This window comes from Malania oleifera, chromosome 2 (assembly GCF_029873635.1).
Source record: "Malania oleifera isolate guangnan ecotype guangnan chromosome 2, ASM2987363v1, whole genome shotgun sequence".
Classification (NCBI taxonomy): Eukaryota; Viridiplantae; Streptophyta; class Magnoliopsida; order Santalales; family Ximeniaceae; genus Malania; species Malania oleifera.
In genome coordinates this window covers 7,510,338-7,582,426 of record NC_080418.1, presented here as the reverse complement: position 1 = coordinate 7,582,426, position 72,089 = coordinate 7,510,338, and the positions used below count along the sequence as shown (strand labels likewise).

General features: G+C 35.7%; 2 protein-coding genes and 1 long non-coding RNA gene across 3 annotated transcripts; 2 read left to right on the top strand and 1 right to left on the bottom strand.

Moving 5' to 3' along the window:
• The first annotated feature begins 31,859 nt into the window (after positions 1–31,859).
• On the top strand, positions 31,860–33,843 carry LOC131147674 (cytochrome P450 86A1). Its single transcript, XM_058097189.1, has one exon. It carries the CDS (start codon positions 31,860–31,862, stop codon positions 33,426–33,428), a length of 1,569 nt encoding a protein of 522 aa, XP_057953172.1. The 3' UTR covers positions 33,429–33,843.
• An 8,432-nt stretch (positions 33,844–42,275) lies between these two features.
• Positions 42,276–44,175, top strand: LOC131147706 (uncharacterized). The gene is made up of 2 exons (XR_009134897.1): positions 42,276–43,252; positions 43,558–44,175. It is a non-coding gene; the product is annotated as an uncharacterized LOC131147706 (long non-coding RNA).
• LOC131147705 (sodium-dependent phosphate transport protein 1, chloroplastic-like) lies at positions 43,577–53,444 on the bottom strand. The gene is made up of 10 exons (XM_058097234.1): positions 52,835–53,444; positions 52,522–52,629; positions 51,167–51,322; positions 50,743–50,958; positions 50,317–50,526; positions 45,589–45,726; positions 45,244–45,345; positions 44,834–44,899; positions 44,284–44,368; positions 43,577–44,083 (listed from the first exon to the last, which is right to left on the bottom strand). The coding sequence occupies exons 1-10, from the start codon at positions 53,438–53,440 to the stop codon at positions 43,986–43,988; spliced, it is 1,785 nt and encodes a 594-aa protein (XP_057953217.1). The 5' UTR covers positions 53,441–53,444; the 3' UTR covers positions 43,577–43,985.
• Positions 53,445–72,089: the final 18,645 nt, after the last annotated feature.

Genomic DNA, 72,089 nt, shown 5'->3' with positions numbered 1-72,089 from the left:
CACAGACTTTCATCCTTTGATGAAACCCTAACAACGCACTTGTCACCTCTTCCAAGTTTAGGGTCTCTTTCCCCCATGTAAGAGTGGTAACCAGGTTCTTATAGGTGTGAGTTGCAGGCAAGGAATTCAGTAGCATCAACACCTTATCATCCTCTTCAAATTTCACCCACAATAAATCACTTATGATTTGATTAAATGCGTTGATGTGTTGATTCAAGTTCGGACCATCAACCATCTTAAGCCGAAAAAGATACTACTTAAGAAAGAGTCTGTTAGTAAGGGATTTGGATATGTACCGGCTTTCAAGCTTTTTTCAAAAAGTCGTAGGAGAATCCTTTCTTCATGACATGATAAAGCACTTCGTCAGTCAAATACAATTGTATTGTAGCAATAGTCTTTGCCTCTAATTTTTTCCAATTAGCCTCATCCATACCTTCTAGTTGAACACTATACAAGACCTTCACCATCCCTTGCTGCACAAGCAAATCTTTCACTCTCCTCTGCCACAAACCAAAGTTTCTGATTCCATCAAATTTCGTAGATGAAGTGTCCGATGCCAAAATAACAATGCTCTAATACCAATTGTTGTGAATGAACTCGGATTTGCACAATAGAAATTAAATGCAGCAATTAATGAAGAACAAATATGGAACACACACACACAATATATCTGAAAGCAAGAACAACAATGCAAAGATTTGCGTGGTTCGGCAATGCCTACATCCACGGGAGCAATCGATAAAGTTTAACTATGTAAGTGTCAAAGAACATACAATACAATCACTCTTACAGTGATCTTACATTCTCTGAATATACCTAGAATGGTATATTTATAAACACTTCAGAGGATTCCCTCCAAACACCCAACCAACTTAACGTTCACATTCAAATTTTAAAAATCTGCATTGGGTTCCCGAGCCAAATTGTCGATTGATTGGGCCAAATGGTCGACTGTTTTAGACAGAATGTAAATTTTCTAAATTCTGGAGCCAAATCATCAACTATTTCAGCCAAATAGTCGACGGTTTCCCTAATGCTCTTCAGCACATGTGATTTTTCACTATGTCTTCTTCCTTGTTCATGCAATCCATCAAGTATATGAGCCAAAACACAACATATGATATTATCTAACATCCCCCTCAAACTCATGATGGCACACCAAGAAACATCGAGAGTTTACCGAGTAGAAACTAGATGTCGTTGGTGGTTGTGGCGCTGGCAGTCGTCCATGTGCGATTGGAGGGTCAGTGAGAAGACCAAAACATTCGCAATTTGCTACCAGGTGTGATTCCAGCGATGGTGCTGTAGAGAGTGCGGCGGAGTTGCAAGAAGAGTGCGGCAGCGGATGTGCCAGAGTTACAGAGAGTGCCAAAGTTGCAGAAAGTTATAAAGGGTGCCGAAGTTGTAGAGAGTACCGAAGTTACAGAGAGTGCAATGATGAGTAGGGAGACAGTGCAACGATGCCATTAAAAAATTTATTTGGGTGCGAATTTAAAAAAAATAAAATAATAATATATCACCTAGAATTGCTTGAACCCGCGTTAAATCCCTAACAACATAGTAATCAAAAGAATAATTTTTTTAAAGAAAAAAGAAAAACTAAAATTAAAGTACCAAGACAAGCCCATTCTAAGACCTAGGAATTCAATTCAATTAAAAAAATAATCAATTCAGAAGAAAAGAAAAGAAGTGGTTGAGCTCGCTGGCATGCAGATTGTCCTTCAACTTGTGAAATATGTTTTTGCTTCTTCTTCTTCTTCTTCTTTAGATCTGGAAGGAAAGCAAACAAAGGAGATCGAAAAATTGCAGAGAGTGCAACAATGTCGACATTGCAGATAATGCGTCGGCGAGTGGGGAGACAATGCGACTCTGAGAACGGTGAACTAGGGTTCCAAGAACCGATTTTAGAGGCGACCATCTACGATAGAGCCGTGGTGACCACCCAACACGAGAATGGCGAATTGGGTTATGAGAACCCAGTTTCAAAGGTAATGCCAATGAAAAGGACGAGGAATTCGAGTCGGGAGCCGCATATTAGATGCACTTAAGTGATTTGAATAATGATATCCTTCACCATTATCAATGCGATGGTGTGAGCGATGGTCCAAGGACCAAAAAGAGATGATAGGGATTGCAAAACTTAGGTCATGTAGGTGACGACACTGGTCATGTAGACGACGATGTAGCGATAGAGGTTGATTGCAAAACTTAGGGTTTAGAAAGCTCTAATACCATATTAGAATTCAAGATCCAATATAGAGAGACACAAGAGGTGTAACGCCCTAAACCCGAGAGTGGGGCTCGGGGTGTTATATGTTCCATTCACAGATCTCTGATACCATAAATATCATCCAAGTAGCGGAAAATAATTAAACATCCTCAAAAAAATACCAGAGTACTATACTATGCATCCAAAAAGGTGTATCCATTCAACCATATTATATAACCAGGAATTTAAAACATAAACTTAAATACTTCAAGTTCTTACAACCACTCACACTATTCTAAACTATCCAACCCTGCCCTGGAGCTGGCTAAGCTTGATCACTAGAAGGTCCTAAAAAATGAGTTGTATAATGGGGTGAGACACTTCTTAGTAAGACAGAATAAATTGTTACCAGAATGTGGCTAACATGAGTTTTAGTGTATATAAAATATAACCATTACTTTAACTCGAAGAAACTACATTTATAAGGTGTAACTCACACCTATAGCATCAACCATACCACAGAAAACTGCATACACGTATTGTACATAATACAACATCACATCCACAATCACAACACATTTAAGTCACATACAAGTACTCATATCCACAAAAGATAATGCACAAATACTTCACTTCCCGTGGTTCTCAGGGCATCCCTCCCCATCGTTCCCTCTACGTACTGAGCATCCCTCCCCATTGTTCTCAACACGTACTTCACAACAAACAGCTGTTACACTTTTACAATGACCTATTCATGGTAAATCAGTCAAACGACCTCCTCATTCACTGTCAACGTTTTACCCCCTTTATATAAATGACAATATAACGAACTCCTCATATATCCTGCCAATGTTATATCGTGATTTATATTAAGGACAATATAACGAACTCCTCAGGCATGCCAACGTTATATTGTGAAATACACGAATAACCACACAAAACAAATCACCCAAACAAACAAGTTTATTTACCACAATAATCACAATCGGTTCATTATGAAGAATTAATCTCATGCTACATGATTTGAATGTTATATCATACCCTAATTGTCACGCCCCGAACCCGCAAATGGGCCTAAGTGTGATTTTAGTAACCTAACCTGTCTCTATATCATTTAAAACATACACGATACAATACTGAATGAGGGTCCAACCCCGTTGGGCACACGTACACCCTATACACATTCACATACATATCCATACACATCAAATACACAATGAAAATATTCTTTCTAATTCATAAATCATACCATACCAGAGTCTATACATGACTAGAGTCTAAAATCCAAAATACCATTCATATCCCGGGTGTCTACAAAACCCAATAATGACAACCCGGTTACAAAATTCGCACTTACATAAGTACTCTACGTAGCTAACTACACCCACGCTCCCAAACGCTAGAATGCTAGTTTCGGCTACCCGAAGGACCTGAAAAAGATTTTTATATTTGGGGTGAAACACCTTTCACTAAGGAAGAAAGCTGGTTATATCAGTGTGTGCTATACAAGTGTTATTTCGACAAAAACATAACACAATACAGTTCCAGTATTTTCACAATCCAGTTCCAGTACATATGATACCAAACATACGATCAGTGTGATGTGTCATCACACTCAAGCACCTAATATCCTACAATAACAGAAGCCTCACAGCAATATCATGCTAATACGGTGTCCACTCACACCCATCGGTGACCAACCAAAACAAACAGGTGATATTTCACACCCTCGGATATAAATCCGGACACTCTCGCCCACGATATTTAGCAGAGACATGGCGTTTGCCCATGGTAATTAGCCGAGACGTGACAAAATTTCACAAAACCTGGAACAATTTTGGAACTTATGTTCCTATACCCATCAGCATACGGTGATTAGTCACCCCTAGCTATTTTACAAAACCTAGAACATTTTACATACAACAGTTCATTCCACACTTATTTGAGTATACAACAATCATATTGTTTTCAATTCGAGAAATACAGTTTAATACAAGTACAAGTACGGTCATTTCATTACTACAGTTTTATATAACATATGATTTTCGAACTGAAATTGAGATGATACCCGAAACCTCCAATTTTTTCCTAAAACTGTAACCTAAAAATCCCACATTTTTACACGATAAATTTTCCCAAATAAGTAACCAAAACATACATATGATCGTAAACTACACGTTTACTAAATTTGATTTCAAAAATAACTGATATAAATAGAATCTCCTTACCTTTTCCCAAATACCAAAATACAAAATCTACGGCTCCAAAACTATGAACCGAGTTCCCAAAACCTAAACATCCAAGAACTATAGTTTACTATAATTCTTACTACTACATATATACCGAAAGGAAGCTGAAACCGGACCCTTACCTCGGTTTTGGGTTAAAACCCAAAAATCCTCGAAACGAATTTCTGATCTACTAAAAACGTAGAGATTCCTCCCTTGATCCACGCAGTAACTTCAGATCAATGAATCAAGCGACGAATAGTGAAGAATCAAAGAGAGAAGGAGAGATTCTGCTAGTTCTAGAGAGAGAGAGAGAGAGAGAGAGAGTTTTAGCTTTCTTAGCAATTAAGCAATGAAGGAGGATATTTATAGCCCCTTTCACCCAACCAACCTCATTGACGAAATGGCGCCTTTGTCGGCAAATTATCTACACATTTTGTCGACAAACCGGTTCTTTTGGCAACAAACCCTATTTTCTGATATTTTACAACTCGTTCGGTATATCTTTGTTCATGAGGCTCTAAATTTCGGTGATGAAGAGTATGAGGGCCTTCGTCGATGAGAACAATTGCTTTGTCGACAAAGCCTGCTTAATTTACCCCTTTTTACCCTTTCTCATTTATTCAATCTACATATCTCAGGTCAGGTTCTTACACTAATAATTTGACTGGAGAACATATCATATAATACTCAGTATACTTTAATGAAACCCAAGGTATGATCACCTGAACCATTTTAAGTTAACTCAAAATATATTGTTTACAGGAAAAAAGAGATGATCAACCCTACTCACTTTAGTTTTTCCAAAATACGCGTATAACCCCCAAAACCATCGATTTCATACATATATTACATTTATAAAATTCCATATTATGTTCCTATATCCACATACTCAATTTTAAACGGTTCCATTTCCAAATTAAGCTGATATAATATAATCCCCATACCCATATTCAACTTCAATCAGTTGGATTTTGAAATACAACTAGTATATTATTTCTAGTATTATAAACTCTAGTTTAATCGGTTCAAATTTAATAAAAAGCTGGCATAATTTATTCCCCTTATCTATTCCTGAAAATATGCCTAAAATGATTAAAAATAAGGAACCCTGGTTTCCTTAACTCGCCACGGGAAGTGATTCGATAAGCCAAGAATGGAGAGAGAGACAATCGGAGTGTGAGATCAGCTTCGGGTGAGCTTAGGGGAGAGAGAGAGTCACATAAGGGATGAGAGAGAAAGAGATAGCTGGAGCCCTAGCTTAGAGAGAGAGAGAGAGAGAGAGAGAGAGAGAGACAATATATTTTCCTAAAAAAAAATAAGCTCACTTCTATTTGTAATGAAGCTGGCCCGCGGGAAACCGTCAACGATTTTCCTGAGCTTGACGAAACCGTCAACGATTTGACACTTAAAATGCTCTCAGCTGTTGTAACCGTCGATGGTTTTCTGATTGGCCTCAAACCATCGACGGTTTGGTGCTGAACCAAACCATCTCCATTCTTTTTCTTGTTTCTTTCCTTTTTATTTATTTTCCTTTTCTTTTGTTTATTTTCCTTTATTTCCTGGGTTTGGGTCTCTACAAAAGGTACACACAATCCTTTGCCTTTATGTTATATATATATTGAATACAATTGAACTAATGAATAAATATAACCCTAATAATGATAGAAAGACTAAAGTACCCCTTAACTAAAATATTACAATATATATGATATTATCTAATACATACATTCTCCAAAATTCAATTGCCTGAATTGAATGATACACAATCTTAAGTAAAAGAGAAAAATAGTAGAGAAACGAATATAAAACAAAAGAAGTATTCACATCACAAGTGAATAGTAAGAGATACTTGTTAATTTATCTTGCATTGAAAATAGATGATTGTTTATTAAGAGGCTCGTAAGAGGTTCTAGGGTTAGCCAGTGTCGCAGAGGTGGAGGGTTGCACTAGGTTAGCCAACATCAACGACTTTGAAGCTGCGACGGTGACCAGCGGCGGCGACGTCGACGACGAAACTGCGACGGTGGCGGTGACGATGATGACGACGACTCTGACGATGACAGAGAAGATGACGTAGGACCGACGACTTCTCTATGAACCGTCAGGAAGCTCTCATGACGATGTTTATTCTGTGCTGTTGGGAAGCTCTCGCGAAGGAGGGTTACGAAGCGGCGATGACGAGAACTAGCAAACCTGTGACGGCGACAACGAATTTGTCCATGACATCTTTGTTCTGTGAACTTCCGAGAAGCTCTTGAGTTTCTTCTTCTCTCAAGTTTATTCGCAAAGGAGGGTTAGGGTACCAGTGTCATCGACGACGAAGACTATGACAACGAACCTACAATGGCGACGATAATTACGAAGCTGCGACGGCGAACCTGTGACTGCAACATGGCTTTATGGTGACGGCGACAACGTAGCCAATGACGTCTTCTTTACTATGAAATGTTGGGAAGCTTGGGGGGCACCGCACGCCAAGGAGTTTGCAATCGCCATCAAAACTCAAGTTCAATTTACTCTCTCCATAAAAATTTTGGTTTTAACAATATGGAAAATCGTTTGCAGAAGCATTGAAGATGCCAATTCAATCTTCTAAATTCAAAATCCCTTTGAGGAAGTTGGAATTGATTAATAGGGAATTAGGTTTTGTTTTCTCGGATGTAGAGATGGAAAAGGCCACTGAGGATCTAAAGTTTGCGTTAGTGCTTAAATTTCTTTCTATAAGGTCGTCTATCGATGTACTTCGGAGGCATATTATCAAATCTTGGGGTCTTTCTGAAGTTTCAATGATAAGTTTTATGGACAAGTATCATGTTTTGTTGCATTTGGTAAATGAAAAGGACTACATTCATGCATGGGCACAAGAAGGAAGATGGGTGGCAGGGTACCAATTTCGGCTATTTAACTGGTCCATGAATTTTGATGTCAACAAGGAGCCATAGATCGCACCACAGTGGATTTTCTCACCAGGTTCACCTTTACATTTATATAGACTAGATTGTTTACAGAGTTTTGCCACTAGATTTTGTAGATTTTTGGGTACGGATAATGCTACATTGTATAGAACACAAGCCACTAGTGCAAGATTGTGTGTTGAAGTGGATTTGTAAAAGGATCCTGTGGAGGGTTTTTCGTTGGTGGTAGGACAAAAGCAAAGTTGGCAAAGGGTAATATACGAGAAGAGGGATTCCTATTGTAATAAATGTTGTAGGCAAGGTCACACTGATGTGGTATGCCGGTTTGGAGTAAATCCTAAGGATCAAAGGAAGGTAGGTATGAGGAAGAAGGGAGATGGTATGGTTTGGAAAGAAGTGAGTAGAAAATAAAATGTGATAGTAGAAGAGGAAGGTCCTGTTTTGAGGATTCAAGATCAGAGGATGGATGAGAAAAAAATGAAGATGTAAGTGGTCCTTTGAATGTAAATGATAAAAATAAAGAAGTTGTGAATGAGGTTAGTAATGTGAGTACACATAAAGTAGATGAAGTGAACTTGGTAGAGAAGAATAGTGGAGAGAAAGTTGAATGTTTTCAAGATCATAAGGCAGTGGTGTTAGGGATGCAGGTAGAACTAGGTGGTTGTTCTAGGACTACCCAGGAAATTAGAGTTTTCAATAAAGGGGGGGGGGGAGGGGGGAGAAGTTTAAAATGATAAGGACGGGGAGGAGGTTCTGGTGGAGGAGGTGGATGAGAGATAGGGGAGGAGAGGAGGGTGTGGCGTGTAGGGATAATTATGATGTGTTATCTGAGGGAGATATGGAGGTTTGCATTGATGCTCAAAAAGAATATTGCTCTGATCCAGGTAATGTGTTAGTGGGTGTATCGGAAGGAAGAAATAAAGAAGATGGGCAAGTGAGAAATTTTAAGAGGGCTAAGGTAGTGCCCTAAAAATTGAACTTATAATTGACAAAGTTATGTTTTGGAATATAAGAGGGTTGGGCACGTCGAAGAGAAGATTGAAACAAATTGTGAAAGATTAGAAGGTTTCGATTTTGGTTGTTTCTGAACCTTTTCAAGATGTGGAGAAGTTACGAAGGTGGGCGGTGTATTTGCAATTTACTAGTTTTTATTCTAATGTAGAGGAAAGTGGGAAGATTTGGCTATTCTAGAAAGATGATGTTCAGGTTGATTAGGTGGGTGCGTCAAATCAATATTTGACAGTTTTATTAACAGATGATAGAGACTCTCTGCTTTTTACCTTTGTATATGCTAAATGTTATCATATTGAGGGAAGAAAATTATGGGAACAACTTCATGGGATGTCGAGTTTTGATGTGGCTTGGGTTGTTATAGGAGATTTTAATGTAATTTGGTCAGATGAGGAAAGGGTGGGAGGTCGACCTCGCTTGGGTTCGTCTATGTCTGAATTTAATGGTTGTAGTAATAGATGTGGATTATTGGATCTTAGATTAGAAGGAAGTCAATTTTCTGTAATAGCCATCAAGGATTGACGAGAAGTTAGGTGAAACTTGACAAGGTGCTGATTAATAATGTTTTTTCTGTAAAATACGGTGAAGCTAAGGCATCATTGCTGAATAGAAGTACTTCAAATCATTCTCCTATCATATTACAGCTGGGTGCGAGTATGGAGAAGTATGGGCCAACGCCTTTTAGATTTCTAAACATATGGACGTCGCATGGGGATTTTTTGAAAATGGTTGAATCATATATCTTGGAGAGAACATATAATGGTAGATTCAGGGTTTAGTAAATTGGAGGGTAAATTGAAAAGACTAAAATAAAGGCTTAGGGTGTGGAATAAGCAGACTTTTGGTTATGTTGGTGATATCATACAAGAGTTAGAGGAAAAGGTGGAAAAATATGAGAATGTACTACAGACAGAGTACTCAGAATCAGTTGAAGAAGAGTTCCTTGTTTATAAGGCTGAATTGGAAGTCTGGTATAGAAGGGAAGAGGCAAAGCTGGCGCAGCAAGCAAAGAAGAAATGACTAACTAATGGTGACCAAAATTCAAAGTTCTTCTATGCGGTGATTGCGCAAAGAAGGCATAACTCTTGTTTAAATTCAATGATGCTTCCTGATGCTTCGGTGCTGGGAAATATATAGATGGTTCATGATGAAACTGTGAATTATTTTGAGCAATTCTTGGGGCAGGCTAGTTCAGTTCAATGGCCAAATCTGGATAGTATTATCCAATTGGTGGTTTCTAAGGATTCTATAAGACCGTTGAAGGAAGAACCGATAGAGGAGGAGGTACATGCAACTATTTCTTCTATTTTTGTGGACAGTAGCCTAGGACCGGATGGTTTTTGGTCTTCTTTCTATCTTACCTACTAGAAGATTATTAAAAATGATGTGATGGAAGCGGTAAGGGCGTTCTTCAAAGGTGATATGTTGCCGCGATTTTTTTGTTCCTCTTATATTGTTCTTATTCCAAAAGTAAAGGATCCTCAATCTTTTGATAAATTTTGCCTGATATGTAATAACCCGGAAAAAAAATTAATAAATTAATTAATAAATTAAAATTATTAATCAATTAATTAGTTAAACATTATTAAATTAATGTATTAAATAAACAAGTAAAAAGAAATGGTATAAAAAAAGAGTTAAGAGTAATTAGTATTTAATTAATTAATTAAATATTATTAAATTGAATTAATTTAGTTAGGTAAAAGGGTGGTTATATATATTTATATATATGAATATATAAGGATAATATATATATATATATATATAATATTATATAATATAATATGATATGTTATAATATATATAAAGTAAGTAAAGGAAAAAAAAAGAAAAAAAAAGATAAGGAAGCTGAGTTTCCTTGTGAATTGCAGAGAAAGAAAGAGAGCTCTGCGCTCTCCGTCGCCTCTCCGTCTCCACCTCTCTCTTTTCCCTCATTTCTCAATGGATATTTGACTGATCGAGAAACGGAAGGTGTCATTGGATTCGTAACTCCGCCACCGACATTTCTACTAGAGTAGATTTATTGTGGGAGCGGCGTAGACACTATTCTTGGGGTAAGACAGTTTTTCCCTAATTTCTCAATTTCTTGTTAAATCTGTCATTAAATCGATGATTAGACACCACCATGGGGTCCTAATTGTGATCGTCGTCATTTTGACATGAATAAAGTTCTAATTGGGGTTTTCTAGGCCCCACTCCAAAATGAAAGTGGGATTTGAGAAATTTGGTAATTTTGCTATATTTAAGGGTATATTTATTTATTTAGAATTTATGGGCTTAGGAAATATTAAAATAATATTTTATTCAGGGTTAATTTAATGGAATAAGGATTTTTTATTCAAGACTCAAGTGAGCGTCGTAGGTATTTTTCAGGGTGCCTGTTGGCGTAGTTCAATAAATCAGGTAAAGAGAAAAATATATATTGAATCAGAATTTTTATGAATTTAATGGAAATTAAATTGTGTTATATATATGTGTATATATGTTTTAGTATAGGTTTAAAATGCCAACTGTTTAAATTATGTTTTTTCGAGTTTAGGGCTATTTATTAGGTACATATATGCGAAAATAAACTGATGAAAGTGGAAAATATTTTCAGGGTAATTATGTTAAAAATGAAAGGTATTTTTTGTATATAAACATTAAATATTAGTTCGCTTATTTTACAGGCAGTGTATGAATTTTATTACTAAATTGTGTGGCATGAGTAAATAGGAATGTTGTTTAGAAATATATGTTAAATATATGAGATGAAGGTTAAATAAGTAATACATTAAGAAAGAAATATAATATGAACTATGCTGCTTGTGTGTGTTAATGCAACCATGTACACAGCTGAAATATGTTGGGTAAAACAGTTGAAAGATGTTGGGTAAATGTATGACAACTGAAAAATGCTGGGTAAAACAGCTGAAAGATGTTGGGTAAAACAACTAAAAGATGTTGGGTAAATGTATGACAGTTGAAAGATGCTGGGTATGAAATGAAATGAAAGGAAAACGGAAATGAATGAAATAGAAATAAAATGTGAAATGTGAACAATGTAAAATGGGAAAGAGCCACGTAAAGTGAAATGAAATGAAAAGTAAAAGATGAAAACATGAACAGTTGAGAGATGCAGAATAATGGCAAACAAAATGATGTATTATGATATTAGAAGTACTCATGTACGTAGAATGTGCAACGATTTGGGTGGAGCGTACTCTTCGCCTGAGTGCTTGCTGAGAAAGGCGAGTGTACTAGTAGCTTTAGATGTAATAGTAGCTGCATAACGTATTAGGACAGAGAGAACCTACTTGTATGGGCGGGTAGATTTCCCTATCCTTAGGGCCTTTTCCGGTAAGCTATTGTTGAACGGTGTGAGTTCGAAATCAATCTAACACTTGAGACCTTAGGGTTACCTAAATATCAGAGCAGAGAAATGCTACTTGTATGGGTGGGTAATCACCCCTATCCTCGGGTAATCTCGTGGGTTAAATCTTTTGCATGTGTTTGGTTAGGATCAGAGAATAATTTTAGAAATTATGTTAACGATTTTCAAATGTTAAATATTATGTTGTTATATAAACTCATGTTAGCCACACACTATTTTAATATATTGTTTTTTCCCTCATTGAGATGTGTCTCACCTGAATATGAATTATTTCTTTTTTAGGACATCCTTGAGGTCGGGCTTAAAAAGCTCGAGGGTTTTTAGACTTTTTGAGAAGTATTAAAAGAAAGGGTATATACAAATAATACTTTGGGGAATGTAAATTTATATTTTATGTCTTTATGTTTTAAGGTTGTTAAGTAAGGAATGATTGTGAAAATACTCAAATGTTTTGAGAGTTATGTAGATTTATGGAAATGCAGGTGATGGATGATTACTATGGATTATAGATAGGAATTAGTAAACTCTGGTATTATTGATTATGGTTTTTAGATTATATGGAGATTATGTTTATGTTTTCCGCTGCATATATGTTGATTATGGATTATCAGGGATTTTATCAGGTATAACGCACCGGACCCGGGTTTAAGGGTTCGGGGCGTTACACGATAAGCCTTTATAACGTAATCTATAAAATCTTATCCAAAATCCTTGTTGGCAAGCTATCGTTAGTGATGGGTGATTTAATTTCTCTTGAGCAAGTTTCATTTGTGAAAGAGAAGAGTATTTTTGAAAATATAACGCTTACCCAAACCCGTGGGTAGCGGGGATACCTGTTGTAGACACCCCATTTTTACCCAGGCCCAATGTATGTATTATTATTATTATTATTATTATTATTATTATTATTATTATTATTTTCTTTATATTATTATTCTTATTATTATTCTTATTATTATTATTATTTTTCATTAGTATTATTATTATTACTTATTTTTACTTCTATTATTATTATTTATTATTTTCATTATTATTTTTATTATCATTATTATCAGTGTTTTTTATTACTATTATTAATATTATTTTATTTGTTATTATTAATATTATTTTTCGCTAATCTTATTATTATTATTATTATTGTTATTATTATTTTCTTTATATTATTCTTATTATTATTATTATTATTATTATTATTATTATTATTATTATTATTATTTTTCATTAGTATTATTATTATTACTTATTTTTACTTCTATTATTATTATTATTTATTATTATTATTTTTAATTTTTATTATCATTAAGGTTTTTTATTACTATTATTTTATTTATTATTATTATTATTTTTATTTATTATTATTATTACCTTATTATTATTATTATTATTATTTTTGTTTCCTTATAACCATAGTGGTAGTATATCTTATTTCCAAAAAAGAGAAAATACCAAAAGTTGAAAAAGGAAATATTGCTAGGGTTCTTTTTCAAAAAAATTTTATAAGAAGGGGGATCCGGCGCTGCACAGTGAGGAGGCGGCAGAAACACAAAAAAAAAAAAGGGGCCGGAGAGGCCAAAGGGCATAGCGCACAGCCAATAAAAAAAAATTCTGGATTGTTTCTTGTGGCTTCTTCTTTCCCGTGAACCCTAGCCGCCTCTCACCTCTCTTCCATCTATCATAGCACACACGACTCCCAGCCACCATAGCAGCTCTTCGCTGCTCCCAGCAAGATCCGGCAACACGACAACAGCCCTGCAACTCTCCCTGCAGCGAACTCCCCTACTCCTTCTCTGGCTCACGGTCCACCATCTCCTATCCATAAGCATCCCCTGCACCGCCGTCCACCATCGTCTCTCCCGGCTTCACCAGCCTGCTGGCTCTGGCCACAAGGCAGCAGCTGCAGCACACCAGGAAGGCTTCAACTCCAGCAGCCATCTCCGGTGGGCAGCAGCAGAGACCCGCACACAGCACACACACTGCACGCACACACTCTGCACACACACTGCACAGCACACACACACACAGCACACACACTGCACGCACACACTCTGCACACACACACACTGCACGCACACACTGCACACATACACACAGCACACACACTGCACGCACACACTCTGCACACACACTGCACAGCACACACACTGCACACACACACACAGCACACACACTGCACGCACACACTCTGCACACACACACTGCACGCACACACACTGCACACACACACAGCACACACACTGCACACACACACACAGAGCACACACACTGCACACAACACACAAACAGCACACACATCACACACACAACACACATAGCACACCCACTTGCTCTTTGCAATACATATATATACATATATATACATTTTTTTTGTTGTATTTATTATTATTACGTTTATATTATATATAGTATTATCATGTTTAGTTTATGTATTATGGTGGTTTAGTATCTTAGTTTTCATTATATATATATTATTGTTGTCATCTTGATTATTATTGTGGTTATCCTTTTTTGTTCTTTTTATTATGTTTAGTTTATTGTGTGATGCTTATATTTGTTATTATGTGTTGGTATTATGTTTATATTTATCATTACGTTCATACTTACTATTGTGTTTTTCTTTATTATTATAGTATTAATTGTGTTTATATTTATTATTATGTTTACATTTACTATTATGTTTATGTTATTATTACGTTTACATCCATTATCATGTGTAGTTTATTGTTATGATTCTTTTTATTATTGTATATTATGGTAGTTTATTGTTATGATTCTTTTTATTATTATATATTATGGTAGTGTAGAGTTACGTATTGTGTTATTATGTTAGTTTAGCATTTTAGTTTATTATTGTATTATTATCTTTATTTTAGTGTATTATGTTTGTATTTACTATCATTTTTAGTTTATTATTAGGGTATCATTATTATGTAGGAAGGTAGTTTACTATTATGGTATTTTATTAATTACTATGGTAGATTGTTATTATGTAATTATTATTAGTGTTTATGGTAGTTTCTCATTATGGTAGTGTATATGTATATATATGATATTATGGTATTTCAGTATTATTATGTTTATACTCAGTACTATATATTATATTATTTTTAGTATTTTAGTACATTACGGTATTTTTATTATGGTATGTTTAGTATTATACATTATTATATTAGTTCATTCTTATAGTAGTTTATTATGTAGTTTATTGTTATGATATTTTATTATGTATTATCTATTATTATTATTATATTGTTATGAAGTTTTACGACATATATTAGTATGATGTTATTATGATATTATATAGTATTGCATTGTATTATTAATATAATATTATTAGTACAAGGTCGTATTTATATTGTTTTCAGTGTTGTTACTATTATTTCTGTTTTATTATTACTAATATTAAATATGTTTAGTATTTTTATTTCTTTGGTATATTTATATTTTGTGCTGCTTATTAGGGTATTTATTTTTATTATTATTATTTTTTTTTCATGTGTGTATATCCCTATGATTTTATTGCGGGGGTATGAGCCTTCGGGCTTCACGTACCTTAAGCTCTGAGGGAATATATATTTGTATATATTTATTTATTTATTCATTTTTCATGTGTGTTTATTAATTCATAAAAGGAGTAGTTTAAAGACTTATTAGATTAACTTAGGGATAATTTAAAATTAATTAGGTACCGTTCGTAAGAACGGGCGCGTAGGGGGTGCTCGTACCTTCCCCTCGCGTAACCGAACTCCCGACCCCAACTCTGGTAATGTAGACCGATTCTACCCCTAACGGGGTAGTAATCATGTGTTCTAACCGCACTAAAGGTTAGTGGCGACTCCGACATTCCATGTTTTCCCATGAAAATATTAAAATTGATTTTAATTCCTCCGCCCGGGGCACACGCGCGCCCGGGACGCCGCGACACCTGTCATACACAGCGGAATCTAGGCAGCAGTAAATGTAAATCACATTTATCAACCATAAATTACATAAGACCAGAGTCTACTATGTTCCCAAAGATACTGTATTTATATATACATTCTCCAAAATATCAAAATAAACCTAGGATCTTATAACAAAAATCTCCTGATCCTAGATCAGAACTTACCCTTCTAGTAAGGAAGTTCAACTCACTCAGCGGCAGCCCTGACCCGCAGGTCTTTCCGAATTTCCTAAAATAGTTTAAACTTAGGGTAGACACCTCTCAGTAAAGGTAGATAAATTAAAATCAGCTGTGTGGCAACATGAATATTTATGCTGTAATATATATGTCATACATTTCACATAGCATAAAGCATAAATCATAATATGGTTAGATAAACATATAATTTCATACTTCCAAGTAATCATACTAATCATGTATTATCTAATATAATCTATAATATTGAAAACTACTTAGGATGTATAGCTAGCTGATGTCATGTATTACCCCCCATGAAGGGTTGTGCAGCCCAAAGGCGGGACCTGATAATGGCTGGCCGACCACTATCGAGTCAAAAATATCTATAAGTACGATGGGCCCGCCACACCCTGGTCCGAACTGCCAGATGGACGTTTACACTCTACACTGAAAGCCACATGGACTATCCATCTCTCACCCCCTCGTGGGGTGGTTAGCACCAATCTGATCATAGATATATAATCTATAAGCTACAGTATCGTGCTCTTGAAATAGAACTAAACTAACACCCGGGTTCTGATAAAATATAGTACATAAGCATTTACTATTTATCGTAAATCAAATAATAACATGTTCTAAATCTCATATTAACATAATAATTACGGCCTCGCGCCGAAAAACATGAATAAATGCGGCCTTGCTCCAAATAACATGAATAATTACGGCCTTGCGTCGATCATCAATTACGGTCTTGCCAAACATATCATATATTTTGAAATCATAATTTACTGCATTTATCATGTTATTCCTGAAAAGATTTGTAAACATGCTTTATTTTGCAAATCTAACTTAACATCGTATAATATACATATAAATAAAATAATATTCATGTTACACGAATTGAATGAAACCATATATTCCGTTCTGAAAACACATTTCCTATACAATTGCAGTATTTTTCCAAACTTACATTTTCTTAATTATACTCATATCTAATCACATACTTTCTAAAAATTATTCTACTATTAAATAATAGTAATTTCAAGGAAAATAACAGTTTTGATTTATCCCCTTACCTGACAACTGAAAAGCCCTTCTATAATACTAATCTTACACCCGTAGGAAACCCTGAGTAGTACTCTGAAAATGATAATTCCCAGAACTAAAATTCAGTATTTATTCAAGTACATCATTTCCTTTAACTGTGGAAATACCAAATTTTGAATAAAAAGTCTTACCTCAACTCAAGGAAGAATTTCAACGGAGTTCCACCGACAATCCGCTCCAGTAGATATGCAAAGAACTTCTCCAGGAGCGTCGTGGTGGCTTCAGATCCTCGAATCGTTGGAAATTCGGCCCAAAATCGAAGAGAGAAGGGTGAAGAACCGAAGAGAGGAGAGAGAGAGGGTTCTGCACTAAAAATTATGCTTAAAAATGAAGTTCGGGCTATTTATACACTGGCCTTCGTCAACGAGCCACATCACCTCGTCGACGAGGTCAAAAAGGCTCCTCGTCAACGAACTCTCCCCTTCGTCGACGAAATTCAGAGTTGCCCAAAAACCCCTCTTGGAATCTTCTCGTCGATGAAGCTCACCCTCGTCGATGAGACCCTATGTTATCCTCGTCGACGAATCCTCTGTATTTTTCGATGAATCCTTGATCTAAATTCCTCGGTTATTACTCCCAAAGTGCAATGTCGTCAACGAAGTTTGCTGCCTCCTTCTGTTTCTGTTTCCATTTCCCTTCCTCTTTATTATTTAAATATCATTATTATTCGGGTCATTACATTCTTCCCTCCTTATAAAATTTTGTCCTCGAAATTTATTATTCATATAATTCATCATCCCTTATTAGGAAAAATGGTCTACTTATTTTATTACTTACCCTTACTTATGGCGGAGGAATACCGTGGTTACATTTCAAGTCCTGGGAGATTACAGATTTAGAATTATATTTCTACTTCATGGTTTTCTATTATGATTCATGGCACTTACAGGGGTTTCCTCAAGTCAAAAAAGGGTTTAAGGCAGGGGGATCCGTTGTGTAACGACCTGCTAAATTAACTAAGTTTTTTTTCCCTCTTTATAATTTTAATAATTATTGTGAAATTCCATTTCTTTGATACCTTACTATATAAAATTAGTCATCCACCTAAGCAACAAGAAGCTAAAGTCACACAACCACCACCTTATATAAATATGTATAATACTAGAGAGTTACAATGTTCCCAAACTATACATATATGATTGTTTCCCAAAATACCCTCAACTGGGTTAGGGCTATACAGAATTACTCCCAAATATACTCACTCTACTGACAAGGCGGTACTAAAGTCCCTCTACCTGCGAGCCTGATCTGCTTGCCTGACTAGATCACCTGAAAAATATTAATTTAATGAGATGAGATGATGCTCAGTAAGACGAAATATGTTATTGCTAGTGTGTAGCAAATAAGTTACAATACTATGAAAATATGTTTCTATACAATCATGTATAACTGAATTTGTAAATACAGTAAAAGTAATATAAACCACCACTTTTTCCATATTTCTTAACATATCTGTATTTTAGGTTTCTATACATAATACTTTTAATATATATACACGTATATTCCCTATTTTTGGGAAACTGTACATACATAATAATAACTGAAAACTTCCCTAAATAGATAAGTGTATGTTATGATTTAACCCCTCATGACAAGGTTGTGCGGCCCGTAAGCGGGATCTATCATTGGTTGGCCTACCAGGATAAACCACTATACTTCGTCAGTCTAGTCGGCCCTCCTCAACCCATATCTAATGGGGAGCATGTCCACACGTAGTCACGATCGACTTATCTATCACGTATTATCTAAATAGGTGGTTGCACTCTATTCTGTATATAGCAACGGTACCGTGCTCTGTAAACTATATCTGTAATGGTCCATCAGGATCTGATACTATATAATACCTCTCTATATACAACAATCTGTTTTACTATGATTCTGTAATAGTTGTATTAACCATGACGCTGTAGTAAATTGTATCTATATCAACTGTGTTTCTGAGATTAACTGTAAATGTCATGGTACTATAAAACTATATAATCATGGTATTATGAAAATGCTGTAAAACATATTCACTGTTTGTATATTCTATAAAACATAACTCTGAAAAATACTGTAAAACATGTTTCTGTACTATATCTATATTCTCAAGTCACACAGTAATTTTAAACATATTAAACATACTTGATAAACTGTATAAATTTTTGCTGTGAATAATAATCTAGTAATAACGTATAATTTATACTGAAAACATTCTAGAATTATCTAGCATAGCATATTTTCCTTACCTGATTCCTGCTAAAATCCCCTACTGTGACGGGTCTTACACCCATAGGGTTCTCCACTCAACACCCTAAAAACCATATATCCCAAAATAAAATATTACTATTTCTACGTCTACAGCATTTCCTACAACTGCTGGAAAGTCAAATTTCAACAAAAAGGTCTTACCCTGAATCTGGGATGAAATCCAACTTCGTCCCACCGACGATCCACTCTGGCAGACTAAGGGAAAGCTTTCCCAGGAGTGTCGTGGTGGCCTCAAATCGTCGATCTGGCGGTCGACGGGGCTAAAATCAAAGAAAGAAGGAGGAGGAATCGTAGGAGAGAAGAAAGAGAGAGTGTCGATGAATTTTCTGCGTAAAAACCTTCATTTAACACTATTTATACTGGGAGCTTTGTCGACAAGGCCAAGAAGAAGGTTCGTCGACGAACACCATCATCTCGCCGATAAAATTCAGAACTTGAACACAATCTCTCGTTGTGTTCGTCGACGAGGAACTTATAAATTTTATTGGGTCATTACATCCCAAAGTGCATTACACGTTGTCCCCATATATTTTCATCATCATGGAAGAAGTTCTTTCTAGATTAATTCAAAAGAAGATAACTGGGAAGCAGATTTTATCGTTTGCACATCCGACTGGTGCTCCTAGTATATCGCATTTAATGTATGCTGATGATGTTGTGATTTTTGCTAATGCTGGTAAAAAATCTATTAGTCAGTTAATGGAAGTGATCAAGGAGTATGAAAGGTGACTGGCCAAAGGGTAAATAAAGATAAATCAGCTATTTTTTTCTTAAAGAAGTCGGGTGCTCAGAGGAAGGGAGAAATTCTACAAGAGACTGATTTTATTGAAGGTAAATTTCCTTTTACATATCTGGGAGTGCCGATCATGGATGGTAAATTGAAGGGCTATCATTTTGACCCTTTAATTCAAAAAATCAGTAAGAAAATTGAGGGCTAAAAAAGTAGACTGTTGTCTCAAGGAGGTCGTCTAGTTTTGTTGAGACATGTGCTTTCAAGTATGTCATTGCATTTGCTAGCTGTTCTAAATGTCTTGAAACTGGTGATAAAAAAGATACAAGGTATGTTTGCCTCTTTTTTCTATGGATTTAAGGATGGGAAAGAAAAAATGAAATGAAGGGCTTGGAAGAAATTATGTGTTCCTGTGGAGGAGGGGAGCATAGGAGTAAGGGATATTTCGGAAGTGCAACGGTTATTATTTATGAAGTTTGGTTGGCAGTTATTAACACAAAATTCTTTATGGGCTAGATTTTTTAAAGCTAAATATGTTAAAGGAGGACATATTGCTCTTTGCAGGCTACATGGATCAGATTCTTCTTTTTGGAGAAAAATTATGCAGTGTGTGCCTGAGTTGTTAAGTAAATCTAAGTAGAAGGTTTGAGAAGGAGATGTAAAATTGTGGTATGATAATTTTTTGGATTCGGGACCTTTGTTTTCAGAATTTCCAAATGGTGCACATTCACATATCAGTTTAAAAGATTTGATTATTAATCATGTGTGGGTTGTGGAAAATTGCAAAGGATTATGGGTTTTAATAAAGCGGAAGAAGTGATGGAAAGAGTTGGGAAACTTAGAAACTCTTCAGACATCCTGCTATGACTCCCGGAAAAGAATGGTTGCTTTAATACAAAGTCGGCATGAGATGTTATCAGAGTTAGAGCTCCAAAGTTTGATTGGGTAAAGTGGATTTGGAACAAATGGTTATCGAAGAAAATTGTTATCTATATGTGGAAGGCTATTTTTGAGTGCTTAAGTGTTGATGAAAAGGTGAGAAGGGTGGGGGTATATCACTTGTTTCAGCATGTGATTGTTATGAGATGAGGCAATTAGAAGATGTGGAGCATGTTTTGAATAAGGGAGATCTTGCTACTAATGTATGGAGGAAGGTTTCGATGGAGGTAGGTATACCGTTCCTTAGGCACCAAAGCTGGAAAGAAAGAGTCCAAATGTGGTTTAATAGGGCTTCCAGATACTTTCAATTGGGAACATTGATTGGTTTGATTCCTTGTTTAGTAGTTTGGAGGTTGTGGAGAAGGACATGTGTGGCTAGAATGGAGGGGAAATTGGAGAGTAATATAGATGTGTGGCTGTCCATTAAGAATTGGGTGGGGGTTTTGAGTGAGAACATGATAGTTATGATTCATTTAAATGATGTTGATGTTCGGATTTTGCAAAATCTGGAGGTACAGATTGTGAATAAAAAGAATAAACCTATGCAAATTGTGAGATGGCTAAAACCGAGGCAATGGAGGTTGAAACTAAATTTGGATGGGAACAGCTTGGGGAACTCAGGGTCGGCAGGTGGTGGTGGCATCCTTAGAAACTGTACATGTTCTTTTATTTTTGATTTTTTAAAATATTTTGGTTCTTGTTCTAATAATGAAGCTGAATTGAAAGCAGTGATGAAAGGAATAAAACTTTGAAAACAATTGCACCATGTCAGTATTGACATTGAATGTGATTCGAATATTGTAGTAAATTGGATAAGATCCAGTAAATGCTCTGTATGGTATTTGTGAGATTTTTTAGAGCAATTTATTGGTGTATTAGAGGGAGTAGATTTTTCTATAAATCATTTCTATAGAGAAGGAAATAAAGTAGCAGATGCGTTAGCTCAACAAGGTGTCATGGGGAGGAATAGTTTGTTTACAAATAATAGTCAACTTCCTATAGTTATCAAAGGTTTATATAGATTAGATAAGATAGGTATGACTTATATGAGATATGTTTAGTTGGTTTCCTTTTGGTATTGGTATAGGTTTGTTTGCTTCTTTTGTTTGGTTTGATGCATGAGGTGTTTTTTATTTGGTTATTATGTAAGCCCCAAGTGTCCTTTTGTTTCCACATTATTCATCCGTTATAAGTGAAGGTTATTGATAAAATTAAGAAAGGAGGTGCCGCCCTCTTTTACCGGAAAAAAAAAAAAAAAAAAGTGAATAGTAAGAGATGGAGAACTAAGGCTAGAAAGCCCCTTTTATCACCGTCCTATTAAGGAGTAATGACTATTGTTGGCCTTAAGACTAGTATAATTAATTCAAAAACTAATAATTTAATCTGGGTTCAAATAGTTAGGAATTGACAATTCAATATGAAAATTCAAAACCAAAAAAAAAAATTGTTGCTTTAAATATGTAAATTGAAGATTGAAATTATATGAAATCAAATAGGTGAACTAATAGAACTAAAGATCACTATAAGTATATAATGCACCTATTAGGCTTGATTAAAACAAATTAAAAGTTATTTTTTTAAAAAAAATTGTTCCTAGAAAATGTAGAGAAATAGAAAATATTATTAAAAAAAACAACCAAACTAAAATTGGGATCAAGACCTATGCATGTAAGGCAAGGTAGTGTGCATGTGCAACATGGGTTAGTCTAAACTCCCACTCAACCAACGGAAAGAATACATATTGAAAAGAAATTACTCAATTCAGGTAAACTATAATGCATTATTAGTTACGATATATTTTGAACATGAATCTAAACTATGTGTTATAAGATGGAATCTCTAGATGGAATAGAATTAAATAACCATTTTTTGCAACCATTTTTTTTTTTTTTTTTTTTTTTTTGAACTCTATCCAACCAACATATGCTCAACTAAAAAACAAAAAAGTGAAAAAAAAAAAAAGTGGTTCAACTAGTTTTTGGGTAACATATTTCTTGACCGTGCACCCTATCTAGATAGTTTGTAAGTAACTTCTCTATTGATTTCGACAACATCTCACTAAAAGTGATTCCACTTTCATATTGATCAGATCATCAGTTGCACTCTAACAAATAAGACACCACCCAACTAAGACTATGGACACGTTAAGAGCTTTACTCTTCCTTATATGTTGCATTTACACCATATGAATTAAAGGAACAAAGTAGATATGACCTAACTAAGACTATGAACATGTTAAGAGCTTTACTCTTCCTTACATGTTGTATTTACACCATATGAATTGAAGGAACAAAGTAGTGTTTCAGCCACTCAAGTTATAACCTATTTTTAAATTGTGTTGACATCAGATTCTCTTCGAGGTACTAATGAAATGAAGTATGCATGGTAATTTCCAAATAAGAAAACTAAAAAAAGAAATAAAACAAAACGAAAACACAATAAAGACATGGAGTACCCTTTTTTAAGTAAACAAATAATAATATGAATATAAAATGTATTTAAGTAAAAAAAACATATACGTTTTAGTTCCTTTTTTTTAAAACTTTTATTTATAGAAAATTTGAAAGTCCTTTATTTAGGTAACCATTTCATGCTAAACTAAATGAAATTTTTTTTTTTAAATAATAATAATAATAATAATGAAAGAATTTAGAAAAAAAAAAAAAAGGAGAAGACTTGGGGGAGGAGTGGAGAACCAGACCACCGTCCAATTGAAGAGCCTTAGTTCACTAATCCAACCATATATTATTGAGATCACCCACTATCTATCGGTCAGCGACTCCTACAACTAATGTCTCCATACACATCTCTCTCTCTCTCTCTGATAATTTCTCTCTGAAAAAATTTTAACTTGCTAGATGAGAGTTAAACATACTCAAATAATCTTGCAAAACTTTCTAGGTAGGAAAAGGTTACGAAGGAAAACACACTCAATCTATTCTATATTTCAATCTAAACAATATTTTTGTCGCGCGGGCGTTGTTAGATCAAAAATCAAATACGTACCTTTTAAAATGATGGTATAATTTAGAAGGAAAGATGGTGAATTTTTTTGTGATTGGACTTGCTATGTCAACTTTTGTTGGTGTAAGGATAGAGATAATGAGAGAGAGACATGGAAGTCGTAGAAATCATAGAAAGAGATGGAGAAACGAGGGAGATGAAAAGGCTCAAATTAGAAGAGAGGGAAGGATAGAGAAGGAAGAGGTTAAGGGGAGAAGAAAGTGAGAAAGAGATAAAGATAAAGAGAGAGGGATGAAAGATATTGGAGTTTGATTAGCAATAGGATAATTGTATTATGTGTGTAAATAGATTGAGAATGATTACAAGATAGGTTGTACATCTATTTATACCCCTTTGGGTTTAAATTTGCATGAATTATAAGGTTATAAGTCATGAATTCAGACTATTAATCCTAATCATATATTCGTCTAATTATAAATTGGGATCATTTCTCAATATTAAAAGTCCAACTATTATAGTTGACAAAAATTGTATTACAGTTAACATGTTTGTCTGATGCTTACTCGCATTATCACTTGATGATTGGGTGACCATTGTCGCTTGATGACTATGCAACTTTTGTCACCTGAGCAGCTGCTTGTGACTCCTTAGTCACCAGAGTGATTAGCCTTTCCATATTTTAATCCTTTAGGCGACTTGTGTCTCACCTAAATATTTGTCTTACGCCTTGTCTAAACAATTCTCCACTTGGTTACTAGAGTGACTGTTGAGCTTATAGGTCACGCCCGGTTTTGATTATGACAAATACTCATTATGTCTAATGGGTATTTGAAATTATGTGCAGGAACTTAAATTGGCAAATCATAATGCACAAAGAGAAAGTGAAGTTGAAGACCTAATTTCTATTCGTATTGTATTTCATATTTATTCAAAGGTCTGTGATAGTAATTAGGGTCTTTGGCTTGTAATAATCACACACCCCACATGCATGTTTTAATACGTAAGCTCACAATACTCAAAATGAAAATGACCTTAGAATGACCTTAGGGTTTACCCTTCAGTCGACCAACACCAGATTTTTTCGATGTTTTCAAAAGGACCTAAAAATGACCCTAAGATACTCATTCTTGCACCTATGAATGTAAGGCACTTGATTAGGGTTTGAGTGAATCATAACAGGACCGAAATGCACACATTGTGCACTTTCGGTCGACCGGCCAAGGCAGTTCATTCTGCCCCGATCAACCAAAACCGGTCTGAGTCAACAGTTGACCAATGTCCCGATCGACCGAACCACTGTAATTCAAATCCCCTGGTCGACTGAACCCTCCTGAGGTCAACAATTTGACCATCTGGTCAACCGAACCAAAATTGAATACCAACTACCTGGTCGACCAAGGGTCCTCGGGAGAAGTCCCAATTGTTTGGTAAACCGAACCATTCAGTTCAAAATGGTATGGTCAATCGAACCTTGGTAAAATGGAAAATCACCCTTCGGACATGCACTTTCGGTCGACCGAGTCTCCAGTTCAAAAGTGTCTTAGTCGACCGAACCATATGAACTTCGATCGACCGAAAAAGTTTTTGGTCAACCAGACTTCTCGGGTTGCCCTAATTTTTTTACCATGGTTAATTTTTTAAACAGAGTTAAAATATTTAAAATGTCATTAAACTTTCCTAATAATTCCCAATAGGTCCCCAATGGTCACAATTCATGGGGTGTCTATATATACCCCTTCATTTGGGAAAATTAGCAACTCGATTAGCTTACAAAATCCAAATATTTTCTCTCAAGAAAAACTCTCACTACTCTTCCTACTTCCTCAAAAACCACTCATACTTACCCTCTTCTATTGCCAAGAGTCTTTATAAGTTGATTGAGTGATTGTATTGATAGGCTTGCTCTCATTATTTGATTGTTTGAATCGATTTTTTTGAGAGCATTACCTAAGTGTTCTTAGGGGGTTTTGCTCATAAGCCTATCCTAAGAAGACTTACCTAAACTTTTGAGTGTTGTATTCGTATTGCAATATCTTAGGAAGCTTGTATTTGTATTAGGCTTGCAAAAATATTTTCAAAATTACTCAAATATCTTGTGGAATCTATATTGATATATTTGTGAAAAGATATTTGTATTTGTCATATTAATCTTTGTGGCAATATTTATTCAAGTATATATCATTTGCTGAATACAAAGATTGCATAACTTTTGCAAACCAAACATATACACTATATTCGTGATTGAGACATCCTACTGATTGACATACTTAAAACTCACTTGATATTCTGTGTAAACACGTTTGATTGAATATTTTGTGATACACAGATTGTTGCTGACACTCTCACGTACTCACTACACTGATAGAAAATACATTTCAGGGTTGAACTATTGGACCACACTGAGCTTACATATTAAATCATTTGTGGTGTATGTGATTGAACGCATTTTGGTACAAATCTACTTTACGTGAAAGTACTTTTACATTGTACCATTTGATTGTAAATTTGAGTGATTCTGGGCGTGGCCTAAGGGGATGGTAATCCGGCCCGGTAAGGATTGTTGTAAAGGTTGAGGTCAGCCCTATGCTAATTAACCTAGTTTGTATAAGTGTAACTCCACCCGGTTAAGTGAGCAAGTGATAGTAGTAATCCTTGTACTTGTTAGCCAAGGCGAGGACGTAGGCAATTGGCTGAATCTCGATAACATTTCTGTGTGTCACTCTTACTCTATTATTTTTCTGGTGCATGTGTTGTTAATTAAATTAGTTCATTTAATTTATGATATATTTATATTACTTGCACTAGATTGATCATAGGGTTGTGAACATACTACTATTAGAAGGAATACCTAGGGGTTAAATTTTAAAAATACCAATTCACCCCCCCTCTTGGGATCACGGTAAAGCTAACAGTGACTACACGACTATACGACTCTATTACATACGAATAACGATTACAAATTAAAAATTTTGTATATATTTGGCCTAGAGAGTCCTTTAAATTTGGATCTATGTGAATTTGAACAAAATGTAATATAAAGTTATATCAAATTTTGTCCAAATTCACTCAAATCCAAATCCAAATTCCAAAATTTGTATTCTCAAACTATAACGCTCCAGAAAATGATATATTTGGGAATATAAAAAAATAATAAAATAAATAAAATAAATAAATTATTAAATTGAATAATAAATTAATTAATTAAATAATAAGAATTATGAATTAAGTAATAATATATATATATATATATATATATGTAAAGGTTAAAAGTTATTATTGTTATTATATTATTTAAATATATAAGTTTACTTGAAGCTTCAGGAGCTTTAGGATTTCAAAATTTTGAAGGAAGCAGAACGCCACCCCCCACCTTGCTTCTCATACTCTCTCTCCTTTTGTCTCCTTCGTTCTCTCTCCCACTCTTCTCAATTTCTCTGTGAATATTCACCCGATCAAAAATCAGAAAATATTACTGGATTCCATTCTTCGCCACCAACATTTCTATCAGAGCGGATTTGTCATAGGAGCAGCGTAAGCATATCTTCTAAAATAAACTTAATTCTCACTTTTACCTCAATTTCTTGTAAATCTTAAGCCCAATTGACGATCGGACGCCATAACGAGAATGTAGGGATGATTCTCTACAAGCCTACTAGAGCAGATTTCTCGTAGGGTTGTCGTAGGCATAACTCCAAAATTAGGCTAAGGGGGTTATTAAGGGGCTAATTATTATTTAATTATTGTAGATTTGGAAACGTTAAATATTGGGCATTCTGAGGTTGAATTAGGGTTATTGAATTCAGGGCTCGGGTAAGCGCCGTGAGTGTAATTTTGGGACCCTGCAGGTATAGTTCAGAAAAACCGAGGTAAGTTGATTATTTTGGAGTTTAACAATTTATTTAGGTTATTGGGAGCCTAGGAAATATTTTATGGAAATTATGTTGGAATTCTATCGAATGTTTCGGGGGGAAATGAAAATTGTAGGTTTTTGTACTGGAAATGCCACAGGCTCAAGACTGAACTGTGCGGGCATTTCAGTAAGATGGGTAAGGGAAATAAGTTATAGCAAGTATTTTTATGAAATACTAGTTGAAATATATGTGAAATGAATTATGGTATTTTCCCTAAAATTATTATTATGATGATATGAATAATAGATGAGAAATTGTGTGGCATATGATTTTATGAAAATTATGAAATGTATTGTGTAAAATGTGATTTGAAATGAGAAATCTGGGAAAATGATATGATAATGAACATCCCTGAGAAAATGAAATGTAATGTGGAAATGTTATACAATTTTCTGGAAAATATTGAACAGGGATAAATGTATATACGGAAATGATTTTATAAGAACGGTGAAAATAAGAAACATTGATATATGTGAATATTGAAAAATGTAGAATATGGGAAATATGGAAATGATTTTTTATGAAATGTGGAAAAAAAATAAAATACTGATATGTGCATATTGGAAATGATGAAATACATGAAATGTGATATATTCCCATATTTGCTTATATATTATTATGAGATGATTTGTGAAATTGAAATGCTGAGAATGAAACAGTAGAAAATGAGAAATCTAGTGGGAATATTATTTTATGAATATTGAATGAAAATACTGGACATGTGAATTTTGATATATGAATATGGAAATATTGCAACGTGAAATTCTACAATATGAATAATGAAATATGGGAATTGATTTGTGAATGATGAAATGTAAATACTGGAAATGAAATGTAATAATGGAAATGAAATGCAAATACTGGAATTGTGAACATTGCAGCGTAACAACTGCAATGAATATATGCATTGATATGGGAAATGTTGATATGAGAAAAATGAAAGTGGAAATGAAAACCCCAATGGATGGATATGTAAACCCCAGCGATGGGTTATGACATCGAGCACGGTACCGATGCTAGCGGTTGAAAAGGGCAACCACACGAACTCCTGGAGCATGTGGTGTGGCAGTGCGAATGGGCCAGCGTAGAGTTGTTTATTGCCCCCTGGATTCCGGACCAGGGTATGCAGTGGGTCATTCGTTACTACAAATAGGTATATGGTATTATTTGATCTAATCGAGTTGGCCAACCACGATTAAATCCAGCCTTCAAGCCGTCTAACCTTGATCATGGAGGGAAGCATGGCGTGAAGAAAAATTCTCAAGGCAGCCATGGGTTACAGATACAGCATGTTATGATTATAAAGGATACCCATGGGCTGGATAGCAGACTAGAAATGGCCATGAGTTACAGACACGATATGGAAAGGTTATTGAGGATACTTATTGGCCAAATAAATGAGAAAAGAATGATATAATGGAAATAAACTGATATAAAAGAAAGATGAGAAAAATAAATGGAACTGGGAAATGGGATAAAAAGTTTATAACAGTTGTGTTTTATATTTATATAGCTATTTGCACATATCAGATATCATATCAGATGAATAATGTTATGACCGAATATTTATTGATGTAATCGCACTCATATTACCATACACTGTCAATAACTTATTCTGTCATATTGAGATGTGTCTCATCCAAGTATTAAATATGTTAGGAAACCGAGATCGAGTTGGCGATAGAGCTCCCCAATAGAGTGGAGCAAGGACCCTGATATACAGGGTGAGTGTTTGATCTAGGGATGGATGTTTCCCCTATAATTTTGTTATTTTGGGGTGTTTGTTGATGTATGTATTTTTGGATGGATTATACTCTGGTCTGTATATTCGTTGTGACGTATGTATATATTGTCTTCTGTTAATAAGTATTTGAAATATAATGTGATCGGTATGCCGATGCCCAATGCGGGTCAGGTGATATGTATGGTATCAGAGTGTTGACATGTCCGATAAGTATGATGTAAAAAAAATATAATAATATGAAAAATCGGGGTGTCACACAAACACTGTCTTAGAGTTGAAAATTTTGATTTGCTATCTAAAATACGGGCATACCTGATAACATAACTCAAAAATTTGTTTTATCTAATGTCTAATACTTTTATTAATCTCCATGCTAATTGAAATGCAAGTAATCTAGAACACACACACACACTAATTTGGAGTGGATTAATTAATATTTTTCCCTTAAGAACGATTGGTTATATGATTTCATGTAGTCTTGGTCAGGAAGTTTCCATATAACTCCTCTAGTCAGAACTACTAGCACTGAGCGTCAAAATGGATTGCTAATTTTCATGCACTTTCGTCTTAGTTTTCCTCTCCCGTGCCTCCTTCCATATTTGTATTTCCATTTTTTTCTACTCCTAATTTCTCATTATGGGTAAACCATCTCTAACCACTCTCTCTCTCTCTCTCTCTCTCCTTTCTTGCGCGGAAGAATTAGGTAGACGCTGCGTAGACGTGCGCTGCATGGAGTTCGTACGAACGTACCATGGCTAGCTCCATCCCTATGACCATTGAGTCTGGGAATTAAATCATTTTAAAAATACAATTTATTTATTTTAATTTTTTCTTTAATATTTTATCAAAATTGACTTAATTTTTTTTATTAAAAAAACATCACTTGAGAAAAAAAAAAAACATCTTAAAAGTGGATGGCCAAAGGGACGAAAAGCAAATATATATATATATATATATATATTTATATATATATATATATAGGGTTACCCGACCTAAACGCACACAAACCGTTTACTAAATGGGTCAAATTCAGATTAACCCTAAATATAAATGGCTTGTTCCTCTCAAACCTAAACCCAATCTAAGCGGGCGAGCGACGGGTGACCTATCAAGTTTAGACCTATTTTACCACCCCTAATTTAAACAAAATTTAACATGATTTTGTATTATATCTTATTTAAATTGACACAACTCTAAATCTTAGCATTCTCCCAAACCCAGGATTAGTGTTTTCAAATTATATATATACAGGTACCTGTCCTTCAATTAATATTGTTAAAATTGATCCGGCTGACTTAACTTATGATGTCATTGCTATATTATATAAGTAGGGAAACCAATTTTAGTAAACATGATTTAAAACCAACCTAACCAGTTTCCATTTTTTTTTATTGAATTTGTAATTCAGAACTTGAAAATCTTAGATTTTGATCGTAGGATGAAAAGAGGAAAAATGTGAAATATATGGAGATGAGTTACTTCTAGCTAGTTGTGCAGTGCAAGCCTTAATTTTTTTAGTGCCTTAAAAATAGCCATTAAGTTAAATTAATTAACTAACTAATTAGGCCTCCCTGTGCTTGATGGGAAATAATTTAGTAACAATAAAATAAAAGATAAATTAAGATTATTTATTATTTATATAATTATTTCATCTATGACGTTAATAAATTAAGTTATATCCGTTAATAACTTTTTATATTTAATCAAATGACTAACTCACCTAAAAGATTTTGAAAGTATCCACTATTTTTAAAGGATTAATTCAAAAACATCCAAACCACATAAGAAGTGAAGATGACATTATTATTCATCCTACCTCTAAATTATAATATCGTATTAGCTATACAGAATATCCCCTTCCTCCAAGCTTCCAACGGGTTTTGAGTGTGAATCTTGATCCAAAGAAATGAGAAGAATGTCAATAAGTAATCTCCCATAGTGCATACATACAGACATATATATACATACACATACATACATACATACATATATATATGACCTGCCTAACATGCATGCATGCTCCAAGTAATAAAGATTTTCACGCATGCATGCAGATAGCAGCTTTCGTGTAGAAGCTCGGGCATAGCTAGCCTCCTCCCTGCTTACCAACCCAACTGCGACCACTTCTCCTCCACCCCCAATATTCCTAACAACTCCGATCCATCCTCCTAATCAGCAGTAATCCCCTCTTCCCCACTGCGCTTTCTCCATTTGATCACTATATATATATTTTATCATCACGTACATACACCATGTCTACTAATTTACACACACACACACACTCTCTTCGCACTACTCTATTCCTATATACAGCAATCCATAGTTCTGCATCGTTACTTACGATTCATATACATAGATATGGCGCCCGAAACCCTCTCCTCCGTCGCCTTGGTCGTGGCTGCCACCGCGTCGGCGTATCTCATATGGTTTTACTTCCTTGCCCGGAAGCTCTCCGGCCCCAAGGTCCTCCCTGTGGTGGGCAGCCTCCCCTTTCTCTTCCTCAACCGCCAGAGAATCCATGACTGGATCGCCGACAACCTCCGCCGCACCGGCCCCTCCGCCACCTACCAGACAACCACCGTCGCCCTCCCCTTCTTCGCCCGGCGCCAGGCCTTCTACACCGTCACCTGCCATCCCAAGAACATCGAGCACGTCCTCCGCACCCACTTCGACAACTACCCTAAGGGCCCCACTTGGCAGGCCGCCTTCCACGACCTCCTCGGCCACGGCATCTTCAACAGCGACGGCGACACGTGGCTCCTCCAGCGCAAGACCGCGGCCCTCGAGTTTACCACCCGGACCCTCCGACTCGCCATGGGCCGCTGGGTCAACCGGACCATCAAGAGCCGCCTCTGGCGCATTTTAGACACAGCCGCTAAGGATAAATGCCACGTGGACTTGCAGGATTTGCTGCTCCGCCTCACGTTCGACAACATCTGCGGGCTCACCTTCGGGAAGGACCCGGAAACGCTCACCCCGGGTCTGCACGATAATCCATTTTGCGTCGCGTTTGACAACGCCACGGAGGCGACCCTCCAGCGGTTGCTCTACCCAGGTTTCTTGTGGCGGGTAAAGAAGGCGGTTGGAATAGGAGCGGAGGAGAAGTTGAAGAAGAACCTCGAAGTTGTCGAAAATTACCTAAATGATGCCATCGCCGCTAGGAAGGAGACGCCCTCCGACGACCTCTTGTCCCGCTTCATGAAGAAAAAGGACGCCAACGGAAACCTGTTCCCGGGCGCCGTCCTCCAGCGCATCGCCCTCAACTTCCTCCTCGCAGGCCGGGACACGTCATCCGTCGCGCTGAGCTGGTTCTTCTGGCTCGTCATGAACCACCCGGCTGTCGAGGGCAAGATCATCAAGGAAATATCGACGGTTCTGAAGGACACTCGTGGCGCAGATCAGGGTAAATGGGTGGAGGAGCCGTTGGGTTTCGAGGAGGCCGATAGGCTGGTGTATCTAAAAGCGGCGCTGGCAGAAACGCTGCGTCTGTACCCATCTGTTCCAGAGGACTTCAAGTACGTGGTCTCCGACGATGTTTTGCCTGACGGGACGTTCGTTCCCGCGGGATCGACGGTGACTTACTCGATATACTCAATGGGGAGGATGAAGGCAGTGTGGGGGGAGGACTGCTCAGAGTTTCGACCGGAGCGGTGGCTGTCCGCATGTGGGGACAGGTTCGAACCGCCCAAGGACGGGTACAAGTTCGTGGCGTTCAATGCTGGACCGAGGACTTGCTTGGGGAAGGACCTGGCTTACCTGCAGATGAAGTCGGTGGCTTCGGCCGTACTGTTGAGGTATCGTCTGTCTCCGGTTCCCGGTCACCGGGTGGAGCAGAAGATGTCCCTGACGCTGTTCATGAAGAATGGGCTCCACGTGTACTTGCACCCACGTGAACTTGCTCGTGCAGGCGCTGCCACCTCTGCTTAAGAAAGGGGGCACCTTCGTCTTTTCCCGGGTGCCTGCAAATTTCTCAACCACTGCGCAACTGCATAATTTCCACGTGGCATGGGATGAGGGCAATCATGGTCATTAAACAAAAGGTTGTACGTAGTTGTCCTTGTGGTGTTGTTAAAGGGTATTTTGGTCATTTAATTTGTTTTTCTTCCTCCCGTTGCACAATTGGTCTTCATTTAGGTTTAGTTGGTATTGAACATTGGGTGTATTGTTTATCTTTAATTTCACTGGGGAGGATATATACACACACATACATTCATAAGAGAAAAAGTTATGTTTTGTTTCCTTATAAAATTTGTCCATATATATAAGTCATGGAAATGGGCTTTTATATATGATTGTAATGATTTTATTTATGAGTAATAAACCATACTATTATATTTTTGTATCATATTGTTAAATATTTATAGTAAATTTTCTAAAATTGTATTCAAACTTTGCATCGGACTGTTGGCTTGTCTTCAAAATTCTTCTAATTAAAGTTTTTTTTTCTTATTAGTTGAGTGTCATCCATAAATATTACCAAGGAGAGAAACATTTGCCGATCTTATGTGGGTGGTAGATGGAGCAAATACCCAATAGAACCTTCTTTTAAAATTTTAAAAAAAAAAAAAAATGAGAAGATCAGTCATTAATTCACATCATATTTGCAACTTGTCAATCCACCCCAAAATAGAATTGTTCTCTCATTTAAATGGTAGATGTCATATTAAAACCATCTACATAGGAAAGATATGAAATCAAATGAAATTATGAGAAAATGCTTGATAACACGAGTCTCTCTCATCACGGGTCCACGTCTCTAGCCTTAAGTAGGCAAAACAGCGTGAGGCCTACATTGTTTTGTTCAGACAAGCCTGCCACGGGAGCCCATAATGACAATGAACTCGTGTCAAATGGCATTAGTAGAGATTATAAGATTTTGATAAAACAAAAAACAAAACAAAACAAAAGAAAACAAAACAAAACAAACTCAAAAAAGCAATGAACCATTCCCATCAAATTTACAATTTTGTTGGTTCTTTTAGGAAAATGAAAATAGAATGGAATTTCTATATTTCTTAAATAATTTTGTACAAACCAATATACAATATTTATAATACAATCAAAAGAAACTAAATATGGAAACAATCTCCTAAAAGAATCTCTCTCAATAATATACAATCCTTTACATATATACTTCCCTAAAATACTTCAAGATACTTGGAATTTCAACACTCCCCCTCAAGTTGGATCATAGATATTGATCATATCCAGCTTGCAGATGAAATTATCAAAACTCTGTCCGGCTAACCCATTGGTAAAGATGTCTGCAGTTTGTTCTTTGGTAGTTGCATAAGTTATACAGATGGTTCATTCTTCAACCTTCTCTTTGATAAAATGTCGGTCCACTTTTACATGCTTAGTCCTATCATGTTGAACTAGATTGAGAGAGATACTGATGACTGCTTTGTTGTCACAATAGAATTTGATGGGGGATTTCATTGGGATCTGTAATTCTTCCAAGAGTTTTCGTAACCATAGTCATTCATATATCCCTTGTGCAACTGCCCTGAATTCTACTTCATCACTACTTCGAGCCACTACATTCTGTTTTTTTCTCCTCCAAGTTACCAAATTTCCTTATACAAAGGTGCAATATCCAGTGGTAGACCTTCTATCTTCCGCTAATCCTACCCTATCCGCATCTTTGAAAATTTATACTTCCTTGCTTTCACATTTCTTGAAGAAGAGTCCTTTGCTTGGAAAGCCTTTAAGATACCTGAGGATCTTGTACACAGCATCTAGGTGAGCCTTTTTCAGTGAATGCATGTGTTGGCTTACCACACTTACCGCAAATGCAATGTTGGGTCCAATATGTGATAAATTAGTTTACCAACCAATTTCTGATACCTCTCCTTTTCAACTGGTATTCCGCATTCTTCGACCCTCTTTACTGCTTTAATCGAGGTTTTACTAGGTTTGCATTCAAGCATGCCAATTTCAGTTAGGAGATCAAGGATGTACTTTCGCTGAGAGACACTGACACCCTTTTTTTATCTAACAACTTCCATTCCTAAGAAATATCGCATTTGTCCCAGGTCTTTAACTTCAAACTCAACAGTTAGGACTTTCTTCAATCTTTCCATCTCCACTGTATTATCTCTGGTTAGGATTATATCATCAACATATACTATACTAGAATTGTTTTCTTACCACTTTCAAACTGTTGAAAGAACATAGTGTGATCTGATTGCCCTTGTCGATATCCTTGGTTCTTTATCACCTTTGCAAATCTGTCGAACCATCTAGGAGATTACTTAAGTCCATACAGGGACTTCTTGAGTTTGCATACTCTGTTTTCCTTACCTTTCTTACTAAAACTTGGTGGTATCGTAATGTAGACTTCTTATTCTAACTCGTCATTTAGAAATGCATTCTTAATGTTAAGTTGTTGTTATGGCCACCTGCTTATTTTTCACTTTTTTTTTTTATATATTCAATATCACAAATCCCAACTTAGCAAATCATCATACACCTGGACCCATGGGTACCAGAGATAAATCGGAACACAACACGAAAGCCTAAGCAGCAGGATACATATAATCACAATATTGTAAATACAAAACATCCATCACATTACTACAAATACCAGAGTCACTATACCTCTGTATTTCAGTATATACACATCTCAAAAAAAATCTAGGGACATTTCCCCCAAAAATTAAATTGTCCCTACCAAAGCTTACCCTTCAAAAAGGGCAGACAACAGCTATAATTCAGCGGGACTTTTCTTGCTCTCCTATCTAGGGCTCCTGAAAAGTTTATAAAATTTAGGGGTGAGACACCTCTCAGTAAGGGAAATAAACTAATACCAGTGTGTGGAAACATGAGCATTCCGTATTCTATGTATACCATACATAACATATTCTGTAACTGTTTTGTCAAATCTAGGAAAACATATATATATATCAAATCATGGCATAACATACTGCATTTTCATAACATATCTCATCTCATAAAGTATAATACGAAAACATTCCTGGTAGGTTAATGACTCGTTCTGAGTTATGCTTCCAAGTGCAGAAGTGTCAAGTTGTATCAAGGATGAGTCCAGGATCGTATTCCACAGGGACCACTGAGTATCAAAGTATTTGTGAAAGTTTAGTGAAATCCTGTTGCTGTAAAATATGAGTTGAAAATCTTTTTGGTCTTTTATGATTTTGAAAACAGTAAACAAAGAGGAAGAAGCTTGAGTAAACTATCAAAATGAAACTGAAATTTTATCAATTCTCCAAAAATGTAAACCTACTAACGCAATCAAATTAAACAGATTAACTGAAACAATTTAACAAATACTTGGGTTACGGGTCAATGTCTGCTTGCTTCCACCGTTTACTAATTTCCTAGGCCTTACTCCTCTTCTTGTTAATCCAATCAAGGCATTAATAAGATGAAATTTTTATCACTAAAGATCGAGTAAATTGGCCACATCCAAATGGAAGAAAATATAAACTCTCATTACGCATCAACCGAATGTCGTGTAAATTAGTTGATGAAAATCCTAGATTAAATCAAGGTTTTGATGTGCCTAACGTCAACAACAAAACAAGAAGTAAGAGCTAGCAATTTATCAACGATCCCTTCAATTTTCGGTTTTAACTAAATAAAAGTTTAACAATGATATCATAGGATAACTAATAAACCATGGAACACAAACGACGTCGACCCACAACCCGAGTTACCGAACTTAGCCACTCATGCTTGCAATAAAAAAAAAAAAATATGGAAATCCTAGTCTACTTAAAGAAACATTAGGACACGCACTAATTAAAAATGGAAACTACAAATAAGGAATTAAAACACGCTAGAAAGGAAACTTAATCAAACCCACATACACTAACAATCAAACCTTTAATACGAATCAATAATTCAAACCGAGAACTCGAACAAAAATGCAAATACATTAAAAATCTAAACTTTGAATGATACCAAAAAAATAAAAATACGAACTTTAACAAAACTGAAAAATATGAACTTTGATGAAACTGACCCTAACTAAATTAATTAAATAACTTGGAACATTAAACTAATCTACGGAAAAATATTTAACCGGAAGAGATTAAAAAAAAAACAATTAAACTTCAATAATAATGGAACACCCTATTTAATATTCAAAACCAAAAAATAACAATAAACTCAAATAACAAGTTAACAATATTCAAAGTAATAATCAAAGAAAGAGAAAAGATAAGAGAAAAGATAAGAGAGAAAGAAAGAAACTGCAGGGGAATTTCAGGCCGGAGAGATGTGCAGAAGCAGCTTGCTTGCTGTGGTGCTTCACGGGTCTTCCAGCAGGTTGCTGCTGTAGCAGGGGCTGTGCTCTGCTGTGTACCTGCTGGAGAGGAGGCTGGAAGGAGGATGAAGGCTGCTGTGGAGTGGTGTGGAGTTCGGGTGCTTCTGCTGTGGTGGCCGTGTAGGAGAGGCTCTGCTGGTGTTGCTGCTGGCGGGTAGGAGTTTGCTGGCCGAGAGGGCTTTGCTGGGTGCTGGAAAATTGCAGCAAAAAGAAACAAGACCTGCTGCAACCGTTGGAATGGAACAGGGACTCGGGTAGAGTCGTTGAGTGCTGCTGCTGCTTGCTGGTGTTGGCGTGACAGCAAGTCTCTTAGCTGGAGTCTGCTGGTGTTCGGTTGGCTAGCAGGGGCTGCGGGTAGGAGTTGCAGCGGGGAATCCGTGGGAGGCTTGGGAAGAGAAGAGAGGGATATATAGAGAGTTAAGGAAAACAAGAGGGGCAGAGAGCTACCGGAGAGACAGCAAGGAGCAAAACAAAGAAAAACAAACTAATATAAGAAGAAGAAGGAGAAGAAGGAGAAGAAGAAGAACAGAGGAGCCGTCCCGCCTCCTTAGAAGCAGCGCTGGGGGAGTTTAAAAAGAAAAGAAAAAGAAGCCCTACCCAAATTTGCCAACCCGACCCGGCCATGCATGGCCGGGTCACATCAAACTCCCTTTCATATATATATATATTTTATTTTTTTCATTTTATTTGCTATCTGTTCATCGCAAATTCTGCTCTTCTGGGGCCCGTATCTCACAAAACTCAAAACACAAAAGTTGTAGATAATCCTTTCCTCTTTCTCCAGAAATTTGAATCGTCTCAATCGGAGCTCGGACGGAAAAGTTATGCATGAAATACGAACAGGTGTCGGTTTTGTTTTTCGGGATTTTTCCTGCAACAAAAAATTACCAAAAATTCATAAATTGTGCAATGAAACTCAAGAATACTAAATTCGACACTTTATTAAAATATTAGACTTAATTGGACATTTTAATTAAAAATATAAGCCGTAAAGCCCGGGTTAACACGCCCAATTACGCAGTTTTGACCCGTAATCAGTTAACTAGCTGTTGTCATGTATTACCTCCACATGATTGGGTTGTGTGACCCAAATGCGGGACCTGACAATGGTTGGCCGACTACTGTCAAGTCAAAAGTACAGTCTGTAAGTCAGATGGGTCTGCCTGACCTGGTCCGTACACCAAGGGCGATCACACACTTCTTAAAAACCACATCGACCATCCAATCTCACATCACTCCGTACAACGGCGTTAACACAAATATCATGATCATGAAGACCATGGACACATAGCAACGATACCATGCAAGTGCTAGCCTAGACCAAACCAACCAGGTTCTGATATCATATAACATATATTGAAACTGTGATACATGGATATCTCATATCATTAATTTTCACATCAATCATATCATTTTGCATATATACGTATATCATGAAAATCATCGGCCCGTACGCCAGTATTACACATTTTATCATAACTCGGCCCGTACCCCGGCAAATCATAACACAGCTCATACGCTGGCAAATCACATCATAGCACGGCCTGTACGCCGGCAAGCATATCATAGCACGGCTCGTATGCCGGCAAACAAATATAAGAATCTCGGCCCGCACGCCGGTATTTTCCTATTATAAAAATTCGTATCATAATCTCATTCTAGAAAACAATATTTCGTAACATTTTATACTCATGCCACACTAACAGATTTTCACATATTCAACATACCATCATTTTCAATAGTATTTTCCCAAATATAAATCATATATATGTAAACATATTTACTTTTCTAAAATCAAATGATATATATATATATATATATATATATACATTTTCTCAAAAGAACTAGTTTAGTTTATCCCCTTACCTGGCGCCACTGAGAAAGCCCCCAAAATATTCTAGTCTAACACCCGTAGGATTTCCTGACCTATACCCTGAAAATGAAAACTCTCAATATTAAATTTCAGTATTTTCATGCGTACATCATTTCCTATAACTATCGTAAGACCAATTTGACTTAAAAGGTCTTACCTCAACTCATGGATGATTTTCAACTTGCTTTCACCAACGATCTGCTCCGACAGATTTGGAGAGAGCTTTCCCAGGAGCGTCGTGGTGGCTTCGGATTGTCAATCCGGCGTAAATTTAGCCCGAAATCGACGAAAGAAAGAGAGAGAACCGAAGGGGAGAGAGTGAGGAAAGATTTTGCTTAATTATGAAGTTAAAACTCGGATTTTGATATTTATAGAGCAGGGAATTCGTCAACGAGCCACGTCATTTGTTGACGAATCCTTCAATAATTTCGTTGATAAAATTCAGTCCTCGTCGACGAAATTTAGTCGGCTCAAACCTCTCTCGGTATTTCTTCGTCGACGAATCCCTTGTATTCATCGACGAATTTTCTTATACCTTCGTCGACGAATCCCCTGTATTCGTCGATGAATTTTGATGATTCCCCTTGGTTATTCCTTCCAAAGTGCAATGTCATCGACGAAGTCAACTTCCTCCTTCTATTATTGTTTTCCATTTTCCTTCCTCTTTATTATTTAAATTCCATTTTGTTCAGGTCGTTACAGTTGTAGTAGCCAATCTAAGTTAGTTGCCAAGGACAGAAGAACCCAAACTGTATTCAATTTTGCCATTGATGTAAATGTCTCCGTATAGTTAATGTCATAGGTCTGTGTAAATCCTTTTGCAACAAGTTGGGCTTTATACCGTTCAACTATCCCGTTAGCTCTATATTTCACTGTGAAGACCCATTTGTAGCCTACTGGCTTATTTCCTCTCAGCAAATTCATAACATCCAAGTTACATTTTTTCCAAAGCCCATATTTCCTCCATAACCGCTTCCCTCGATTCAAGAATCTTCAAGGCTTCCTGAATATTCATTGCAATTTTTGCCCTGTTAAGGTTAGAGGTAAAAGCACAAAACCCTGTAGATAGAGTTTTATAAGACATGTATTTTCACCAGTGATATGGAGTACATGACCTAGTTTGTTTTCTGATTGCATTGGGTAAGTTGATGTCATCAGGTGCAGACTTATCAGAAGGAAGCTCATGGCCATCTATTACCTGATCGGGATTGTGCGTGGACTCATGGTTACTCGGAGCTATCACCGGTTCCAACTCACTTAGTGCCTCAAGTATGAGATTCTCCATGTTCTTTGTTTTTGGCTTTCTTGAGTAAACAAGTGTTTTCTTATTATTTTTTTTCTGCATCACCTCCTAAGTTGAAGTGATCTTTTGCATATGACAGGTCCGGAAATGATGCAATGAAGAGGTCAGGAAATTATGCAATGGCAGACTTAGTAAATAGCACAGATTCATCAACAAAAAAATCAATGAACTGATCTTCACTCCACTTATCCCCCTGAAGAGAGAGCTTTTGGAAATAAGAAGTCTTTCTAAGTATGAGAGTAACTAATAAAAACGCACTTAATGGCACGAGATTCCAATTTATCCCGATTGTAAGCATGAACATGAACAAATGCAGTACATCCAAAGATTTTCAGAGAGAGAGATTGGACTGAAGTCGAGAGTTAGGAAAACATTCCTAGAATTTCTGGAAAGGAGTGGCAAAAGAAATAACCCAACTTAGCATTTGATTAATGAGATGTGTAGCTGTTAAAATGACATCCCCAAAAATATTTTTTCATATTTGTAGTTATCAATGCCAGAGTTACTTCAAGAATATACCTATTTTTACGTTCAATAACCTCATTTTGTTGAGGGGTATCCACACAGGAACTTTGATGAATAATTCCATTTTCTTGAAGATAATGTCTCAAGATATCATTGAAATATTCCATACCATTATCAGTAAGTAAGATTTGAATGTGAGTTTGGAATTTTGTTTGAATCATGGAGTAAAACTGACGAAAATAGAACGAACTTTAGTTTTATCTTTCATCAAGTAAACCCAACAAATACGAGTATGATCATCAATAAAAGTAACAAATCATTTCGTATGAGTGCGATTTAAAAAGTGTGAGGGCCCTCATAAATCACTATGAATCATAGTAAACTGGCTGGATGGTTTGTATGTGAACTTTGGAAAAGAATTACATTGGTGTTTTGTAAGTTCACAAATCTCACACTGAAAATCAGAAGACGTTTTATTTGAACAAATGAAAGGAAATAAACATCTTAAATATTAAAAATTTGGTGACCCATCCTAAAATGTCATAACAAAATTTCACTATCCCTAAAAGCAGACGCAAAATCACAAATAGCATTTTGACATTGTTTACTCATATTTGTTTCCTCAAAGTAGTAGATTCCCTCGCACTCCTTAGCACTGCCAATCGTCTTTCCTATTGATAGGTCCTAGAAAATATAATGAGAGGAAACCAATTTAGTAGAGCAGTTCGAATCTTTTGTCAATTGGCTAATGGATAACAAATTGCAAGACAGTTTAGGAACGTGTAGAATAGATTCTAGAGTTATAGAATCAGAGATTCGAATACTCCCTTTATTTGCAACAAATGATAGTGATCCATTTGCAATTTTAACTTTTAAATTTTTAACATAGAGTTAATAGGATGAGAACAAATGATAGGAATCGATCATATGATCAGAAGCATCTAAATCAATTATCCATGGTGATTTGGAATGAGACATGGTATTTAAGCTTGTCAAAAAATTCCGTCAATGGGCTAACGAGCCAAAAGGGATACATGTGGAAGAAGCCAATACCTCGGTTAGCACGTTGTGGAAAAATTACCTCGGGCCTTGGAAGTGCTTTTCCCCCGAATGGCGATCCAGCAATTTGGAGCCGAAGGGCGTCGTCGTCGCGAAAGAGGTCAGGTTCAGTGTTTTGACACTAGATTCGGCCTCCCGATAGAGTGAAGAAGGCGATCAACATCCTTGTTTGTTGAGTATCCCAAATGACCACTATGGTTGCATCTGCCGCCAGATGATGGCTGCAACTCGAGGCGAACTTGGCTCATCGACGTTTGAATGGCCGAGTTTTGTCGTGGATGTTCCAGGGTTTTTTGGCTCACGGAGCTTTAACTGCTAAATCAAGGGCTTTCCGTTTGACAGCATGTACTGGCACCTTCATCGGAGCTAGCTGATGGAACTTCCGAGAAGGCATCGACTGCGACAACTTGGGGCTCACTCTCTCGTGCTTGCTTGGAGAGGGTTTTGGCGAGGAAGGAATAATCCTTGATGATGATGACGATGACGACAGCGATGACAATGAGAATGACGATGAGGAAATTGAAGCTTCGCGACACAAGATCGAGCGGCCTCTAAGAATTCCAACCCAATCATCATCGGGCAAAGCAGCCAAGATGCCAAATCTGTGCCGACGTCACCAGTCCAGAAGATGTCTACGTCGAGCTCGTCGCCACCGCCGCCACCGACTGCGGTTTTTGATTGAGATAGAGAGCGGACGTCGAGGAATCGATCGGACGAAGGAGCTTTGCTATTGACGGCGCCATCTGCCATTACTAACTAAGGTTTAAAAACCCTTACTCTGATACCATGAAAACGGAATGGAATTTCTGTATTTCTTAAATAATTTTGTACAAACCAATATACAGTATTTATAATACAATCGGAAAAAACTAAATATGGATACAATCTCCTAAAAGAATCTCTCTCAATAATATACAATCCTCTACATATATACTTCCCTAAAATACTTCAAGATACTCGGGATTTCTATAGAAAAAAAAGAAAAAAAACAAAGATTTATCGTAGAAGGTGATTATGTAATGAACATGGACATCCTCATGCACAGCATGTTTGTTTTCATTTTCAGGTTAATGTGGAGTATACAATTACCGCAGCAAAAGAAGGGAAAATGGATATTGATGGAAATTTTGTTTGACAAATTTGCAGCATACTGGGAAAATTTTTTGTGTTGGAAGTATTGAGTGTAACATATACAGCCCTGTAAGGTTATTTCATGTACATCTTTCCACCCTTGAGATAGCATGAGAGAAGCAACCATTGTATCATCTTGAAATAGCTATCCTCGTAGGTTCCAAGCTCCTCTCTCGTTGTTGATTGAAAAATATCACCAACTCCTGAAGCTCAGATATCTCAAAAGATCAGCTTCCTCTCCTTCCCATATCCCAATTGAGTCTTGTATCAAGTTGCCTTCTTCTCAGAAGCACTCTGATCACTTCTAGCAATATGGTATGGGAAGCTGCTAGCATTCGTAGTGACGATCGATTTATCCGGTACTTAATCCAGTATTTTCTCACCAGTTGAAAAGAGGTTCCAGACCACAGTTCCGACCAAATAGAGCCCAACTGAAACCTTGAAGACATCATCCCAAGAACCTGAGAGAGGAAAAAGTTATGTATAATGAATTTGACCTCCTTGTTGGATCATAATTATTTCAAGTTGCAGTATGAAAGTTCCTTGATTGTCATTCCTCTGGTCGCCAGACATGGATTTGAACTATCATTGAGTTTTCAGATGACACAGCAAATTCCCATATGGACTAATTAGAAAAGAAAATGAAGGGATGAGATCAAACCATGTTGCAAGATGTAGCCAGTAGCTGCCGTTCCAAAGACACCAGCAAGAACTCCAGCAGTATTGGATAGGCCAAGCAATACTCCCTGAGGTAATTAAAATAATTCAAAAGGATAATCTCAGAACAATTAACTTTTCCCCATTGAGGACAGATGAAATGGGAATAGCAATGCCATTACACATATAATTCAAAATTTAATCGAGGCAAATTGAAAGGCATCCATTGGTGGCTGATCGATGAGCCACTAGGAGGAAACCATAATTAGGTTTCATGATCGGGCACCCAACTCACCCATATGCCCCTTGAGGTCCAAGCCTAAATTATATTGTAAGAATGATGATGCCTGAGATTTGAGTTTTGAACTTCTCAGGTCAAAGAGGCTTTGATGCCATATTGAGGAAAATCGCTTAAGGCATTGCCGCATTAGTTGAGTAGAGCAGAGCAGGTTTTATGCATTGTCAAACAGAACCAGAGGCATATTTATCTGTGATATTAAAATTCAAGAAAGAACATGACAGTCGGAACATCAACAATATTGTTGATTACTCACGGCATATCGAGGAGCAATATCTTGATGGTTTGAATATAGACCCGACTGTGAGAATGCATCGGTTCCCTAGAATAGAAAACAAATCCAGGTACAGTTAGGTTAATTGTAGAGAGTACGTTGGAAGCAATGATCAAGAAAATTTATAATATGCCAAATAACTTTTCATAGTCTAGAGAAAAACACCGGTTCTCAAGTCTATTAAAACGATTAGAAAATTTGTAATATGGCAAATAACTTTTCATAGTCTAACGTCAAAATTTTAACATATTCAGAACAGAAAGTTGATAATGCAAGTACCAAGAGAAGAGAGAGAGAGAGAGAGAGAGAGAGAGAGAGAGAGAGAGAGAGAAGAGTTGATAACGCAAGCTACAAGTGTATATTTCTGTTTCAATCTGTCTAAAAAGGCAAACCTGGCTGCAAGACATGCACAGAACAGCCATTGCAGGGGAATTAATGTTGCTCAACTGAGTTAGGAAGAAAGCAGGGCCAAGAAATCCAACCGTCTGCATGATCTGCAAGAGAGATTACACATGAGGTCTCAGCAACATTGACGTTTATAGAATGAAAAAGATTAGGTACCTAGACCAACCTAAGTGGCATGGTTATTAAAAATAGACATTTTCATAGTGAAGGAAAGAAAACCAAGAATACCCAACTCATAGAATGGAATGTTTAGTGCGACACTTCATCTCAAAAGGCCATCAAATCTAGCCACACATCATAATTGATGAAATAAGATAAAATAATAAAAATACCTTGCGAACTGTGGTAACAGATAAACCTTTACTGATAAGTGTGTCTGCTATCCACCCTCCAACATTTGCAGAAAATGCCATTGTAAGCCAGGGTAGAACACAAAAAAGCCCAGATTCTGTAAGATTGAACTTCAAAACCTGGGATATAATTGTGAAAGAAAATTTCTTCTTGTCAATATGTTGTGAAATTGAATGCAAGGCGGAATAAAATGATCTTTAAAATACAGCAAACAACTGTGAAATATACAGAACAACAATCACGCGTATTATAATGAAAGCAATAACAATGACACAAAGAACTATGTGTTTCGACAATGCCTACATCCACGGGTGCAATCAGCAATGTAATTCTTACTATTTTGTGTCCAAAGACTTGAACATTACATAGTTACAACATAAACCATGTATGTATAAGTTTCTCGGAGACTTTCCCTCCAAAACCCAACATGTCCAACGTCACAATTCAAAATTTGAAATCAAACGCTGAGTAACCAAGCCAAACCGTCGACGGTTTGCAGAGATATTGTCTACGATTTAATACCGAGAGCAAACAATCGAAGTAACAGACTCAGAACCGTGGACTGTTTCATTGCACCTGGACCAAACCGTCAACAGTTTCCCTCTGCAAGTCAGCATTCATGTTTTCTTCAAATTTTCTCTTTGTATTTGTCTTTCACTCAATCATATGAGCCACATATTACAATAATATCCATCTTGGCGAATATCCGACTCTTAGGAGAAAACTGAAAACATAAACCCGCTGCTCCACCTTGAACTTGAGACATTAGGTTGGGACCGCCTTCCATCTAGCAACTGAGGACATTAACCAAGTCCAAGCAAAGTTTGAACTTGTTCGTGGCAGTTTCAACTTCTGCCATATACCGCAATTCAGTTGTAGATATTACAACCAGAGACAATACCCTGGACTTTCAACAAATAGGTCTTCTCACAACAGTAAACACACTTTGTTGTAGATCTCCTATCATTCAAGCCCCCTGCATAGTCTGCATCCACAAATCTCACAACTGACAGATCACTTTGTTGCCTGCCAAAACACCCCATTGCACTGGCATACGGGACCATTGACATGTCCCGAACATCATCATCCATCCTTGGGTACCGAGCAGTAGAAAATTTACATTAATTCTCCACAAAACCACCCTAAGACAACCACAATCTCCCTACAATTCTGTTCACAAAACCACCCTGAGATAACCCCAATCTCCCTGCTACTCTGTCCTTACAAATCTACAACTCAAAGACTCTTCTTGGTCGTAACCAAAACCTTCATGTCAAAACATTTTCTCAACAAAGTTCCCAACTGATTAGCCTCAATCAAAGTCTTCCTAACAAATAACATGTTATCCACATAAAACAACAGATACATCACCCCCTTACATCCAATCACTCTCTTCCCTCCTGAAAGTTCCATCAACTCTCACATCTGATTCTTATGCAGTAACTTCATCTCCTCCACAATAGCACTCATCAATCTATTTTTCTCTTTGCTGTGCACCGCATCTGGAAAAATACCTTGCTAGTAGTAATGAATGCATAAGACACCAGAACATCAAACTCATACCTGAAAGGTGACCTGATAGTGCATCTGTGCCTACTGTGATCCTATTGGTATCTTGAGTTAAAACTCCCTGCATTATAAACAATGTCATCTCTGCCCTGAGTCTGTAGCTCCACCTGCATCACATGTTCATTACTGCTGCAGTTTTCTGGACCCTATTTCTCTTCTTTTACCTGAGCATGCTGCATCATGACTTTCTCACCAAAAACTATGTCTCTACTAATCACCACCTTATTTGTCATTAGATCATACAGCTTGAACCCACTTTTCTTACACCCCAGAAAGATGTACCGTCTAGGCATTTTACCAAACTTAGATCTCACTTCACTAGAAACGTGCACGGCTGAACATACAAACACTCTCAAATTGGAGTAGTCTACAGCATTACTTGTCCACACCTCTCCTACAACTTTTTCATCTAGTGATATCCCTGGCGATCGGTTAAACAAAAAACACGTCATACTCACTGACTTTACCAATAAGTTCCTTGCAAGTCCCGCATAAAACCTATCATGTTGCTCACAAAACTTATGAACACCAGCATACTCAATTCCAATGTCTGATAGAGGATCCCTCTCTCGATATGGTTTTCCACCTCAGCCACAAGTTAAACCAGACAAACATCTCTGACTTGTACCGCATGAAGTACACCAAGACCTTTCGTGATAAACTCACTAAGTACATATGTACAACCAGTGATACTACCCTCACCAGCCCTCAAACATCTAAATAAATGTAAGCACAAATATGCCCTAACCGTATATGCCACAAAATAGTGTTATCTGACTCAAATTTTACAGTTGCAGCTCCACCTACAACTGTGGTACCCTGCAGTGCATTGATATTTCCCGTTAATTTTTGTCCTTTCATCACCATCAAGTAGCCTTCACACACCTTCATTATCTCACTTTCAAACTTATAACTATACCCGTTAGGATTTAAAGTGCCCAATAAAATCACATTCTTCCGTATATCCAATACATGCCTTACATCACACAATGTTCTCACAACACCATCATATATTTTAATTCTTATGTTTCCTATTCCAACAATTTTGTATTAAGCATCATTTCCCATTAGAACAAAACCAGAATTAACTGACATGTACGTGTTAACCAATTTCTATTTAGTGTCATGTGATAAGAGCATCCCGAATCTAGGACCCAAGAATCCGTGAGGCATTCTAAACCCGATGAAATAGAAAGCATATCACCATCACCGCTCCCCAAGTCTCCTTCTTCCATTACATTCGCATATTTTGATGAACCCTCTTGATTTTCTACATTTCCCTTCTTCCACTCCGGACACTCCGGTTTTATGTGCCCAATTTTCCCGCACTTAAAATACTTTATGTCCTTCTTCTTTCCATACTGCAACCGAGATTTATTACCACACGATGCACTCCGAAACTTGCTTCTTCCACATTCTTGATTACCTTTTACCACAAGCCCTTCACCTTATAAAATTTCATTGCTGGCCTTCTTTCTTTGATGAAAACCAGCAATGCGCTTGTTACCTCTTCCAAATTCAGGGTTTCTTTGCCCCATGTCAGAGTAGTAACCAAATTCTCATACGTGTGAGATGCAGGTAGGGAATTCAATAGCATTAACGCCTTGTCTTCCTCCTCCAACTTCACACCAACACACATCAAATCACTTACAATCTAATTGAATGCGTTGATTTGTTGGTTCAAATCCGAACCATCCACCATCTTAAGTCCATACAATTTATGTTTAAGAAATAACTTGTTCAATAAAGACTTAGACATATACCGGCTTTCAAGTTTCTGCCAAACAGCCGCAGGAGTTCCTCATCCATGACGTGATACATCACATCATCAGCCAAACAAAGTTTGATAGTCGACACGGCCTTTGCTTCCAATTCATTCCACCTTATTTTATCCTTGCTTTCTGGTTGAACTCTGTATAAAGCTTTCACCATACCTTACTACACTAACAAATCCTTAACTCTTCTCTGCCATAAACCGAAGTTTCTCGTTCCATCGAACTTAACAACATCAAACTTTGCAGAAAGAAGTTCTAAAAGTCATTACAACAATGCTTTGATGCCAATTTGTTGTGAAAATTGAATGCACAACAAAATAAAACGATCTTACAAACATAGCAACCAACAATGAAATATACATAAAAACAATCAACCAAATTATAATGAAAGCAATAACAATGACATAAAGAATTACGTGGTTCGGCAATACCTACATCCACAGGAGCAATCGGCAATGTAATTCTTACTATCTTGTGTCCAAAGACTTGAACATTACATAGTTACAACATAAACGATGTATATATAAGTTTTCCAGAGGCTTTCCCTCCAAAACCCAACTTGTCCAGCGTCCCAATTCAAAATTTGAAAACAAATGCTGAGTAATCAAGTCAAACCGTCGACGGTTTGCAGAGATACCGTCGACGGTTTAATACCAAAAGCAAACAGTCGAAGTAACAGACTCAGAACCATCAACTATTTCACTGCACCTAGACCAAACCATCGATGGTTTCTCCTGCAAGTCAGCATTCCTGTTTTCTTCATGTTTTCTCTTTGTATATGTCTTCCACTCAATCATATGAGCCACATATTACAAAACAATATTTTTCAGGCAAGCAGAATAATTTATTTGCAGGGAATCAATAACATGTGTAGAAACATGCAAAATTTGCTTAAAGTAGTAGCATTAGAATCTGGTGTTATGTGTGGCTGTAGGATTCAGCATTGACCCAACAAACAGAAACGGAAGTGACAGATTTACAATCTAAGCAGCATTATCATCTAAACAAGCCACAACACAGTGGAAACTGAATATGCAAATGCGGATACTGCACTGTCTTGGAATACTCCATATCACAGATAACAAATATCAAATTATGAAAACCTAGAAGGTATTGAGCTTGGCTTGAGGCAATTGGTGGCAAATAAGGAAGTCTTAATAATCAGCTCATAACCCATTAAATGGTTAAGAGAGAAAACCCATACATTCATTTTTCTATGCTTTTTGCCTAGCTTTTTATTTTCCAAATTCTCATTCTGCACCTAGTCAATGGTAAGTTGCACTAGAATAAAGGTAACTACATATATTGGTATATGTTACCACACATTAAATGTTCAGTGCCAGCATAGCATGTAAAAGTAATCACCTGGTTATAGTATGTTGGCATCCATGTGAGTATAATAAATGTCCCCCAATTGTGACAGAAGTGAGACACTATTAGCGCCCATACAGGTGGCTTTGACAGAATAGATCTCCAAGGTATTGTTTTAACAGGTTCCTTGGAAGCACTGCTGTCAACAATCAGTTTCTTTTCTTCAGGCCGCAGCAGAGGATCTTCAAGAGGGGAACTGTATGCCTACAACTCCAGATGGAAGGAAATGTGATACAACAGTAGAACATACTAAGAACAGTTCAGAAGTAGAATGAACTGATGAAAGCCTATCATAATAAAAAGTTTACTTCTAAAGTATCAGCTGTTATTAATAGAAAGCAAATCACTCCAGAAAGAAATTCTGCAAAATAATCATGGCGAGAAAGAATCGAAACAGATCATAATGGAATCCGAAGTTACCTTGTTCAGCCACACTGCAAACCAAACAGTTCCTAGAGAACCAAAGGAGTAAAATACTGATGGCCAGCCAAACTTATGTATTAAAAATGGTGAAAAAGCCAGGCCAGTCACTGATCCAAGATACATCCCACTGTATACCAGTGCCAATGACCTACTCCTCTCTGCCACAGGAACCCATTTTGACAGGATATTATTCATGGCTGGCATCGCAACACCCTGAAGAAAGAACTGAAAATATTAACTTACATTGAAGCAAAGGAAGTGCATTACAAAAGGACTTGGTCCACTAGTAGAATTATATCCTCAAATTAACTACTACTTTTCTTGGACTAAACTTTCTGAGATTGAGTTGTCTATAAAATTACTAGAGAAAGGGTAAACATATGCATGTGTAAGTCTGTAAGAGTAAATTAGAATATCCAACCTCACCGATCCCCATGAAAACACGAACTACAAGCAAGAAAGGCAATCCGATCTTAGCAGCTATTGGTGTGAGGACTGTAGCAATAGACCACCAAACTACACCAAATCCCAAAACAATCTTTCCGCCGACGGTGTCAGCCCATATGCCTCCAGCAATCTGCAGCTTAAGACTGCCAGTTAGAAGGCAAATCACAATATTTGCATAATTAATTGATGAATATCTGACACAGAATAGGCTGCAGTAGATTTTATGGACCACCAAGATTGCAAGAAGCTTTCCTGGAAGAAGTGAGATTGTAGGCCCAACTTCAAGTGGCCATAACTTTTGCCCCGTTATATATGCACAAAAAACCCTAGACAAGCCCTACAGTGTGACCAGTTCATTTAGAAGACTAGAGCCCATCTTTATAGACCCCCCATTTCAGCAGCCTATTGACAGATTTATAAATTTAAAAAAAAAAAAAAAAAATGGCAGGTTTTCATTTTCGAATGATTTTTGTTTCCTATTGAGTGATGATTTTGAGTGATACTTTAGGGGTGATCGCATTTCTTAATTATAGGCTTATTTTAGTTTTCACTCTTGAGTTTTTTAAAAGGGAGCTAAATTTTTCAGGTTTTTCTAAGATTTGTTTGGATCAAGGATTTTACGTGGAAAAAAAAATGAAAGGAAAATAAGGAGGAAGCTCATTTTCTTTTATATTTTCCTTCTCAATTAAATACTATCAAAAATTAAAGTTTTTTTTTAATATTATTAAAAATTAAAAAAAAAAACTAAATATTAATGACATATAAAATCAAAATTTTGTTTTTAAATTTAGCATATGATTTTATTTTCTTTCTCATTTTCTCTAATATTTTCTGAGTTCCAAACAAAGCATTGAAATACAGATAGTATTGTAAGGCCATCAGCTGTCGTCAAAATTTCAGCAGTAGCTTGACTTTCTATCACCTCTGCTTGGCAGAAACTCTTATAATTGATCTAGAATTAGTATTAACATTTGGAAGTTGGTAGAAAAGTTATTGTACATGTTCGTCAAAGAACCACTTCGCTTCGCCTAATAACTTAAGCTTATTAGGTAAGGCTCCATGACTTATTTTTAATATCTAAGATGTCGCCATGTACACTTGAAAGACCATTGCGCTTGCAAAGTGGATAAAGTGCGTGAGGTTTGAATTCTAAACCTTCTGATACCATGTCAAACCAATTTGGCTAAAAGCTTAAATTTGTTAGATGAGGCCCTAAGAATTATTTTTAATATCTCTCTCAAGGAAGGTGGAATGTGCGAAGTATTTATAGAGATGGATTCATGACACAAGGAAAAAATAACATCACATGGTATGAATAGCATCAATTACCTGAGTGAGGAGGTAACCCCAGAAAAAGGAAGACTGTATCAAACCAACAGTGGCTGGATTCCAGTTGAACTCTGCTGACATTGGAAGTATGGCAATGCTCATATTTACCTGCCAACCACATTCGCACCGAAGTTTCTCACCGAAATAAAATTAAAACAACTTCCCTTCATGCTGGAAGAAGCAATGTTCTTAAATGCTTCAATTTTTGTTCAATTAGTCAATTGAACATTATCTACTCAACATGGTCAGTTCAGAAGTACTTAATGAACAAACATAGTGATTTATACTGTATACAGCAAATTAAGCTGCTTACTCTATCCATATTGCAGAGCAGAAAAGCCGAGAAGCACAAAATCACAACAACCCATCGCTTCGGAAACTGTTCCCACCAGGGCACTCCGCCTATGAAGTCATCCTCCCCCAAAACAACGTCGTCCAACGCCTCCGGGAACTTCACCGACTCCGGAGCCGAGTCCACAATGTCGTAAGGCTCCGATTTCACATCCGCCCGCAGTTTCCCGATTCCCCTCCGAACCGAACCCTTCGATCCGCCCAAAAAATTCCAGGCCGAAACGCGGAGAACGAACGCCCGTGGCTCCGTGGACAGGAACCGAACCCGAACACGTCTCTTGAGGTTGTGCTTCGATTCAGAACCGAAACTCGTCCTGGAACCCGAAATATCGGGCGAGGTCCTACAGCAGAAATCGGGAGATAGGGTGAGGGAGAGGACGAGAGCTCGCGCGGCGTTCATGGCGGAGAGCGCCAGAATAGTTCTCCGCCGAGCCGGGAGCGTGTGATTTTGGTGTGTTGTGGTCTGTGTGTTTATCGGAGGTTGGATATTTTCGGAGCTGGAGAAGAACGAATGTTTAGTTTCATGAACAGGGCGGAGGTTGGGATGATATTTATGGGCATTGGCCATCGTGCCGACACGTGTCCGTAGCTCGGAGCGGATTGGATAAAGTGTGAGGCAGCGCGGGATAACTGAAAACGAACCTTGGAACTGCTAAACCGGAGAAAGGAAATATCTTCGGTTGGCGCTTTAACTTTTGACTACCCTAGGCGGAAATAATTAACGGAAGTGCTTTTATTGTTTTTGTTTTCTGTTTCTTTTTCTTTTTTTCTTTTTTTTGGGCTGGTTACGAGAAAGAAGAGAATGATGGAAAATGAAGTAAAATAGTGAGTTTTATTTTTATTTTTTAAAATAATAAAGTTAGTCGCAGATAGACCTAGGAAAGCGAATTGATAATTCACGAGGAATTAGGCAAATTATCGGGTAAAAAAATTATAATTCATATTCAACTCGTTTAAGTGATGAATTAAGCAGATTCAAGATAAATAATTTATAACGGATGACGGATAATTCGTAATTGTCAAATATAATTTTATTATTATTTTATTAATAATTTATTTGTATCATAATAATTAAAGTTGTATACGATAATTTATGATTAATTTGTGTATTAACTAATTCTAAGTTAATACAACCATGTTATAAACTGAAATTTTGAATTTTATTTAAAACACCAATCTTAATTGTATCTAAAATATATATATATATATATATTAATGCAATAAAAAAAATGCTTCAACATTTATTTAATATAAGATTTTTTTTATCAATATCAATTAAAACAAATACTTATTTTTAACACTGTGAGCTTGTCATGTGAGCAGTAGTTTCAATATTTATTCAAAACAAGATTTTTTTGAATATCAATATAAATAAATACTTATTCACTATGAATGTGAGTAATAGTACTGTAGCATTGATTACTAGACAGTAAACATTGTGAGGCTATGACTTGTATCCCACTATTCTATGTGGTAACATGCATGCGTGTGGCCTTGGGGGCATGGGCATTGGGTAGTAGGGGTGAGTATAATTCGGGAAAAATTGAATTAACCAATTTAACCGGTCGAAATTGGCCGGTTTGGTTTGGGTAAAAAACCTGGTTTGGTTTGTTCGGTTGAGATTTACAAAAAATTCTGTTAATCGATTTTGGTTCGGTTAACAGCAAAAAATAATTCGGTTAACCGATTTATTAATTAATTAAATTTTAAATATAAATTATGAATATAATTGTTATTTGTTAGGGAGTCCGGGACAGAATCGACGAGTTAGATCCAGATAGGGCTCGGGCTTGGGCCTTGGGGGGAAAAAGGGCAGAGGGGTCTCACACTCTCACTTCTCAGACCCACAGACTCAATTGAGTGGAGGGATTTGGGGCTTAGAGTTAGGGCTAGGGTTTCGTTTATTTGAACTGTGAAGTTCCTCTGCCGCTCTGCGCCGCAACTCTCCATCGGAGTATCAGACCACCGAGTCACCGACCATCTCCTTCTCGGCTTCTCCATTCTCCAATCTCCACTTCTCACTTAGCGAATGGCGAATCCCCTCTTCGGCAGCTCGGCTCTCCAGCCTCTCCTGGTTTCGTGAATCCCTCCTCGGCTCTTCCCTCGCGTAGGCGTGGCGACAACTCTTTAGTCTTCACTCAATGACTCAGCCACTCAAGTACCTTCAAGTCTTTGACGACCTTCCCCTCTTCCCCTTTTCTCTGTCTTTTTTCCCTGGTGCATTTTTTGCGTTGTAATTCCATGGTGAAAATTGGATAGATGTGAGTTCGGCACATGCTCGCAGTATCCTATATCTTTGCCCCATTAAGGCAATACTCTTAGCATAAAGATTAAAGGTTGTGTTTATAATTTTGAGTCTCTGACCAGCTCCAACGAAATCTAGTTCTCCCACTGTCTCAATTTTTTATGTTGTTCGTTTTTTAAATATTCAAGGAATTTTATGTATGTGCTTTCACACTGTTTGATAATTATTGTGAAAAAATGATTCCTAATTTATTCTAATAAATTATTTTCCTAGATCATAATCTTAATTAAATTATTTTCCTATATTCAAGGCTATTTGATCCTGTGTATGGTTGTGTGTCTCCTGTAATTGCTCTAAAACAACAGGTTTGATCAATCTCCATTTTTGCTACTAAAGAAAAATTGAAAATTGGAAAGAAAAGTGCAATTTTAATGAAATGCTATTCTTCCCCCACATAAGGACAATGGAAATCTAGAACAAGTTATACCCACATGTTTTTTTCTCAAAACATAATTTCAAGAAAAAAGAGGATTTTTTTTTTAATCAATTCATTCATTCATTATTCATTTTCCTCAAATTTCTTGCGTAAATTGGGAACTTGGAACAAGTCTTGGGCAGAAGCTTTGTGGATTATGGATTTAACTCTGTGAGATTACGACTTATCTACACTCGCTAGAGGTAGCTTTTAAATTTTTAAAAAATTATTTTGCATATTTATATTTGAAAGATGAAAATCAAAATTCATCGAAGCTGTTATGTGTCATTTGGATGAAATTGTCACTTTGACTTTTATGAATCGTGCATGATAAGGTGATAAAACATTGATGAAAATGTTAAATTAATATCTTAATAACTTTTACGGATTTTAGATTAACAACTTACTTGGTGTTCGAAAACATAATAAAGTTCATTAATTCATTCTAATTCAAGTTTTTTGTCTGAATTTAAATTTTAATAAACACAAAAATAAATCTATGATGGACTTTACCCTTCTTTTTTCTTTTCTTTTTTTTGGCCCATAATGGTGCTCTTCTATGATGGACTTTACCCTTCTTTTTTATTTTTTTTCAAATATTAAAGAGAAAATAAGCAATGACTTGCATATAGAGGTAGAGGTGCCAAACTTGGAGGATGCAATAATGACGCAAGCTAATTCCCAACATCAGCCTTCAAATCCCAGCATGACGTGTGAGAGTGCTACTAATCCTCCTACTCAGTCTAATCAAAAAATGAGGAAGAGAATGAGACCACGATCTGAAGTGTGGGATTACTTCATTAAATTTGTGACGGAGTCCGGTGAAATTAAGGGTAAGTGTCATTATTGTCATATTGATTACTGTGTTGATCCTAAAAAGAATGGTATGGACACACTTAGATATCATATGGTTAGATGTGCACAAAATTCACATGTTGAAGAAATAAAATAGACACAATTAAATCATTATCCAGCCTCAAAAAATGTAGAGGGCTCAGAGGCAACTTTTACAAATTGGAAATTTGACCAAGAGGTAATTCAAAAGATATTATCTTACATGCTTACTCTGTTGATGAATTGCCTTTTAAATTTGTAGAGAATATGGGATTCAAACATCTTATGAAAGTTGCATGCCCTCATTTTCGAATTCCATCAAGATGGACAATTTCTAGGGATTGTTATGACCTTTACATGGAAAAGAGGTTAAAGTTGAAAAAGTTTTTGAAAACCTCCTCTCAAAGTGTTAGTTTCACAACTGATACATGGACTTCTTTGCAAAAGGTCAATTATATGTGTTTGACTACACACTTTATAAATAATGATTGGAAATTGAACAAAAAGATCCTTAACTTTTGTCCAATTTATAGTCATAAAGGTGAATAGATAGGTATGACCATTGAGAGGTGTTAGCTTGACTGGGGAGTTGATAATGTGTTTACAATGACTGTACATAATGCAAGTTCAAATGATATTGCAATTGCCTACATAAAAAGAAAAGTTTCAAATTGGAGAAAGACCTTCTAGGGGACAAATTCTTGCACATGAGATGCATTGCACATATAATTAACATAGTTGTGCAAAATGGTTTGAAAGAAATGGAGGATTCAGTTGCTTGTGTTAGAGACGCGGTCAGATATGTTAGACATTCACCTGTTAGGTTGAAAAATTTCAAGCGTTGTGCAAAAGTAGAAAAAGTAGAATGCAAAAACATGTTATGCCTAGATGTTAACACTAGATGAAATTCTACTTATCTGATGCTAGGCATAGTTCAAATATATGAAATGGCTTTTGATAGGTTTAGGGATGAAGATCATTCATTTAGAATTGAGCTTGAGACTAGGGATGGCATACCAAGTACTTTTGATTGGGAAAAAGTCAGAAAATTTGTGATGTTTTTGAAACACTTCTATGAACTCACTATACGAGTATCAGGTATGTTACAAGTAATACATTTTTTTTATGAAATTAGTGGGATTGATTGTCTTCTAAATGAGTGGGAAAATAGTGATGACCTAGAGTTGAGTTTAATGAGCATGAAAATGAATGATACATACAACAAGTACTGGGGAAACATTGACAAAATGAATATGTTGATTTTTGTTGCATCTGTTCTTGACCCTAAACGTAAGTTGGGATTTGTGCAATATGCTCTTTCTACTATGCATGAAGGTGACAAAGGTTTACTGGTGGGGAAAAGGGTTCAGGATACAACATTTGAATTGTTTGCTGAGTATAAAAAGTTGTCACAATTTAAAAATGAAGAATCAAACAAAAGTGAAACTTCAAGCTCCACATGCTCCACTGGTTAAGGTGGAGCAGCAGAACGAAAGTTCAAAATTTTGTATCAAAAGTACAAGACTCAAATTGGAGGTAGAGGTAATAAATCAGAGTTGGATGGGTATTTGGGGGAGGATTGTGAAAATGACGTGGAGGGCTTTGATATTTTAGAGTGGTGGAGGTTAAATAGTCAAAGGTTTCCCGTCCTTTCACATATGGTTCATGATGTTTTGCAGTACACATCTCTACAGTTGCTTCAGAGTCTGCTTTTAGCACAGGGGGGGCGTGTTCTCGATGCCTTTAGGAGTTCTTTGACTCCTAAAATTGTTTAAGTTCTTATCTGTACACAAGATTGGATTTGGGGTTCATATACTCCAATTAAGGTTGAAGAAGACATAGATGACCTTGAAAATCTAGAAAAAGATAATATTATATTTATATATTGTCAAAAATTTTTATTTGTTCATTGAATGATTAATTATTACAACTTACAAGTGCTTCTATACAATTTTTTAGAGTTGTCAAAGGTTGCATTGGAGTCTACAATTGGTGAATAAGCCAAACAAAGAAAGACAAAGGGTTAGTTTCATATTGAAATTATGTTTTAGTGTTTTGTCATATAAATTACATGCTATCAATTATCATTATTTTGGTTTTTTACAGGTGAAATAAACACAGGAAAATTGTAGTTTATAATATAAGAAGCTGAAGAGTGGGAGTTTCTAATATAAGAAGCCATGAAATTGTAGTTGTCAGCTGATGTATGAAACATTGAAGCCCTAGTCTTTATTTTAATTTTTCAAAAACAATTTATATTTCATGTTTGTTTTTTATTTTTATTTTGCACAAACTGTTTAAATTGATCTGTAATATAATATTAGAGACTTTGAACTCTTGAACTCAAAACCAAGTAGACACTGCAGACCTTTAAATTTAATGTTTGGTCTGTGATTATATTTTTTTAGGAAGATTTTCTAGTTTGTTTTAGGAAGAATTTAAAGATTAGATTGATTAGAATTTCATGTTTGTCATGCAGGCGATTTTATTTTTACATTGATTAGATTTTATTTAAACACGGATAAGACACCTAGCTAGCTAGATTTGGGCCTCTAATGGTTTCATTATAGATTTTTTTTTTTTTCAGAATTAAGAGTTTCTTAATTAAGCTAACGACAGGTAAAGTAACACTGTAACAATATAAATTTTATTCTTACAGTTTAATAGTAAAATATCATTTTTATTAATAAAATTAATAGATAAGGTGTCTAATTAAGCTAGATTTGGTTTAAAAAAAATTTATAATTGTATTCTATTTTTAGAAATTAATCCCGAATAATTTCAGTTAAGTTCGGTTAAAATCGGTTAACTAAATTACCCGAATTGGTAATTCAGTCGGGTTCGGTTTAGTGTGATTCATCAATTCAGTCGATTCGGTTAACAGCATTTAACCGAATTTTTCGGTTAATTTGATTAATTACCCGAATTTGGCCAAACCGACCGTTTGCTCACCCCTACTGGGTAGTGGGCTGGGTGGGTTGGGGTTTTGGGGGAGTGTTGGGCTTTTATGGTTAATCAGTTAATGGACTTTTAAGCGGGTTGGCGGATATCCGATGGATATACCCAACCCGACTTGCTAAGGGGGCGGATATAAATTGAAAAACCATATTCGGCTCATTTAACAAGTGGGTCGATTATAAGTCGGTTAAAGCGGGTTCAATTTGATTCGAATTAACGGATTTGTATCCATTTTGTCAGATCTAATCGACTTAAATGTGAACTTAATCCAATAAAATAAAATACAGATATACATTCTACTAATACAGAGTGAGAATTTTATTTTAAATGTAAAATTTGAGAAAAAATTAATTTTATATTTATTAAAATAAAATAAATATAATATCTCAATAACATGTATTATAATCAAATGCGTATATAACCAAAGACTACTTATACAAATAAGTAAACTTTCATATTACTATTATGTCGCAACGCACTAATATTAGGTTTAACTCTTCATCATCTTAATTAAATTGTATTAGAGTTACACTAATTCATCCCAAATTACATAAAAAAAAAAAATTATAGTTACGTTTGCAAGTATAATTTTTTTATAAATATATTTTGTTCAAATTCATATAAATGTTTAACACTCTAATTTTAAGTTTTGAGAAACATACGAGGTAGGCCCAGCCCACAAAATTTTGTTGAGCCCAACATTATGGGTATGAAGACACATGAGACATTTGCTGCTTCTATGTATTAGGGAAAGCCCACTTAGCTAATTCTAGAAAGGCAAATTTAACAAAGGCCCTAGAGACCTTCAAGTTTAACTATAAAATTTAAATGCAATTTAATTGTAGAAAATAATTTTTAAAATTTTTAATAAATTATAAAAAAATCAATTAATTTTTTCATTTTTCAACATTTGTTTAAAAATAATGAAAAATAACAAAAGAAATTTGAGCTATTCACTCGATGTTTAATTTTTCCGTTCTTAATTTTAAAATTAATAATTAAATATATATTACCTTATTTTTTATTTTTTAAAATTTATGTAGGAAATTTAAAAAATGTCTTTTTAATATTTTTTTACCTTAATTTCACACTAATTTAGGCAATTTGATTTGTTATGTCACACATTGTATCTCTAGAGAAATTATATAGAAGACCTCCTTCTCTACGTGTTCATATGTTTGAATTTTAGATATTAAACACGTAACAAATTGGTGCTTAATACCAGACATATAAGAAATAAAATACAAAAAATAAAAGGTGGTCTATTTTTAATATATTAAAATTTAGGAAACAAACACATGAACAAGTGGAGGGAGCGGTCCCTATATGATTTCTCATACCTCTACACGTTTGGTACATAAGAATGAGATATAATTGAATTGAATTTATTGCTTGATTTCATCATATTTTATTATATTCCTCTCTTATTTCATTACAAACCAACCATAACGTTAGCCCAATAATTATTTACTTCCAACCTAAATCACTTTAAAAGTACATTAATTTTTGAAACTTAGATAAATGTAATTAATCACTTTTCAATTAAATTATTGTATATTAGGCCACATAGTGCGCCAGTGAGAAAGAGTGAGTTAGTTACTGTAGAGGTAGTAGAAGGGGTAGGATAGACCTAAAATAACTTGAAAGAAGATAATGAGTAAAGATTTAATAACTCGGGTGTGAATTTGAATTTATATGAATCGAAACAACATTCAATATAAGGATGTATTGTATTTTGTCTAAATTCATACAAATTTAAATTTATAACTCGAAATCTACCCTATCAAAAGTAAGTGAAATATACCAATCAAATTTTAAAATTTGTAGGTGAATTGAAATTTTTATTGGTTTGAATAATTATATGACATGAGTTTTAATTGATTATAGCATGATGGTATAGATGTATATTTTTGAGTAATCTATAAGCAATAAATAAATTATATTATTGTGTCTTCTCCTTCTAGCTAGGTCAAACTTCAACTTGTAAATAATGTTCTATCTTAATTCTCTCTCATCATTCTTCATCATGTTCCTTTACTCATCAGCAAGTACACATAATAATTTTGGCAAGCTAGCTGGCTATAGGAAAATGGGTTGATCGAGTTTAATCCCATTAATCAAGGCTCACCAGTTGCCCTAATCATACCTCCATGACACCCATCATCACCAATTAATTAATTAATGAAGCTTCATTCTCATTCCTCATACTAGCTTAGGTTTAAACTCTTTGACTTCATTCTATAAAAGTAAGGTTTAATTTAACTAAACTCATTCAAAACTTTAGGGTTGGATGGTATCTCCTTGTCCTTAGGAGTGGGAAAGGTTCCAATTCTCTAGAGAGGAGCATTACGGGTGGGGTTTGAGTACATTGTATAAACTAGTCCCAAACATTAATAGATTCAATTATGTTGTTGCTATCCAAAATGGGTTGAAATTCGACGAGTGATCTGTGACCTATTCGTTTAAATCAGGTTTGAATTTAATACAAGCTGATCCAATCAACCCAGACTTGACCCGTTTATTAAAAGAGTTGGGTGGGTTCGAGTCAAGTCACCTAACGGGTTACCTGTTTATGAGCCGTTTAAAAATAAAATGAAGGAATGTAATATGTCATTTTATATGCAATGTTTTAAAAAACTTAAAATAAATAAATTATATTTTTTAAACAGGTGACCCGTTTATTACACGGACGGATTTGGATTTATATAATAGTCACCCGTTAATAAATAGATCAATCCGAACTCGAACACATTTAATCCCTACCCGTTTATGACCTAACCAAATCCAACCCATTAACCCATTTTACGACCCTAAGTATAAACAGCTAGAGACTCAATGGGCTTCGTAATAGTTTTTTGTTTCTTTCTTTTAGTAACTTGGAACTTCGAAAACACCAAATTAAAAATAGAAGCTCACCCCCTCCAAGCATGCAAAAGTGAGCAAGAATTTGCTCGTGTATAACTAAACCTAAGACTTTCAATTACCTGTAATCGATCAATTCGTTCATGTCTACTTGAGCAAACTCTTGAAAACAACTTTAAAATAGTTTTACTTAAATGTCATTTACTTTTTTTTTTAGTTTTTTTAATATTTTTATTTATAAAAAAAAAGATATAATATCTTTCTATTATTTTCGATTATTCTAAATACTAAAAAAATAAAAAATAATGTTGCTTTTCTTTTAAAATATTTGAAAAATAAAAAATTATTTTCTACAACTAATTAAGTAGGCCTTTCTAAGGGCAATTCCTTAATAGAAGATTTGGGACCATTCATTCCTTATTTGCATAATTGGTAATACACCAACAATAAATTATTTAAACTGGCCTACTCAATGTTAAAAATTAAAATTTAGTTAAGCAAATGACCATTTTTTGTCTTTGAATCAAATAATATGATTAGAATTGTAAAAGTACAAAACAATAAAAATAGCATTATTATAATTATTTTACTAATTATTATCTTTCAAAATTCACTTTAAAGAACAATCTTGTACATATGAAAATTGAAAAAAAAAAAAAAAACTTTATAAATAACATCTGTTATTTGAAATTTTTTTAAAAAATTTTATAGATATTTATATTTTAATTATATTTAAAGTTTTCACATAATTATTTTTATTTTTATTTTAATTAATAATAATGATAAAATGAATTATTTAATAAAAAAAGTTAATTTTTGATAAGAAAAAACTTTGTTGACAAATTGTCAAAACAAAGAAAAATTATAATTATAATTATATATATATGTATATATATATTTGCAAATATTTGAAAACAGACAATAGAAATAAAAAATTGACAACATAATAAATAAATTTTTATAATCTATTTTTTCAGTGTACAGAAACAAAATAGAAAATGAAAAATAGAAACGATGTCAAAAAGGCTCTCAAACTTTTGTATCAAATTGATACTCACCCACACAAATCAAATCCATATAAAAATTTCTCAATACTAACAAAAATAAACTAAATTGAGTTATACTCAATACGATCTCAATGGATAAGAAAAACTATAATATTTGTTATGACAATTACATGAGTTTCTAAGGTAGCTATTTAAAAATAAATAAAAAAATAAAAGAATTGATGAAGCAACCAGGACAATTGATTTTTGCCAATTACATGGGATGGTGTCACGGTCCGACTTTTTCACACCGTTGTGAAGGGCCGTGCGGCGCTAGCTAAAGCACTCTTGCTTAACTAGCCAGCCTATCGTTTCCCAACATTCATCCACAAAACACTTTCATCAACATTCATTCAGATGGCAGCGGAAATAATAATCAATTCATGAAAGCCGTGGCAACCAAGCAGTAGACATTGAAACAAACGTAATTCATTAACAAATCCTCCATTGACATGTTGTACTTAGCGAGGGAGGCAAGTAGGCTAAGCACGTTGACAATTGCTAGTGAGTTTTACAATGACTGATGAACACTCACCCTCCCCTAAAGAGGTTTTTATGTAATTATCATCCTGACACTAGGAAATATCAAAGTGACCGAGGAGTCATACTGCCTTATTTGGCTTACAAAGACTCTACTGGCAGAAAATAACCCTACACTAGTATTTACATGATGGAAACCCATCCTAAGTACACGAGATATGCGGTCACAGGCAAGCATAATGCCCTGAACAAGCTTAGCTCGTGACATTCTCCCCCACTTATGCGGTCGATGGCCTTGTAGACTTTTGGCGGTAGGTACACTTTAACTTTGTCCACGAATGGCTTCAAATCTTCCGCAGAAATCCAGCTAATTTCTTTGTCATAAAGACACTTCCACTTCACTAGGAACTTCTACCGCTTCTTCCTTGAGGATATGAACTTTCTGTCTGCAAGGATCTCTTCAACATCATGTCTGTCAGGTTGCACTATCTTCAACTCTGCGCTGTTTGACTAACTGCTGCTCAGGTTGTTGGTGTTGGCGTTGAATGGCTTGAGGCAATTGACATGAAATTGCGGTCTTCTCTCCTGATCTGCCCACTTCTTCATCTGCTTAGAAGCTTTCTCCAGATAGGCTTGGGCAAAGTCTGCATTCTGTCTCCCTTCACTGGTGAAGATGTACGCCCTAGGACTCTTTCGTCTGTACAGCTCGCCCACTGTGTGAGGTAACAGTGGCAGCTGGCCTGTAACAAGCTCAAAAGGGCTCTTGTTGGTTATTGAGCGCCTTTGGGCGTTGCCACAGAATGGAGCCACATCAAGTAGTTGCACGCCATTCTTCTAGTTGTCGTTGACACAATGGCACAAGTACTCATCTAGTAGCTCTCTGAATCTCTTCATCTGTCCGTCTGTCTGTCGGTGATAACTCGAAGAGATGTCAAGATGTGACCTGAATATCCTGAAAAACTCTGTCAAGAAGTTTTCAGTGAACATTAAATCTTGGTCACAAATAATAACTTGGGGAACACCCCAGTATCTCACAATAGTCAAAAGGAACAATTGTGTCGTCCCCTCTGCCGAACAGTACTTTGGTGCGGCCATGAAAGTACCATACTTCTTCCACTCCCCTTTGTCTTGTTGGCAAGTGAGACAAGTTTTGGTATAATCAACCACATCATCCCGCGTGTGCGGCCAATAATACCTTCCCAGTAGTCCTGTCATTGAAGTCATTCTCCGCGAATACCCCTCAACGAACTCCCTGTAGTATCCAGTAAGGCCAAGAAAGGAACGCAACTCCTTCACTGTCGTGGGGATCTTCCGTTCTTGAATCATCCTTACCTTCTCCATACCCCTCCGGATACGACCTTGTTCAATGACTTGACCAAGGAATTTGTTGCTCCGCCGAGCGAAAGAGAAATTCTCCTTCTTCAAATCTAGACTGTTTCCCTTCAGCCTATCGAACACATTCCGTAGATGCTCTTTATGTTTCCTCTGAAACGACACCGATGCTCCCAACGGTGTTTTGGAAGGGCGAACACATCTCACTTCCACTTTATTAAGTTGCTTCCCCAACTCTACTATCTCTCGAGGCGCAATCTAACATAGCCCTTTAGCAGGTGGTTTCACTCCTGATAACAACTCGATCTCATCCTCCACAGTCCGTCATGAAGGCAAATTGTGAGGCAGCTTATCCGGAAACACCTCCTTAGACTCATCCAACACCGTTTGGATGGTCATAGGCTCCAGCTCTCGGCCTACTTCTTTGTCTACCACCACCGTGGCTAGACGTGTCTGCTCACCCTGACCCAATCCTTCATTGAGTTGTATGGCTGAAAGGGACTTCCCGTCATCTCCTTTCGTTGCAACGACTTGCACCATGCACGAGTGATCTCCCATCAGACATAGGGAACCAGTCGAAGGCATCAGCACTGCCCTCGTCCCCATTAGGAACTCCATTCCTAGAATGACCGGATAGTCATCCAATGGCACCGCTGTGAAATTCGCATGACCTTCCCACTGTCCAAGCTTTATAGCCACTTGCTTGGCTACTCCCAGAGTAGGCTGGACTATAGAGTTAACTGCTTTCATGCGTCATGTATCCTTCTCTAAGGATAAGTTGAGTCTCCTTTCTTTCAACTACGAAATAAAATTATGAGTAGCTCCCGTATCCACCATAGCGCGAGTACTCTTCCCATTTATCCTCAAGTCCACAAACATTAACCCTTTTGCTCGTGTAACTTTCGGTGTTTTTGCCTGCTTTTCCAATGCGTTCACCAACCGCACTGAACCCACCCTCGGGGCATCATCCTCTTCCCCATCGTCTTCCACCGCCTGTTCTACAATGGAAGCCTGTAAGGCATTAAGTGATGCTTTGTGAGGGCACTCAAAAACTCTATGAGGACCTCGACACAAGAAACACTCAATTTTACTCTTCCCCTTTCCATTGGGTGTGTTGAACCCTTGAAACGACGAAGCTTCCTATGAGGTTGATGATTTAGAGTCGGCCCCCCCACTTTTGGGTTTGCCATTCTTGAAAGACTTTCCACTGTTCCCTCTCCATCAAACCGTTTGGACGAAGCGGCATCATCACCAGCATAGTCAGTCAAGCGCTCTGTAGCCGCTTGTGTAGTTGACAAGTCTTGAACCCTTTGCCTATGAAGTTCAGTTCTTGCCCACGGTTTCATCCCCTCAAGAAAATAGAACAACTTGTCCTTCTCCGACATATCCCGAATATCCAACATTAAAGCGGAAAATTGTTTCACATATTCGTTGATTGACCCCGTATGCTTGAGATCTCTCAGTTTTCTCCTTGCATTATACTCAACGTTCTCAGGAAAGAATTGGGCCTTGAGCTCTCTCCTCAAGTCTGCCCAACTATCAATTACACAGTTTCCATTTTCAATTCTTTGTACTTGGTACGCCACCACAGTTTGGCATCACCAACCAAATACATGGTTGCAGTATCCACCTTTGCCTGTTCTGAGGCCATTCTCACAACGCGAAAGTACTGCTCCACATCAAACAAGAAGTTCTCTAACTCCTTGGCATTTCGGGCACCCCCATACGTCCTGGGTTCTGACACCTTGGTCTTGCTAACTCCCGGAGTGTTGGAGTTCCCTATAGCAAGAACCATCACATTCATCTTTGCATCCAGATTTGCCATCCGGGCCTGCAAAGCTTCCACTGTGTGGAGAAAGTCCTCTGACAAGTTGCCTATCAAACCTGCTTGATGTTTTTGTGATCCCATCACTTCATCAACAAGTTCTCTCATCTGAGCCACCTCCACGGCCATAGTGTTGGTTGTTTCCTCAACCTGTGCTTCCAGTACGCTGATCCTCTCAGCATTGCTTGGTGCCATGGTCACTTACCAAAGCTTCCCAAATCCAACAACGAAGGCAATCGAATTCATGTAGCAACTCAACCTTGGGCTCTCACCAAGTGTCACCGACTTGGCTCTCATACCAAATGTCACGGTCCGACTTTTTCACACCGTTGTGAAGGGCCGTGCGGCGCTAGTTAAAGCACTCTTGCTTAACTAGCCAGCCTATCGCTTCCCAACATTCATCTACAAAGCACTTTCATTAACATTCATTCAGATGGCAGCGGAAATAATAATCAATTCATGAAAGCCGTGGCAACCAAGCAGTAGACATTGAAGCAAACGTAATTCATTAACAAATCCCCCGTTGACATGTTGCACTTAGCGAGGGAGGCAAGTAGGCTAAGCACGTTGACAATTGCTAGTGAGTTTTACAATGACTGATGAACACTCACCCTCCCCTAAAGAGGTTTTTATGTAATTATCATCCTGGCACTAGGAAACATCAAAGTGACCGAGGAGTCATACTGCCTTATTTGGCTTACAAAGACTCTACTAGTAGAAAATAACCCTACACTAGTATTTACATGATGGAAACCCATCCTAAGCACACGAGATAAGCGGTCACAGGCAAGCATAATGCCTTGAACAAGCTTAGCTCGTGACAGATGGGAATGCTAATCCTATCTTCAGAGAGGTTTTAGATTTGAATTTATATTGAATTTAGATGAGATGTATAAAATTGCACTAAAATTCATCTAAATTTGCACAAATCCAAATCAAAGGCTCAAAATCCGTACTTCCAAACATGACATTACATCGATTTTAAAAAAATTAATTAAAAATTAAAAGCAGCATTGATCCCCTTGCCAACCCAATTTAGGAGTGAGCATTTGGTCCATTCAACCAAATTAATCGAAAAATTTCGGTTAAAAAATCTCATTAACTGAAACGATTGAAATTTTATATTTAACCGAATAAAAAACCGACCAAACCGAATTTTGGTTAAATCGATTAATCGATTTAATATTTTAATCTATATAAAATATAAATTTCTAATATATATAAAATATTTAATTCGGTTAACCGAATTAACTGAAATGAAAACCAAAATTAGACGAAAATGAAAACCAAACCAAACCAACCAAATTTACTCGGTTAATTCGGTTAAAATTCAATTTTAACCGTATTATGTTTACCCCTACCCCAATTAATTAATTAATTAACAACTAGCTGGAAGGCAACTAAGCGTTTCCACCACCACAAATAGACATATTATGAATATATATATATATATACACACACACATATAAAATTAAAAGATTATAATTAAAATATGATATAAAAACTAAAAGATGATAATCCATGCATGATGCGTGGCAGGGTGTATATATAATATATGTATTATATTTCTTTATATATATTATACACACACTTGATAACCATGCATAATGCCTAATTAATTAATCTGCCCTTTTTTAATTAATCAATTTAATATTAAAAATAAAGAGGGTGTATGTTTTTGGTTTTAACTAATTAATTAATTAAATCTGCCAACAACCTAGCTATCTAGAAAGGGGACGAGGGTGCATTCATATGCTATGCACACTATTCATCTTTAATTAATCTTAAATGGTGGTGTCGGCAGTTTGCTTTATTTTTTTCCTATAAAATTATTAATTATTTTTTGATAATTCGGGACTCCAGTCACCATCGCATTACATTGGACACTATGGTGTGACATCAAATCCGAAAAATGAAATCGCCCGCCCTGCAAAATTATTATTATTATTATTATTATTATTATTATTATTATTATTATCATGACTCGAAACTCCTATTTAGGCAAGTTCTTTAAATTCACCCAGTGACACTAAATCGAAGAAGACAAAAACATTACCGCACACTCATACTATATATATATATATATATAGAGAGAGAGAGAGAGAGAGAGATCCTACAAATTATAATTTTACACGCGGTATATGGATATGCATTTCAAGTGGTAGCACAACTATGCATTCAAGCAGGGCCGACTCTTCACAATATGGGGCCCTAGGCGAATTATTTAATCAAGGACCCTTAATATTTATTTTTATTTTTATTTTTATTTAAAATTAGTTTTAAAAAACTTCTTTCTGCAGAAGCTACTGTCACATGTATCGTTAATAAAATTCTATAAGCAATAAATGAATTTGGAAAACAATCTACATTTTTTATAAAGTTTAATGTTTCAATTGGTGTACTCGTTTCTTCCAAACTTTCTTTTAAAATTCTCAATTCTGAAAATAAATCAAAACCATTAATATCTGAATGTGTTCCACATTTTAAAATATTCTCAAGTGTCAAACATTTTTGTTTCAAATTATTCTCATCTAATGATTTTAATATTTTTAAATCATATAAAAAACCAAAAATATTCTCATATGTTTGAAATTGTTCAAATCTACTCTCAAATGAAATAATAGTTTGATCTATTATGTAAAAGAAAAAATTAATCCTAAAAGATTCTTCAGCTATGTGTTGTATCATTAGTAACATTCTCATCAAATTGTTTTTTCCTATTAATTACACGTTTTTTTACGAAATATAGGTTCAATATTCATTTCAAGTGCAATCTCTTTTACTGAAATCATTGAAGATATAAATTCATTCTCCCTATAATTTTTTAGAAAAATAATAAGACCTTTTAATTGATTAATGGCGACATCAATACACATATCTTTTGATTATAAATTTTTACTAACACAATTAACAGCAAATAGTATATCATACCAAATAATCATTCCTAGTAAGAATTCAAAATTTTCCATTTCATAAGTTGCTATACAATAAGATTCACTCATTGTTTTTGGATCATCGCTAGTTTTTTCTAATTGAAATAAAGCATCTCTAATTTGAGAAGTTTGAAACCTTATTACCTTAACACTCTCTATTCGACTTTTCCAATGCGTTTGTGATAATGATTTTACAGTTAAATTCGGTACATATTCGGTTAAAATTTTTCATCGTTTCGTAGAAGAAGAAAATAATGTATATATTCGTTGTACTACTCCAAAAAAAGTTATAGTTTTAGAACAACAATTAGTCATATCACAAAGTACTAGATTAAGACTATGACAACCACACGGAGTATAAAATGCTTTAGGATTTATATCTAATAGTCTCTTTTGTATACCTTGTTATTTTCCTTTCATATTAGATCCGTTATCATATCCTTACCCTCTTATATTCTCAATACTAAGTTCAAATTTTTGTATGACATTTATTAATTCATTAAAGAGTCCTTCTCCTAACGTATCATCTACTTTTAGAAATTTTATAAAATGTTCTTCTATTTTAATTGGACTTGTAGAAAAATTCAAATATTGTATTATTAAAGACATTTGTTTTTGATGATTTACATTCGGAGTGCAATCGAGTATGATTTAATAATATTTTATTTCATTGATTTGCTTCATAATTTTCTTTTTAATATTAAGAGTTAATAAATTTATCAATTCATTTTGTATATTATGACCAAGATAATGATTATGAATTTCACCATGTTAAAAATGTCGAATATGTTCTTTCATTATTGGATCAAATTCTGTTATCATTTCAATTAAATTTAAAAAAATTCAATTATTCTCTTGATAAATTCGTTCATTATTCCCACGAAATTCCAAATTATTTTTAGCAAGAGTTTTCACAACAGAAATAATTTTCAATAATACTTTTTTCCAGTGTTCTTTTTCTTTGTTAATTTGTTCTTCTATATTTTTATTAATTGTTGTATTTTTTAACAATCTTAACTCTAAATCAGCCCATTTAGTCATATTAAAAATATGTTCTTCACTAATTTCATGACTTTTAAGTTTAGTACTAAGATTTTTCCAATCTTTACAACCTTCATTAGCTAGTTGTTGGTTATTTAATTTTTAGTCAAATAACTTACAACAAAAACAAAATACTCTATCTAAATCTTTAGAATATATAAGCCATTTTCTATCATATTTCTCTCCATTTGATAATTTTCGAATATAATATATATTTAAAAAAATGTCTTGAATTTTCATATTTTGGAAAAATTAAATCATTATCCATTATAGGACCTTTTTCAATTAGTAAATTTTATAATTTGGTATCTATATTTTCCCAATATTTTGGATCATAAATATTATCATCATTATTTATTTATTTTTCTTCTATATTGTTAAAATGTTTTTCAAAAGAAATATCATTAGTGAACATTTCCTGTATATCAATATTATCTTTATCACTATTATTATTATTATTATTATTATTATTATTATATTAGATTCTAATTTCATCTCTGGAATTGATTACTCGTTTCTTGGAGGATTTTCATCTTACTCAATTATATTTTGTTTAGAACTAAAAATAAATTTATCAAGAGATCCCTTTTGAGATGACACTAATTCTTCTATTTTTTTTTGTCTTCGTTTTTCATATCCGGATTCATATTTTCTCGTTGACATAGTTAAATTTCAAAATTAACACTATAAATTGACAAATTATGTAAACAAATAAAAATAAATTTAATAAATCTATAGAAATAGTAGATTGAAACAATATAACCTGATTATTATTATTATTACAAATCGATCGGCAAGCGAGACTTTAGAGATATCAGATTCTTGTCGGATACAGCGCTCTAACCTCAAAGCTTCCAAAATCTAAGAAAAAATAGAAAAAAAAAAAATTCAAAGTGAAAATAATAGAAAAATAATATACAAACATTGAAATCAAAATTAGAGTTGAAGAAAATTACAAAGAATCGGAGGCCCGAAGATGATGAATACAATAGTTGGAACAAAAATCATAGCACTAAGAGATGAGAGTGAGACAGTGTGAGAGATGAAAAAAAAATTTTAGAGAGACTAAGAGAGAGAGATGGGAGTAATAGATAATTTGAAATACAATAAAGTTGTTAGTTGGGATGTATAAGACTTGAAAAAAAAAAAGAATTAAATTGTATTTATTTTATATTTTAAAATATAA

Bases quoted from the DNA above. Each gene is read 5' to 3' on its own strand.
- LOC131147674 (XM_058097189.1), top strand. From the start codon at position 31,860: ATGGCGCCCGAAACCCTCTCCTCCGTCGCCTTGGTCGTGGCTGCCACC.
- LOC131147705 (XM_058097234.1), bottom strand. From the start codon at position 53,440: ATGGCCAATGCCCATAAATATCATCCCAACCTCCGCCCTGTTCATGAA. The intron at 52,630-52,834 runs GTAAGCAGCTTA...TGTGGTTGGCAG, and splicing joins TGCTCTGCAATATGGATAGA to GTAAATATGAGCATTGCCAT. The intron at 50,527-50,742 runs GTAACTTCGGAT...CTGGAGTTGTAG, and splicing joins TTGCAGTGTGGCTGAACAAG to GCATACAGTTCCCCTCTTGA.